The sequence below is a fragment of the Dipodomys merriami genome, unplaced genomic scaffold, assembly GCF_024711535.1.
Source record: "Dipodomys merriami isolate MVZ:Mamm:240054 unplaced genomic scaffold, mDipMer1.0.p SCAF_16, whole genome shotgun sequence".
Classification (NCBI taxonomy): Eukaryota; Metazoa; Chordata; class Mammalia; order Rodentia; family Heteromyidae; genus Dipodomys; species Dipodomys merriami.
This window is the reverse complement of record NW_027202937.1, coordinates 23,995,098-24,067,022: the sequence shown is the minus strand read 5'-3', so window position 1 is coordinate 24,067,022 and position 71,925 is coordinate 23,995,098. Positions and strand designations below refer to the sequence as shown.

The 71,925-nt window shown below is 42.8% G+C and overlaps 1 protein-coding gene across 2 annotated transcripts; it reads right to left on the bottom strand.

Moving 5' to 3' along the window:
* Window positions 1-24,615: 24,615 nt before the first annotated feature.
* Mcur1 (mitochondrial calcium uniporter regulator 1) lies at window positions 24,616-53,545 on the bottom strand. 2 transcript variants are annotated; one of them, XM_070024536.1, is made up of 9 exons: window positions 53,155-53,545; window positions 41,194-41,313; window positions 37,180-37,283; window positions 35,585-35,686; window positions 34,757-34,798; window positions 33,361-33,432; window positions 30,745-30,798; window positions 29,081-29,195; window positions 24,616-27,979 (listed from the first exon to the last, which is right to left on the bottom strand). In XM_070024536.1, the coding sequence occupies exons 1-9, from the start codon at window positions 53,531-53,533 to the stop codon at window positions 27,924-27,926; spliced, it is 1,044 nt and encodes a 347-aa protein (XP_069880637.1). In that variant the 5' UTR covers window positions 53,534-53,545; the 3' UTR covers window positions 24,616-27,923. The 2 variants fall into 2 exon arrangements, with proteins under 2 accessions (XP_069880637.1, XP_069880638.1); XM_070024537.1 differs by lacking the exons at window positions 24,616-27,979; window positions 29,081-29,195 and adding an exon at window positions 29,215-29,375.
* Between the last annotated feature and the right edge of the window lie 18,380 nt (window positions 53,546-71,925).

Sequence of the window (71,925 nt, the reverse complement as noted above, 5' to 3'; positions counted from 1 at the left end):
TTGATGCTTTGTATGTTTCTCCCCCATGGTATAACCCCTGTTTTCACTGTGTTTGATGTTGGTATAATTTGAAGAGGGAAGGGAAAAAACAAATTGTTTAAATAGAGATACAGGTTAACCCAAAAATGAGATGCTATGTCGAAAAAAATGAACTTTACAATTTAGGGGGAGGGGGAGTGTAGTTGTGAAGATGGAAAGGAAGGGATGGTAGGGGAAAAACAAAGGAGGAGGCAACAATGCTTGATAAGAAATGTACTCATTACCTTGCTCATGTAATTGTAACCCCTCTGTACAGTATTTTCACAATAAAAAACTTATTTTAAAAAAAGAATATAGCTCATTTGATTTTGACAGACACAGACTTTGTATAATCATAAATATCAAGACTTAGAACATTTCTATAATCACAAAACAATCTCTCCTCTTCCTTTCCCACCCATCTCTGATCCCAAGCAACTATTCACCTGCATTCTTCCATTCAAGATTATTTTCTCTATTTCAAGTATTTTATATAAAAGATGTCTTATAATATCTCTTTGGCATTTGGCTTCTTCACCTAAGGCAATATTTTTATCACTAGTTTATTCCTTTTTTATTGCTCAACAGTATTTCATTATATAGGGATACCATAGTCATCTGATTCCTTGCTGGTAGATATTTTGTGTGTTTTCAACTTTGGGTTTACTATTATCAATAGAGATGCTACAGGCATTTTTGTACATGCATATCTAGACATAGTTTCATTTCTCTTGGGTAGATAACTAGGAGTAGTTACTCATGGTTAGCGTAACTTTATCATTGTTGTACTATTTTGTACTTCTATCTGCTTCATTACCACTGCTTGATATTGGCAAATTAAAACTTTTTAGCCTTTCTAGTGGTTGTGACATGGTATCATCTTATAGTTTTAATTTGCATTTCTCTGGTGGATGGAAATGTCAAACATTTTTTTTGTAAGCTTGTTGGTCTTTTTATTTTTCCAGTCCTGGGGCTTGAGCTCAGGGCCTGGGCTTATCCCTGAGCCTTTCTGTGCTCAAGGCTAGCACTCTACCACTTGAGCCACAGTTCCACTCCTGGCTTTTTAAAGTAGTTTATTGGCGATAAGAGTCTCATGGGGACATTTCTGTCCAGGCTGGCTTTGAACTGTGATCTTCAGATCTTAGCCTCCTGGGTAGCTAGGATTACAGTGTGAGGCACTGGTGCCTGGTTTTGTTGGCCAATTTTATGTCTTCTCTAGTAAAATGTTAGTCTAATCTTTTGCCCATTTAAACAAAGTTGGGTTTTATCTTTGTTTTTTTTTTTTTTTCTGATCCTGGGGCCTTGGATCTATTCCTGAGCCTCTCTGTGCTCAAGGCTAGCACTCTACCACTTGAACCACAGCACCACTTCTGGCTTTTTCTGTTAATGGGTATTGAGGATTCAAACCCAGGGCTTCATGCATGCTAGACAAGCAATCTACCACTATTGGACATTCCCAGCCCAGTTTTTATCTTCTTAATATTGATTCATAAGAGTTGTTTATATATTAGAGATATGAGTCCTTCATTAGTCCTTAGTGTATATACTAAAAATTAAAGAGTTTTGGTAGAGTTAAAATATTAACTTATTTTGTTTTTTAAAATGTTATTGTTAAGGTGATGTATAAAGGGGCTATAGTTACATAAGTCAGCTATTGAGTGATTGAGTGCAGTTCTTTTTTTTTTGAACAAGGTCACCCTTTCCTCATTTTCTCCCACTAATTTTTTCTTATTTTATTGTTCATACTTTTGTGCCCCATCTAAGTAATCTTTGACAGCCTAAAATTGGGAAGATATTTTCCCTGTTGTTTCTTCTAGCAGTTTTATAGTTCTAGCTTTTAAGATGTATAGATTTTTAGCTGGGTACTGGTGGTTCACACCTGTCATCCTAGCTACTCAGGATTTCAGATTTGAGAACTGCACCTCATAGTTCAAAGCCAATCTTGGCAGGAAAGTTTGAAAGACTCATATTGCCAATTAACCACCACAAAATGGAGCTGGGGCTCAAATGACAGAGTACTAGTTTTGAGTGAAAAAGCTAAGGGACAGCATCCGGGTCCCAAGTTCAACCCCCAATATCAGTGCGCTGCGCGCGCGCGCGCACACACACACACACGCACACCATACACATGCATAGGTTTCGAATAATTGAGGCTGGGTGCTGGTGGTTCACTCCTGTAATCCTAGCTACTCAGGAGGCTGAGATCTGAGGATCACAGTTCAAAGCCAGCCTGGGCAGGAAAGTCTGTGAGACTCTTATCTCCAATTAACCACTAGAAAACCAGAAGTGGCCCTGTGGCTCAAATGGTTGAGTGCTTGCCTGGAGCTGAAGAGTTTAGGGACAGCACCTAGGCCCAGAATTCAAGTCCCATGACTGATAGGGGGGAAGGAGAGAGGGCGAATTATGTAGAGAACAGAATGATCTTGTCAATTTCTTTTAAAAAATGCTGAGATGTATAGGATTACATTTAATTTATATATGTAGTTCAATAGTTTTTCATTAACAAGTTATCCTTCAGGATCTGTTGGCTCTTATGCAGGACAGCTTGTGTGTTCTGAGATACTTACATTATGAGCTCATCTTCCTTGGAATCTATCCCTAGTGATTTGTGTGCCTGGATATAAACTGTATTTTCCAAAGAAGATTTGTGTTCATTTTTTCAGGCATACTTTCACATGGCTTATTTCAAACAAAAATTTTAACAACAACAAAAGGTTTCTTTTTCTGTTGTAGAATGGTGTCCATGTCGATGGTTTGCTTTTCCAATTTTCCCTTGGGTATAGGGATGGAGGAGGTTGAGGTTGACTGCTTTATCTCTCTCTCTCACACACACACACACGTACATGCACACACACACACACACACACACACACACACACACACACACACAGATAGAATAAAGAGTTTATAACAAGGTAATGTCTTCACAGAAGATTAACCAATTGGGGAACTGAGGATGTGGCTCAGTGGTAAAGCACTTGCCTAACTTGCAGGAGGACCTGGGTTCCATCTCCTATCACTGAAAACAAAACAAAACAAAAAGCAAGGAAAATTAAAAAAAAAAAAGATTTCCCATTTGGTATATAGCTAGATTAGCCAAGTCAGAGACAATGGTTTTTATGAAACAAGAAGGGCGTTGTTAGAATGACAGCGTACCGCACCTGGGTTTTGTTCCCCTGTTGTGAAATTGGAGCCAACTGGTAGCAGATGTATTTTAGATCATCTTTATTACAAATCTATAAATGTAATAATATGTGAATATATAAATGTAAGAATAGATGAATAGATTCATGCTATTCACTAATGGTGGTGAAGGGAGGTGTGTTTCAGTGTGGTCATGTTACACAATAACTGTGGACGTAGAGGGAGGGACCTGATTATGTTCTCAAGCTGGCTTTAGATTAGGTAAGGGGAAGGAAGAGACAGCAAAAGCAAGCAGAAAAATGGGGGCTCGGCTTGGAGGTGTTCAACCTGCATCCCTCTGCCCTCCTGTCTAGCACAGGCTTCCCATACAGATGGAATGGATGATTCTTGTGTCTCATGGTTACTGAGGAGGACAGTGCTTTCTCAGATTGTACACTGCCTGAGAATCATCCAGGTATTGTGTTAAAATCCAGATTCTGAATCAGGATTCTAGGAGGGCCCTGGGATTCTGCCACAAGGGATCTCAGTATTACTTCTCCATTAGTGACATTCTAAACTGTAAATCCTTAGAAATCTACATTAGCTCTCTTCCTCTGCCTCTTTGTCTTTTCCTCCTTTTCCTCTTCCTTTTTGGTGCTGTGAATCTAACCCAGGGCCTTGAGCATGCTAAGTACATGCTCACAGCCCTTCTTTTCCTCTTCCTCCTCCTCCTCCTCCTCCTCCTCCTCCTCCTCCTCCTCCTCCTCCTCCTCCTCCTCTTCTTCTTGCTAATCCTAGGGCTTGAATTTAGGACCATCACACTGTCCCCAAGATTTTCTGCTCAAAACTAGTGCTCTACTACTTGATCCACAGGTCTACTTTCAGATTTTTGATGGTTAATTGGACTTACAGACTTTCCTGCCCACGCTGGCTTCAAACCTAGATCCTCAGATTTCTGCCTTCTGAGAAGTTAGGATTACAGGTATAAGCCACTGGTGCCTGACTTACATTGAACTTTTACCATGTGCCAGTGTGTTTATATGCTTTTTTTTTGTACATTCTCATTTGATCTGAAGTATAGTCTCATCCCCACTTCACATACAGGGAAGCTGAAGCTTAGAGAGGTTCTATAATTTTTCTTTTCTTTTTTTCTGATTCTGGGGCTTTAACTCAGTGCCTTGCTTTCTCACTACATTAGTTCATGGCTGGTGCTCTAGTTCTTGAGCCATATCTACAGCCTGACTTTTCGCTGGTTAATTGGGGATAAGAATCTCACAAACTTTTCTACCTGAGCTGACTTTGAACTGTCATGCTTAGGAAAGCCTGTGGCTAATAGGATATGAAGTACCCTTCCTCTTTGCTCTCTCAGCTTCTAGGCTGCCACAAGGTAAGCGGCTTTCTTCTGCCAGGCCCTTTTGCTATGGTATTTCTGCCTTGCCTCAGGCCTAAAAGCAATAGAGCCAGCTGGTCATGGGCTGAAATCTTGGAAACCAAGAAACTAGGAAGACTTTCTTCCTTTAAACTGCCTATCTCAAGTATTTAGTCCCAGTTACAGAAGTAATTAACACAGAGAGTTGGTTCCACAGAAGTGAGGTCAATGTTATGACTATCAAACCATGTTGTTCAGGTGCCTTTGGAACTAGCATTGTGGGAGGGATTTGGCAATTTGGAAAGGCAGGCTAGGAGAAGCTTGCTTTGCCATATGTAGAGTTTAATGGGTGATTCTGGTGAGAGCTCAGGAGACCAAGGCTTAAAGGCATTCAGGTGGTAACAATTGTGTTCATGAGGTTTCAGGTGAAAATGAGGACTCTATTGGAGATTGAGCTGGGGGCAATTCATATTACATTCTGGCAGCTAACTTGTCTGTATTTTGTCTAGGCCCTGAGACTTCATGTCAAGCTGAATTTAATGATGATTGACTAGTTAACCTAATGGAGGAAACAGACAAGTTAATGTGATGGAGAAAAGTTTGAAACATTTCAGTTTTTAGGCTATGACATGGATATTATGAGTTGCTTTTAGCACGGCAGGGCCAGATCCCTTCTTCTAGCACAGGAGAGGGAAATGTGTGAAGTTGTGAGGATGGAGCTTAAGCTGCAATGGAGACCTCAGGAATTTAGAAATGTCATGATTGTGGAAGATCGTTCAAGGAAAGCTACAGGTAGTAAGCAGAGCAGGCCAGAAGAGAGGCCGTGTAGGTTGCAGCCAGCAAAGCTGTAGGTTCAGGGCTGTCCAAGGCCTTCACATCAAACCACATGCCCTAGAATGACAGATGGGGAATCATTGCATTTAATGTGTTCCTCTCTAAAATTTGGTCTTGCCTTTGCCCAATTTTAGGTTATAATTTGTCTTTCTGAAGCCATTATGTTTTGGAAGCATATAACTTGCTTTTCTTATTTTTTTGTAGGGGTCCACAGTTAGTAGTATGCCCTGAGGCTCAGAAAAGTCTTCAGACTTGATCTTTTGAATGGTGCTTGAACTGTTAAGACTTTGGAAACCCTTGGAGATGGTCTGAATGCCTTTTGTATCCTGGGATCGTTGTGAGCCTTTGGCAATCAGAGGTAAAATGTTACAGTTTTAGTGTAAAATATCCTAGGTAAGATGGATGGGGAAGAACCCTAAGTGGAAATGATGGAAGGGGAGACATTGATCAAGATACACTGCTCTGGGCTGGGCACTGGTGGCTCACACCTGTAATCCTAGCTACTTGGGAGGCTGAGATCTGAGGATTGTGGTTCAAAGCCAGCCAGGGTAGGAAAGCCCATGAGACTCTCATCTCCAATTAAGCATCAGAAAACCAGAAGTGGAGCTGTGGCTCAAAGTGCTAGCCTTGAGCACAAATGCTTAGGGACAGCCCACAGGCCCTGAGTTCAAGCTGTATGACCACCACCACCACCAACAACAACAAAAGATGAATTGTTCTCATAAATTGATATGTTGACTTGAAACCCATTTGTATGGCTACTTAAAAATAAGAAGAAGAAATGTCCTAGACTCATGTGTTACAAGCTTGGTTGCCAGCTGATGAACTTTAGAGAAGTATTTGCACCGTGAGGAGTCTAGTCTCATCAGTGGATTCATCCATGGATGGAATCATAATTATTGAGAGGTGGTGGCAACCAGAGGTGGGCCTAGTGAGAGGAAATAGGACCCTGGGTGTGGTTGAGTGTGCCCTCTAATTGTACATCTTCTGCTTGCTCTTTGCCTCCTGTCCACCATGCCTGAAGTCATTTTTCTTCACAATACTCTCTACTATGATGTTCTCTGCCTCACCCTGCAGGGCCTAGAGCTATACAGCTAAGTGAGATGTACTGAAACCTCTGAACTGGTGATCTGAAATAAAGCTTTCCTCCCTTAAGTTGTTTTCTCAGTTGTGGGGCTGTGTCAGCAATAAGGCTCACCATCACAGTCTCATTACTTTCTTGTTTAAAGATGTGCTTATAGGGCTGGGAAGTTGGCTCAGTGGTAGAGCGCTTGCCTTGCATGCATGAGGCCCGGGGTTCGATTCCTCAGCACCACATAAGCAAAAAGAAAAAAAGCCGGAAGTGGTGCTGTGGCTCAAGTGGTACAGCGCTAGCCTTGAGCTGAAGAGCTGAGGGACAGCGCCCAGGCCCAGAGTTCAGGGCCCATGACCGGACCCAAAAAAAAAAAAAAAAAGATGTGCTTATATCCTTTATTTTTAAGTTTGTATTCTAAGTTTATACCCAAAGGAATAGTTGAAACTTGGTAATTCATTGGCTCCACAAATGGATTCAGATAGAATGAGAGGGTTCAGAAAGGCTGTCCTGACCAAATGCGTTTTCAGGTCACTCCTGAAAAATGAAGACATTGCTAGAGCTAGACAGAAGAGCTGCGCGGTCCAAATGGGGAGGAAGGGAGGGGGAACAGTATGTGAAAAGCCTCTGAGGTAGCTTGCTCTGCTGAAGATGTTTCTTCCAATTGACTCTCTAGCACAAGATGGATACTTTTTGCTTAGTGTAAATTGTAGCTGTGGCCTCATCTCTGCAGGCATTGTGGGGGAACATGCCCTTTGTCCTCCTTCCCATGTTTACTGGGCTCAGCATGCCAGCAATTCAACTCTTCAATTCCATAAAGCTTTTCCCCAAGCTTTGAAACTCTTCCTTATGTCTTCTGATGTGACTCCTTGGGTAGTGAGGGTGACTGACCTTCTGGCCCAGAATTCCTCCCTGGCCTCACTGCCATCTCCCAGGCTTGGCTGGGCCTTGATTCAGGAACATCTGGAAAATAACTTTGCTGCGCAGTGTTTTAGCTTTGGAAAACTACATATCACATTGTCATCTCACAGACTGATTGTGAACAGTCTCAGTTTTAAAAAAAGGTTTGTGGTACTTTGACAGACATATTATATAATGCTGTTTAACTTTGTGCTTGAATGGAGTAGAGAACCAAAAGTGTAATTATAGGTGTTCCCTGCTTTTGGAAAAACTGATACATGGAAATTCTCATAGCACAGTTATATTTGGAGAAGACTTTTCACATTAAAAAAAAAAAATCTCCACTTGGGCTGGGAATGTGGCTTAGTGGTAGAGTGCTTGCTTAGCATGTATGAAACCCAGAAAAGGCTGCAAGTAGCACTGTGGCTCAAGTGGTAGAGTACTAGTCTTGAGCAAAAAGAAACTCAAGAACAGTGCCTAGGCCCTGAGTTCAAGCCCCAAGACTGCAAAAAAAGAAATGTCCATTTGCTTCCTTTAAGTAATTTGTCCAATACAGGATTAAGTTTTCAAAAAAATATCCTTTTCATATCTAACGTTTTAGCATCTAAAGGAAGCTGATGATTGGATGAAGAGTAAGTGCACAGGCATTGTTCCTCTATGTCCTCTGCTCATCATGTCTGAATGCCTGGATGAGTGAGGTCTCCTCACTCTGTCATCCTGAATCTACTTTGGCCAGTATTCCCTTACTGTGGCAAATACCTAAGATGATAAGCTTATAAAGAGAAAAGGTTTACTTTGAGGTGTGTGTGTGTGTGTGTGTGTGTGTGTGTGTGTGTGTGTGTGTGTGTGTGTGTGTGTGTGTGTGTGTGTGTGTGTGTGTGTGTACTGACCCTTGAACTTAGGGCCAGGGCACTGTCTCTTAGCTTTTTTTCACTCAAGGCTGGCCACAACTCTTCTAGATTTTTTTTTTTTGATGGTTAATTGGAGACAGAAGTTTCATAGACTTTCTTGCCTGGGAGGCTTTGAAACGCAGCCTCAGATCTCAGACTCCTAAACTGGGCTTATAAGCATGAGCCACTGGCACCCTGTCATCTGGTTCAGGTTTTGAGACATTTTAGTGTTGGCCTGGTTGCTTTGGGGCTTGCATGAGGTAGCAAAAATCATTCACCTTAGGATATGAAGGAGAGAAAGCAGAAGAGGCTGAGATCCCAGTGTCCCCTTCAAAAAGATGCTTCCAATGACTGGAAGGCCCCACTTTTCAAAGTTTCCACTGCTTTCTAGCAGTTCTATGGACTGGGGACCAAGCCTTTAACACACGGGCCTTTGGGAACATTTATCCAAACCATGGTATCAACCCGTAGATTCAGTCCAGCTCAGCCAAGATTCTGGAACCAGAGCTCCCTGTGGAAGACTTTGGCTTACTGGCTCTCTCTTGATCTTAAATTCACTCCAGCTACTACCCCATCTCTGCTCATTTTTTTCTGATGAAAAAAAAAAGAAGAACCTTTGAAGAAACTGTCCATTGTGATTGTTTCCAATTCCTTTCCTCTTTTACTTCTTGACTGTTTCAATCAGGCTTTCATCTCCCAACATGCCTTTGGTCAATGTCACCAGCCAAATTCAATGGGCTCTGCTCAGTCCTCATCTTACTCCACCTCCCAGTATCCCAATACTTGTACTTTCTGCTGCCAGACTTCTCATTCGGCCTCTGAACCGTATTCTTTCATGTTGTCTTTGTCAATCTTGGTTGATTCTCCTTATCTCTCCAGTCCCCAGCCATCAGAATATTCTGGAGCTCAAACCATAGATTTCTCATCTTACTGATAAGGATACTTGTCACCTCTTGAAATGGTAGTATGGCTTTATATATATCACAAAAATGGCCAAATTCATATCCAAGTAGCCCCCTCTCTTCTGAACTCCAGATTCATCTATCCCAAAGTGGACTTGAGGTATCTACTTGGACATCTCAAATGAATATGCCCATATTTGAATGCTTCTTCTACCACACAAAACTGGCCCTTTTCACTATGCGAATTATTGTCTCCCAAAGATGGCAAATAGCTATCTCCTTAGAACCTGTGAATATGTGATATGTGGCTTCATGTGATAAAAGATGTGATTGAGTTAAAAATCTTTGGAATGAGAAGATCAGCCTCAATGTAACTTCAAGTATATTTTTTAAACTTAATTAAGCAAATTTTATCATAAAAGTGATGCAGAGAGGGGTTATAGTTACATAAATCAGGTAAAGAATACATTTTGGTTCTAGACAACATCACCTCTTCCCAGCTTTCCCCTCTCATCCCCACCCACAAGTTGTATAGTTCATTTTCAGCATCATGTCTAGTGAGTACTACTAGTCAGTCATGGGGCTTGAACTCAGGGCCAAAGCATTGTCCCTGAGCTTTTTTGCTCAAGGCTAGCACTCTACTACTTTGAGCCATAACACCACTTCCGGTTTTTTTGGTGGCTAATTTGAGATATGAGTCTCATGGAATTTCTTGTGATTGAACGACAATCCTTACATCTCAGCCTCCTGAGTAGCTAGGATTATCGGTATGAGCCACTGGCACAGAGCCACTGCTGCATTCAAGTGTAATGTGTGTGTGTGTGTGTGTGTGTGTGTGTGTGTGTGTGTGTGTGTGTGCATATACACATGCACATGCACACACACGCACGTGCCAGTCCTAGGGCTTGAACCCAGGGACTGGGTGCTGTGAGTTTTTACTCTCAAGGCTAGTACTCTACTACTTTACCCTTAAGTCATAGCTCCTTTTCTGGCTTTTTGGTGGTTCTTTTGCAATAAGCTCTGAGAATCTCATCACAAATGAACCCCTGAATTACTGCCTGGGCTGGCTTCAAACCTTGATCCTCAGATCTTAGCCTCCTGTGTATCTAGGATTACAAGCAATAGCCACTGGCTCTTAGCTCAAGTATCCTTTCTTAAGATGGAGCCAGGAGGATGTGAGTCAGAGAGAGAAAAAGGAATTGTATTCTCATTCTTTGGCCACATGCCAAGGAGTGAAGGCAAATGGACAAAACAAGGGAGCAGGTTTCCCCTGGAAACCCCTAAGAAGGACACATTTCTGTCAATACTTTGACTTTAGATATCATACCTTTAGAACCAGAAAAAATTACATTTGAGCTTAGCACTATGTTTCTGGTGATGTGTTTCAGCAGCAATAGATAAGCTAATACACACAGTTTATAGGGATCAATAATGGTGACTGCATCCTTTTAGCTATTGCGAGGCATAATTGGAGTTGGCCTCATTTTTGTTTTCTTGCATTCCCATATCAAATTCACCTATGTATCATATTACCTCCAAAATATATCCAAATACATTCAATAACTTCTTTTTTTTTTTTTTTTTTTTTTTGCCAGTCCTGGAGCTTGAACTCAGGGCCTGGGCACTGTTCCTGAGCTTCTTTTGCCCAAGGATATCACTCTACCACTTGATCCATAGCAACACTTCTGGCTTTTTCTGCTTATGTGGTACTAAGGAATTGAACCCTGGGTATCATGCCTGCTAAGCAAGCACTCTACCACTGAGCCACCTTCCCAGCCCTTCAATAACTTCTTATGACTGCTGACTCTCCTCTCCTCGTCTGTGCATCATCTGTTCCACACAGCTGCCTCAATGATCACATTAACACACAAGTTAGAGCTTAGTCTTTCTCACTCCAAACCTTCCATGGTGCTGGTCCCGAGGAGCTCAAGCCTGTAATCCTAGCTACTAAAATCTAAAAATGTTCATGAGGGCTGGGAAGGTGGCTCAGTGGTAGAGTGTTTGCCTTGCATGCCTGAGGCCGTGGGTTCGATTCCTCAGTACCACATAAGCAAAAAGAAAAATACCGGAAGTGGCGTTGTGGCTCAAGTGGTAGAGCGCTAGCCTTGAGCTGAAGAGCTGAGGGATAGCGCCCAGGCCCAGAGTTCAGGCCCCACTACTGGACCAAAAAAAAAAAAATTGAAAATAAAATAAAATAAAAATGTTCATGAGATTCTTATCTCCAACTAACTAGCAACAGCCCAGTAGTGGAGGTGAGCTCAGGGAGTAGAGCACCAGCCTTAAACAGAAAAGCTAAGAGCTCAAGGTCCTGAGTTCAAACCCCAGTACAGGGACAGAACAAAACAAAAACCCTTCAATAACTCCCATCTCCTGTGGCCTGAAAGCCCTCGTTGGTCTTAACCTACAAGAGCCCACGTGCTCTGATTTCCACGCCCTTCTCTGAGATCATCTTCAGTCCTTGCTTACTCTGCCCCAGTTGTACCAGCATATACTTCCCAGGTCACCCAGAGATAGAAGACAGCTGCAGGCAGACAGCACCCATGTGTCGTGGCTGGGAGACCAGCTTCTGTCAGTAGCCTAGCCCATCCCCTTTCCATGCCAGTAGAATTCAGAGATCCCCATGTGGTTGTCAGAAGCATTCCCCAGGACTGGGTTACAGCTTATCTTCCTCTGCCCAGGTTTGTTTCCCTCCCAAAAGCACTCCCTAGTCAGCACTGTATGTGTAGACTGAATCTCAGAGGCTTGCTTCAGGGAGCCCAGCCTGAGAGCCTGATTTCTGCTATTCCTCAAACACTCCCAGCAAACCTTTGTTCAGGACTTTTTTTTTTTTTCTTTTGTAGGTCATGGGGCTGGGATGCGATCTGAGCTTTTTTGCTCAAGGCTACTGCTCTACCGCTTTGAGCCACAGCTTCCAGTTTTGGGGTAGTTAATTGGAGATAAGAATCTCCCAGGAACTTTTCTGCCCAGGATGGGCTTCGAACTGTGATCCTCAGATCTCAGCCTCCTGAGTAGCTAGGATTACAGGCGTGAGCCACCAGAGCCCAGCTGCTTAGAACACTTGTCATTCCTGTTCCCTTCTGCCTGAGAACTCTGTTTTCACATATTCAAAAGCTCAGTCCCTCTTTTCCTTCCAGTCTCTGTTAAAAAAAAACAACAATAAACCATTGTCTGTGGTCTTTCCTGATGATCTTACATAACACAGCGACCACCACCATCACACCAGCCCCACTGTCTCCATCACAGAGCTGAGGTTTCTCTATAGTATCCTTCCAATATCCCTATTTCTGTGTTTTCTCTACTCAAAAAGGCTTATCTATTTTGATTTTGTTGTATGGGAACTCAGTCAAAAGAAACAGAGAAACCACATTTGGAGAGGTTGAACCGGGAGTTTTTATTGGAAAGCCAACAACTGCAGGTGAATTCTTATCTCAAAGACCTGCAACCACTTGAATACACTTAACACTGTTAGAAAAACTTAGCTATGAGGGCAGAAGAGGAAAGAAAGAGCAAAAAACAATACCAACACACCAGATCATCTCCAATAGAGAGGTGAAGTGGGACGCTGAAGTGAAGAGGAACAGCAGCGGCAAGAGTTCTAAGTAGCCAGGCGGCTGGTGGCTCGTTCCTGTAATCCTAGCTACTTAGGAGGCTGAGATCTGAGTGACTGGAGGAGAGCCAGGAGACAGTAACATGGTATAAAGGCATCTGAGCTAGTCCTGGCCTAAATAGGGTCAGGGTCGGGGGGCCGGGTCACAGGGTCATGAGTGTCTCATGAGTTCAAGGTCCAGTAACCAGCCAGCTAAATCCCCACCCCTGCCTCTAGGAATTCAGGCACACTCCTTACCTGAAGGTAGAACTTCCAGGTCTCTATCATGAAGACAAGATGGTACCAGTTAAAGCCAATTCCCTATCATCCACCACGTGTCCAAGCTAGAGCCTGTGAGACCTAGTATCCTCATTACATTTAATTCTTCTCACTAGTCCATTAATACCTGAAGACTTTCCTTGACCCCTTTGATTCCACGGATTCTATTTTTTCTCAGCGTGAGGATGGAGTCCAGGGCCTGGCACTAATTCACCTGCCTACATCTCCAGCCCTGACTCCTTTGGTTCAGTCATTGTCTTCATGGCTTCCATCATGTCCTCAGTGGCTAAAGCTCTCTTTTGAGGTCTCTTCCTCAGTTTTCTAGATTGCAATCTAGCCCCTCAAGCCAAAGTCCTTCCCCACCTGCTGTTAGGCCATCAGTAATCTTACCTCTCAGGCTCCAGTTGACCTGGAGATGTCAGTTCTTGGAATACTTCCCAACTGAACTCCCCATTCTTATCAATGCCCCACTAAACCCCCTGAAAACCTCAACCTCTCCACTGGGGCCAAATGGCCTGGGTATAAATGCCAGCTCTGCCACTTAGCAGCAGGGGAGTCTTGGCTTCTCTGTATAATAGCCTCCTCCCTGGCAAAGCTGAATCCATGATGTCAACCTGGTAAAGCAGCTGTGCAACCAGATGTGGCCTGTCGGAAACATAGCCGGCACACAGCCAACACAGTCAGTGTCTTCCATTGTGTGAAGTGAAGAAACAACATTCTCTGGAGGACATTTTGAGACCACTCAGCTCCATATGCAAAGGAAAGCATTTGCTTTGAAACTGTTCAATACAACATGAAATTCTGTGATAATTCCAAACATATTTGGACAGCACCGTCATGAATGCAGCAAAATTATATTGTCAGTCAAGTATACTAGACCCAGGCATTATTTCATGTATAGGAAAGCAGAACTTTTCCTTCAAACAATAGTCTTTGTTTTAACTCTCCTTTTCTGTTCAGTGCTGGGGATAGAACCCAGGGTCTTACATATAGCTGGCAAGTGCTCTACCACTAAGCTATATCTTCAGGCCCCCAAGGTAGCCTTCAATGAACAGGTCACAACAACGAAGGTTTAATGGAAACACTTATACTAAACCTTGCCAAATCCACAGAAAGCTTTCTAGTTCTCATTAGTTTGCTATTCAGAAGGCAGGGGGTGATTGCAATAGAGGTTAGGGTGTGGTATATTTAATTGAGTGCTGAAAGCAACTTCAATACAAATAACCAATGTTGTCAGATTGCACAATTCTCAAGTTATTTTTGTGATGGGTAATGTTTTTCTTTTTTATTCCTCTTTCCTCCTGGTATTGCTTAATGGTTTCCAAAGAACACAACTCTGTCTAGTATAATCCTGTGAGCCCTCACAGAATATGGAGTGTTAATGAGAGAGGCTGTATTGATAGTCTTCATTTCAATGGATTCTCAGCATTAATAAAGATGAAAAGGGAGTGTGTGTGTGTGTGTGTGTGTGTGTGTGTGTGTGTGTGTGTGTGTGTGTGTGTGTATGTATACTGGGACTTGGGGCTTGAACTCAGGACCCTTAGCTTTTTTGCCCAAGGATGGCACTCTATGACTTGAGCCACAACTTCACTTCAGGTTTTCTGCTGACTAATTGGAGAGAAGAGTCTCATGGACTTTCCTACCCATGCTGGCTTTGAACTGTGACCCTCAGATCTCAGTCTCTTGAGTAGCTGGAATTAAGATTACAGATGTGAGCCACGAGTGGCTGTCTTGAAAGGAGAATATTGTTGGAGGTGTTCCTTTGTAATTTCTGAGTCTTCAGCTCAGCAAAGAAATTATAATATCACAAAACAAGGTCACCGTAACTCTGGAGTCTGAGCCATCATCCCTTGGAGAATCAAAACATGTGCAAACACATTGTGAAAGTGTTTAGCATTCTCTTGCGGGTTGAGAGAGGAAGTTTTCTTGTCCGACCTGTGAGCTGTCTCACGTTGGCTCTGCAGGTGACTGCAGGTGTATGGGGGTGGGGAACATGATGTATGTGTCCAGCTATAGGTAATCAGAAGACTGCTGCATTCACAATCAGCATTTTCTCTGCACTACTGCCGGGGGGGTGGGAGAGGGGGGAATGACAGTTATAACCATGTATTGATCACCCTTTTATCTACACTGTTAGGATCAGGATTGAGTCTGATAGAGAGGGTATCTCTTCTTAACCTACTTTTGGCATTTCCAGTGCACGTGTGTGTGTGTGTGTGTGTGTGTGTGTGTGTGTGTGTGTGTGTGTGTGTGTGTGTGTGTGTGTGTGAAAAAGTCATGTCCTAGTGTGCAGCTGAAAAGCAAGGCAGGCTCCTTCTGTGAACTCAGTTCTTCTGTGTACTCATAAGACTTCAGAGATTCCCAGTTTTCCCCCTAGGCAGTTGAGTGCAGGGATCAAGAGGGATATTTGAGCCAAGAGAAGAGAAGCCTTAACATTTCACCCTCACTTTCCATTATTTAGAAAGTACCATAGTTGGTCACTCATACCTGTCATTCTAGCTACTCAGGAGGCTGAGATCTGAGGATCGTGATTCGAAGCCAGCCTGGGGAAGAAAGTCCATGAGACTCTTATCTCTAACGAATCACCAAAAAGCCAGATGTGGAATTTTGGTTCAAATGGTAGAGTGCTAGCCTTGAACAAAAAAATGCTCAGTGAGGTCTGGAAGGTGGCTCAGTGGTAGAGCGCTTGCCTTGCATGCCTGAGGCCCTGGGTTCAATTCCTCAGCACCACATAAGCAAAAAGGAAAAAGCCAGAAGTGGCACTGTGGCTCAAGTGATAGAGCGCTAGCCTTGAGCTGAAGAGCTGAGGGACAGCACCCAGGCCCAGAGTTCAGGCCCCACAACCGGACCCCCCCCCCAAAAAAAATGCTCAGTGATAGCACCTAGGCCCTGTGGTCTGGCACACACATAGAAAAGTATTACATACTTATAGTAAAAGATAATAATAATAATAATGATAGTGAAGGGTCCATCTTGCTCATATCACTGACCTCCTTATATCCCTTCCCCAGATACACCTACTGTCCCTTTATTTTCAGGAATCCCACTGTGCATGGATAGATGAGCTTTGATTTTTGTACTGCAGGTTCAGCTCAAGTGGTTTATAAGATGTCTTTTCCAAATAACTCCATGGTAACATAACTCCGGAACACACACACACACACACACACACACACACACACACACACACGTGCACATGTGCACACAGTGATTCTTTAAAGCATAAAATGGAGGGGAAATGATGCAACTGAGAGTGAATAGGAGGCATATTCCAGCTAACCACAGTGGTTAGTGGCTTCTCAGATGGTTCCAGACAGCTTTTTCTACAGAAATAGCTCAGTGAGAACATCCCAGCCTACTCAGACTGCAGAACAGATCCCAGGAACCTGCCTTTGTGCAACCTTCCCCTTGGAGCTCAAGTCTAAACACATCAGAGCTGGCAGGGCTGCAAGGCTACGTTAGCACACAGAAATATACCAGCCCCCCTTCTTCCCTCCCCCCTCTCCTTCCCCTGTGAATTCACCGCTTCCTCTAGTTCACACCTGCTCCTCCCCAACCCTGTACCACACAAAGGGCAAAGCCCTTCACGTTTTTCTGCCGCGAGGTTGGATGAAAACCCAATTCACAGTCACACACTAAAGCAAGGACGGAAAACATCCCACCAACAAAGACAGAGCTGTATGTGTGTGTTCATCAGAAATAAGCACAATTCTTCAACTTGGAGACCATTCTTAAACTGAGTGATGTCCAATACCATTCATGTTTGCAAAGTGTATTTGTCATTAAGAACAGAGGTGGCTAGCGGGGTGCTGGTGGCTCACGCCTGTAATCCTAGCTACTCAGGAGGCTGAGATCTGAGGATCACAGTTCAAAGCCAGTCGGGGCAGGAAAGGCTGTGAGACTCTTGTCTCCAATTAACCACCAAAAGACCAGAAGTGGTGCTGTGGCTCAAGTGGTAGAGCGCTCACTTTGAGCTGAAGAGCTTAGGGACAGCGCTCAGGCCCAGAGTTCAAGCCCCATGACAGAAAGAAAGAAAGAAAGAAAGAAAGAAAGAAAGAAAGAAAGAAAGAAAGAAAGAAAAGAAAGAAAGAAAGAAAGAAAGAAAGAAAGAAGAAAGAAAGAAAGAAAGAAAGAAAGAAAGAAAGAAAGAAAGAAAGAAGGAAGGAAAGAAGGAAGGAAAGAAAGAAAGAAGGAAGGAAAGAAAGAGAATAAAAGTGGCTGAGCAGAAGTGACAACAGGGTAACGAGAGGCTGTTGTTTTAAGATTTCCAATAGCCCAAGCACGAGGGAAGGAGTAATGATAAGTATTTTCACTGAATTACTGATATAGAATAAAAAGCAGTGGTAGTGGGCTGCTTCTGGCTTACGCCTGTAATCTTAGCTACTCAGGAGGCTGAGATCTCAGGATCATAGTTTGAAGTCAGCTGGAAGTGGAGGTAAGGTGTGGCTCAAGTGACAGAGCACCAACTTTGAGCAAAAAACTTAAATAAGAACACAAAGTCCTGACTTCAAGCTCAAAAAACAAAACAACACTGGCAATATACTGGCCCAGCTATAGGAGTTTGAGTAAGCTAAATTCTAACATAGGAATCCAAGGAAGTCAGTAGGAAAGGAATATTTCTGCTGCACTAAGTAGACAGATGTGAAAGTGTAGATCTTATTCCTGGTTGATGAAATCATTGCTTGTATGGATGTTTCTGGATGAAATCATTGCTTGTATGGATGTTTATGGAAGACTTGCCTTATTTTAGGGTTATGGTCTAAATTTTTTTTTTGTTTTTGTCAGTCCTGGGGCTTGACCTCAGGGCCTGGGCACTGTTCGTGAGCCTCTTTTGTGCTCAAGGCTACCACTCTACCACTTGAGCCACAGTGCCACTTCTGGCTTTTTCTGCTTATGTGGCACTGAGGAATCGAACCTAGGGCTTCATGCATGCAAGGCAAGCACTCTAACCACTAAGCCACATTCCCAGCTGCCAATAATAATAATAAAAAGCTTTATTGTTTGAAGGAGGATGGGGGTGTGCGGAAATGGATGGAGGAAGGATGAACAAATCCAGGCATGGTACTCAGTAGACAGGATATGGAAAATGAACTATGCAACTTGTGAGCCAGGACAGGAGGGAGAGGCTGGAGGGAAACGAAGAAAGGGGTAACATTGTCTAAGAAGGTAGGTGCTCATTACCTGACTTTTGAAAACCCAAATCCTATTGGCTGAAAACATGGGCAGTTCTTCCATTCCTCCTATTTAAGTTCCTGTCCCTTTCAGGTACACTGGCATGTTCCCAGCCCTTGGTTGAGATGGAATCTCATGTGTTTTATTTTTTGTTTTCCTAGACTGGCCTCAAACCAGGTCCCAGTTTCTGTCTTCCAAATAGGCTTAGAGGTGAGCGCCATTAACACTAGGGCTGCCTTGTTTTGTAAAATAGGTGGGTTTTTGGTTTGTTTGTTTTTTGTTTTTTGCCAGTCCTGGGGCTGGAATTCTGGGCTAGAGCACCGTCTCTAAGCTCCTTTTTGTTCAAGGTTAGTGCTCTATCATTTGAGCCACAGCTCCATTTCCAGTTTTCTGGTGGTTAGAGATAAAAATCTCTCAGGCTTTCCTATGTGCTAGCTTTGAACCAAGATCCTCAGATCTCAGCCTCCTGGGTAGCTAGGATTATAGGCATGAGCTACTACCAGTGCCCAGCTAAGATAGGATTTTGATAACATTTTGTCAAGGCTGACCTCAGACTTTAGTCCTATCTCTTCCTGCTTAGTGGCTGAGATTTCAAGTGTGAACCATCATACCTTGTTTGAATGCTATGATATGAACCCAGATCTCTGTTGTCAAAAAAACACCTTCAGTCTGTAACCATAAGCAGTGAGGTTTGTTCCATTCCTGACAGCAGAAGGATTTTTTTTTTTTTTTTTGGTGCTGTTCCTGGGGCTTGAACTCAGGGTTAGGGTGTTGTCTCTGAGCTCATTTTGCTCCGGGCTAGCATTCCACCACTTGAACTACAGCTCCACTCACTTCTGGCTTTCTTGGTGATTAACAGGAGATAGCAGTCTCCAGGACTTTCTAGACCTGGTTGGCTTTGAACCTAGATCTTCAAATCTCAGTCTCTTGAGTAGCTAGGATAATAGGTGTGTCACCAGCCCCCGGCTAGGATTTGTGTTTTTAGTGGACGTCTGAGGAAGAAGAGGAACCACAGAATGAAGAGAGAGAGGAACTGATGAACAGAAGACAAATAATTCCACTAACTTCTGTTTTGGGTTGGCCCTGTGCTCTAGTATTCTTCCATATCCTAAAATTAAATGATATGCTTTTTCCTCTCCTTTCTCCCAAACAGATTGACATAATATGTTGTTTTGCAAGCCTCACACCAGAGGAGTGTAAAGCCAGTGTTCCTTCGAGGCGGAGGCTGATTGGTCCAAGTACGTCTATAAACTGCATCCGCCCACACCATACCACGCCAAAGATGGTTTATAACCACAAAAGGAACAGTCTGGAAGATTTCAGTTATCAACGCAGCTAGAAGGTAGCAAGAGCCGACCTTAACCCAACAGACACATACCACAGGACATCAACTTGGTAACAACTCTGGGGATCCCCAGGTCTTGGGCCCCCACCCTCTGCCCGCCACCAGAGGAGGAACTATTTAAGAGGGTGGGGGGAGGCTCGGGCCTCTTCTCAATTGTTAGGTCAGCTTTCACTCACTTTCGCCACTTTCCTGCCTCCTCCAGTGCCCCCTCAGAGTTAAGTGGCTAATTTTAACCTGCAATCTGAAGCCCAGGGCAGGGAAATCCCAGGTCCCTGTGCGGCTGCGGCTAAAGAAACATGACACAAGATCTCAGAGAAACAAGGCCAACCAACCAGACGCATTGCTTCTCTCAGATCATGGCTCAGAATTTAAAAATAAAGGCAGATTATCGTTGGTAAAACTGCTCATTAGAACCGAATTGGTGTGGGAAAGACTGAGCATTTACTGAAGGCTTTGCCTGGCATGGGGGATTGTTTTGGAAAGTGTCCCAGTTGGAGGACAGCCCCTCCTCATGCTGTTCGGATATGGCTATCAATCAACAGGTTAAGGCTGGGCATAATAGTGCATATCTGTAATCATAGCACTGGGGAGGTTGACAAGATCTTGAGTTTGAAGCTGCATAGTCAGACCCTGTCTCAAAAACAACTACAAACCAAACCAAACAAAGCCAACCTCAACAGGTCAAGTACAAGACCAACATAGGGGTCTTGCAAAGCACACTAAACATGTGCTAAATTATTCCCAGGTTTGGGAACTTCCGTATACACTCTAAAATAATCTTAAAATCCATGGGTTCCACATTTGTAGATTTAGCCAACTGAGAATGGATAATATAGTTAAAAAAAAAAAAAAAGAGGTGGGTACCAGTGGCTCATTCCTGTAATCCTAGCTACTCAAGAAGCTGAGATTTAAGGATCATTGTTCAAAGTCAGTCCAGGCAGGAAAGTCTGTGAAACTCTTATCTCCAATTAACCTGCAAAAATCCAGAAGTGGAACTGTGGCTCAAATGGTAGAGCACCAGCCAACCTTGAGAGAAATAACTTAAGGGACAGCACTTAGGCTCAGTGTTCAAGTCCCAGTACTGGCATTATGTAAGAGTGTATACTGAACATGTACAGATTTTCCTGTCATTATTTTAAGCAACACAGTATAACGACGATTCACATAGCATTACAGTAATATAACTAACCCAGAGATGAATTAGAACACACAGGAACATGTGGTTAAGGTCTAGGCAAATACTAAGCCAATACATGAGGGATTTGGGCATGCCATTTTTTTTTTTTTAATCCCAGCAGGTCCTGACCATAGATCTTGGGGATATCAATGAAGATTGAACTATTGTATTTTGTTTCTTTTTTTAAAGTCTGGGTCTTTGGCATTGTCACCAACTTGGGCCACACCTCTAGCCCTTTTTGCTTTCTTTTTTTTTTTTTTCAGGTACAATCTTGAACTTTCACCCAGGCTGGCTTCTATAGCTGGGATTACATATGTGTTACATATGCTGTTTGTGATAGGGGCTTGGCAACTTTTGTTTCTCCATAGCTGGTCTTGAACCACTATCCTCCCAAAATGTTGCCTCTCGGAGCAATCCTGCCCTCGGGGCTTCTATTGTTGCCCGGGAGGGGACAGTCGGAGGAGTTGTCAGGTTGTAGGTAGGTGGTCTCGCAGGGTTTAAGCCCAGGCAGTCTGGCTCTGGAGATCACACTTCCCACAAGGACACCGACGGTTATTGGAGGAACACAGGGAAGAAAGATCTGGAAGCTTTCCTGGAGGAAGTGTATTTTGACCAAGACTCTTGGCACTGGCAGGGCTGTGTTGGGGGAAGGAGGCCTGTTTCTAGTGGTTTCCGTGTGACCCGGTGTGAACGTGGTGGGGGGGGAAGGGGGGCGGGGAGGGTTCTGACCCAGGCCCAGGGGCCGGTGGATCACCTGTGGCTGCGCCGCTCTCCCCCCCATTCGAGGCCTGGGGCTCCCCGCAGCCCTCCTTTGGAGGCCCCTGGGGCCGCAGCCGGGGTCCCCAGCTGCGGGGATCCCACGCGTCTTGCCCGGCCTGCCGAGGTGGGGGGGGGAGCCCCCTCTCCAGGGATCCTCTCTGACCTGCTTCTCCCTGAGGCGCTAACCTTGGCCTTCCGGATGAGGCAGTAGCGCTGGTCGCGCCCCCTTCTGGCCGCTCGCGGACTTGCTCCTGAGAAAGGGCCTGGGTAATCGGGACGCCCAGTCTTGTCAATCAGCGCCTCCACCTGCTGACGGACAGCGACCCAGCCCGCCAGGCCCCGCCTCTTCCTGCTCAGCGCCGCCCCTTACCGCTTATCCCCGCCCCTGCCCGCTTCGCCCCGCCCTCCCTGCTTGGTCCCGCCTCTTTCCGCCCTTGCGCCGCCCCGTTCCCTCCCCGGCGGCGCCTGCTGCCGCGGGACCAGTCCGGAGCTGCAGGTCACTTTCTCCTGGTGCTCCCTGTGGTCAGCAGGCGGGGCGTCTCTTCCCTGGCGTTGGGATGCTTGGCTCTGCGTCTGCTGTCACCACCTCTCTGGGCTTTTGGGGCAAGTGACTTCAATTTCAAGGGGTTATTTTGCAGGCCGTGTGAGGGAGATGAACATTGCCTGTGACCCAGTGATCAATCCATGCGCTGTCACTATCCCCATCATCATCATCATCATCATCATCATCATCATCATCATCGTTTTTCAGAAGTGAATGTTGGGACATGCTGAGACCTCCTGAATGCGATGTTAAGGGGGTGGGGTAGTTAGGTGCTGAGGTCAATTCCTCAGGATGAAGCCAGTGCTCGCAAAGAGGATCCTGCAAGCCTGAGCCCTGCAACTCATACACTGCACAGACCCAGAGGAACAGCGGGGGAACACACACACACACACACACACACACACACACACACACACACACACACACACACATGTGAAGAGCCTGACCGTGGTACTGTGAAGGACATGACACCTGCCATCTGGCAGCTGTCACTTTTCCCCTGGGACAATGAGGAAGTGGAGCTTAAGGAGGCTGTGGGAAGTTGTTTAAAGGACCCTCAGTGACAGACATGAAGAGGAACAAGGATGTGCTAAGCTGAACGAACCCAGGAGTACAGCTTCCAGACTGTAATACTCAGCAGACCTGAAGCTTCAGCACTACCACTGATAAGGAGTGGTGTTGAGTAGCCTTAGACAGGATGGGTTTCAACTTCGGTGGAAATGTTAGGGCCTTATTAACACACACATATTCCAAATGCATATACCTTAAAGTGTTGGCCTGAAAAACAGTGATCTGCTTATCTGTGACACTTGAAAGTCTAGCATCTATCTCATGGATCTCTGCTCTGAGAAGAATGCTGATGCTTAGGCTCTCATGCTTGACAGCGCCTTACTGCCCGTGACCTTTGTCTCTTGGCAGAGTGAAGGTGAAGTGACTGGCAGTGTGTAATGAGTGGTGGAGATCTGCTGCAGAATGCCAGTTTAGAACCACAGAACACAATCTGTTTCGAGAAAATGCCTTCCTTTCAAATAATTTTATTTTTGGAAAAATGAAAGGCCCAAGGCAAACCGTTTTAGTTCATTCATAGACACAGATGGGCCTGTGAGAAAGCAATGTGGGAAAAATGTGGTCCACTACCTATTTTTTATTTTTATTTTTTGTCGGTCGTGGGGCTTGAACTCTGAGCCTGAGCGCTGTCCCTCAGCTCTTCAGCTCAAGGCTAGCGCTCTACCACTTGAGCCACAGCGCCACTCCCCCTATTTTATTTTTTGCCAGTCCTGGAGCTTGAAACTCAGACCTGGATACTGTCCCTGAGCCTCTCTGTGCTCAAGGCTAGCACTCTGCCACGAGTCACAGTATCACTTCCAGCTTCTTCTGTTTATGTGGTTTTAAGGAATCGAACCCAGGGCTTCATGCATGCTAGGCAAGTACTCTATTAAGCCACATTCCCAGTCCCAACTACCTATTGTTTTCTGAGCCTGGAAACTGAGGCTTTGGCCTACCTCATCTAAAAGGCATCACCTTCAAGAAATACCATTGCTCCCCCTCAAGTCTAGTTTCTCTAACTTGGGTAAAATTGGAGAGAAATGTACCTTACATTAACTTCCTTTATATTTCATTTTCTCACCTCCCTCTTTGCATGCCCCTAGGACAGACATTTCTCACACTGGAGACCAACTGTTTTCTAGAGGTGAGAATTTTACCAACAGGCCTTCAGGAAGGAACAAGGAGATACAACCTCACCCTAAGGTCTTTTTTGCTCACTATGGCCATAGCTGCACTTTCTTCAAAGGGAGCTTATGTATTTATTTTTTGGCCCGGAGGCTTGAACTCAAGAGTCTGGGTACTGTCTTTTGAGCTCTTTTCACACGAGGCTAGCACTCTACCACTTTTTGAACCACAATGCCTCTCCTGGTTTTCTGGTGGTTAACTGGAGATGAGTCTCAAGGACTTACCTGCCTGGGTTGGCTTTGAACCTCAATTCTCAGATCTCAGCCACCTGAGCAGTTAGGATTAGTGGTGAGCCACTGGCACCTGGTCCTGCCCAGGCTGGCTTTGAACCTCGATCCTCAGATCTCAGCCTTCTGAGAAGCTAGGATTACAGGCATGAGCCACCGGTGCCCAGCTGGAAATTTTCTTTAAGGATAGAGAAAGGAAGTTATTATACAGTCTGGGACATGCAGTATGAAGAGGCAAAGTAAGCATTTCAAGCCATCTTTAAGATATAGGCATGAGCTTCAGGTTTAAAGAATCATAATGTATTAATTATTCAGAAGTACAGATCACCAGTATGTTTTGGTGAAGCCCAGTTTAGTCTTGTTTTGGGAGGGACTCTGTCAGTGCTAGTCAGGGTAACCAAGTCATTGTTGCTTGATGGGTGGTGTGTCCTCAAGAGATTTTGCTTCCCCCTCTGCCCCCCAGCTTTGGGAAGTTTCTTCCACTCCTCCCAGTGAGCATGTTATGCAGATGTACTCTCCTCAAAAACTGAAATTTTCTGCTCAGGCTGGCATGATTGGATTCCCATCACTTGCCTCACAGTCCATATAACTGTTTCCAAAAACCTGTGTATTTCCTTCACCATGTTCTCCCCACAACCCCACATCAAATGAGTTCAAAATACTTCACATAGCACGCTGAAGAAATCCTTTGAATAATACAAGTTTATTTTATAAATCAAATATACACTTCCAATTTTCTACATAAATCCAAATGTTTAGAAATTAGATTTATTTACAATTTTAACTAGTGTGATTTTTACAACTGGGTGGCATTTACAGTTGAAGTAAGAGTTGTTCTTGGCAGAAGTTGTTCTTAGCTTTTCATACTTGACTGTCACACAATACTAAATATTTTTATCTTAGATAATATTTACTCAGAGTAATAAAATATAATGGGACACTTGCTTAATAAAGGGTTAAGAAATGATTTGGGTTATAATCAAAGGAATGTAACTACAAATCTGTAGAAAGGCACTTTGCATGTAAAATTCCAATAAAAAAGCTATTCTCTAAAATTTTACAGATCTAAAGAATTAATCCTAGTTAACATGTTTTCTGCTTTAGTGCTTAAAAGCCTCCATAAATCCGATCACCTTGGGTGTTGAGGTTAGCTTACTTGCCAGGCTTCTAAGCAGTCTATACAATATGCTTGGAAGGCTGCGGCATTGTGGCCCACAGCTCGTGAGGGAGGCCAGTGATGATACATGGATCACAGGAAGCGGGTGGGAAGAAGGGACTAGAAAATCAGAGTGCAGCTACAGAGAGAAGGCGATGGAGGAGGAGAGAGATGTCTGCTGTGACTCAGACTCTTGTTTTCTAAGTGTTCAGGGACAGGTTCCAGCAAAACTTCTGGTTTGGGTTAAGCCTTTTTGAACTGATGACTTCCCAACTGAGATAGTTACATAGTTGCAGAGTGTGTGTGTGTGCGCGCGCGCACGTGCACACGCTGTGAAACACATATTTTTAGTTTTGCTCCCTATTCAGCCAGAAAACCAGCTGAGAGAATAAAACCAATACAGAAATCAATGCTGCTTCCCGAAGGAACTGTATATGCAAGTGTTTCTTCTCAGTGGAGCAGGAAGAAATGAAATTGGAGTGTAGGCTCCTGAAGACTGGTAAGGGCAGGAGGGGAGAGCACAGAAAAGGAACCTCTAGAAAGGAGATGGTGAATGGAAAGGAAATCCCAGGCACTGTCAGTTTCATGTTGTTTTAGGAACTGGTGTTTCACTCATCTAGGCTGGGGGGGGGGGGTTAATGGTTAAATCTAACAATGGTCATCTGCCCCAATCCTCCAGAATTAGGTTGCTACCACGAAGTTCTGCCAGGCATCTTCCTACTTTATAGTTTCAATGCCTCATTTCCTAAGGTGATCTGAATTCTAACTAGCACAGGGAGTTTCCACAGCCACCAGTGTCTAGTTATCACAAGCTCATATGGTTCATATGTGTCTCTGTCAGTTATGAGAAGCATACATTTGTACTTTTAGCTCAATGCTTTTCACACAGAACACATTTGACTAAATGAAGAGATTATAGCCTGGAACCTCTAATCTCTAGTTATGCTTGCCCTACTCAAGCACAAGTTCATTGTTTCTAAGGGGGAAAAAAGGCTTTTTTGTACTGTAAAATTAAAAAAAAAATTAAATGACTAGATGCTGGTGCCTCTGTCGCCAAGAACGCTGCTGGGAATGCTTTCAGCAGCTGCAACCAAGTCCCTCACCTGTGTTATTTAACAATGTCTGGTCAGGAAGTAAGGCACTTCACCTAAAAGGCTAGGTTTTGGAACAGAAATGAGTTTGGCACTTTTTTCTCTTAACTTTATTTTGGAGGTGTGACCTGTATAAGTGCCAGGGCTCTAAGCCCTTTCTAAGCACCAAGATGTCACCCTGGGGGCCTTTCCTGAAGGTTGTCAATACCCAAGAAATGCAAAATGTGTGTGGTCTTGACTGGAAACTCTTTCACTGGGGGTGGGAGTGGGGTACTGACAAAATACTCCATTACGTGGTTTGACACAATTTCTGGTCTACTTGAAAAAGGATGAAAATTCATCTCAAATTGTTGTCATGCACACAGAAAGTAATAGATTTTCCTTTGACACTGAGCTCAATTTTCAGTTTGTAATAATGTCTCCTAAAAAGGCAAGGACTTCCAAGTCACATCCAAAGGACAAAAGGATTCTTATTTAGTCTAGCAGTCTGATGAGAGCCCTCCTATGGCCCTCCAAGGTGGGCACAGGCGGTACTGAGTGAGAACTTGGGGACAGGCAGCCAAAGGTCCTGACAGTGTCCCTGAGTCCAGCATGCTGACTTCAGTTGGATGAACATGTGTTTCTCCAGAACAACCTGTTACAGCCAGGACTTGCTTGTTTAGATACACAGGGAAGGAAGGTAGCTGTGTGAGGATAAATAAATTGTGAGGAGTAATAAATCTAGAAATCTAGATTAGACTGGGCATGAGCATGCTCATTTGGAAAGTTACAATCTGAGCAGGCCAAAGTCATGTGTATTCATTAACAGCATAGTGTCATTATAAAAAGTATGCACGCTCCATAGATCAGAAGGAAGGCTGAGTGCTCCTCTTGTAGAGCTAAGCAGAGTTCCAAGCTGAGAAAGTTTTCTTGGTAGTAATGACACAAGTGGAATTCTGGAATTGAGGGAAAGGAAAAAGGAGAATGAGAGTGAAGGGAAATCTAGTATTCTAGGAGGTAAGAAGAGCTGAATGTGGTAAGTGCATGCTTATAATCCCTGCACTTGGTGGGGAGCGGACTGGGACAGGAGGATGAGTTTGAGGGTAGCCTGGGCTACACAGCAAGACCTTTTGTACTCAAAAGACAGACAAGAACTGAAGAGGTAAAGGAGTCCCTGTTAAAATCACAACACTTCATTAGGCAACAAGATTTTCAAGTGGGAAAGCATGCTCAAAATAATCGTAACAATACTATGACAATGGAAATGAACAAAAAAAGTCTTCTTTAAGTGCATTAATACAGCATTATTAACATATCAACCAACTACAATGGAAGCCACGTGGGCACGGGAATGGCTGTGAAGGCTGCTCAGGAAGCAGAAGCTGATGCCACGGGCTGAATTTCAATGATCCTTCAGCACATAAAGCCACTGTGCCCTTGACATGGAAATCCCAAATCATCTATGTAACAAAACATTGTAAATTGTAGAGAACTATACAAGTATTTACTCTGGTGTGCATCACAGGTTAGAACAAGTTCCCTGGTTCAGCTGGGTGGCATTGTCAATGGGCAGTCCATAAGGTCAGCTGAACAGAGAAGATGTGAGGGATTGTTGTGGAATCTTGACCTTGGTTATATTGCCCACAATTTGCATAAATAATATGCAGTATGTCAGAATCAGGATTTGAAATTAGAAACAAGGAAAAAAGCAGGTAACAATCTGGTATTCTTAAGGCAAACAATAGAAATCTCTTTAAATAGACACTTTATTATATCCACAGGCGATAAAATCCCAGAGCTACTGTTAGGCATGTAAATACAGACCCTGTAAGAAAAAAATAATTGAGAGTACTATTAGTTGTATGAATGGTTACTTGAAGGAAATGGACTTCCCTCCTGCAGTTTACACTGTATATGGGTATTACGAGTAATCCACAGATGATTTAAAGAATCTATTAAGAACATAAAGGGACTCATCACCTATCCACTAAGAATATAAAAAATAAAAACTAGAAACTCAGAGTCTTTTTCATGAAACACCTGCCCAAACTGCATACCATGAGATCATTCAAAAATCATTGCATCATTCAACTGAATATCCAAGAATAACTTTTCAGTGAAAGTATAGAATCATAAATATTCTGTGGTTACAAAGTATATGTATGTGTACTATACCAGGACATATACTTTAAGCCAGATATCGTGGTACACACTTATAATCCAGGAGTATTCAGAGTTGAAGGCCATACAAAAAAACCCTTGTAAACAATTAAATCCCTTAAACTGATCTGAAATAAGGGTTATTTTTTTGATAAATTTTCATGTCTTATTTTGGCTCAAAAAAAAAAATCTCAAAACAATACTTAAAAGGAGTGTCACCGATGGGAGAAGAAAGAACACAAGGCATACGCCTTCAATCTTGTCTATAACATATCCCCTGCACTGAATTCCTCTAAAATTACATGTACCCATCATCCAATGACAGCATCTTATCAAATTTATGAGCCGGGTGCTGGTGGCTCATACCTGTAATCCTAGCTACTCAGGAGGCTGAGATCCAAGGATCGTTGCTCAAAGCCAGCCCAAGCAGGAAAGTCTGTGAGACTCTTATCTCCAATAAACTACATAGAAAAAAGCCAAAAGTGGCTCTGTGGCTCAAGTGGAAGAGTACTAGCCTTGAGCACAGAGGTGCTCAGGGACAGAGTCCAGGCACTCACTGTATTTTAAGCCCCAGGCCCAGCTCCCTCCCCCTGAAAAAAAATGTATTACCAAGAAAGGGTACATGCAAATTAAAGTATGATGCTCTGGGAAGTGTAAGATGTTTTCCAATTTAAGAGGTTTTTCAAACAAGAAAGAAATATCAACAAATTACACCACCAGTCATGGGCTTAATTCTATAAAGTTGAAGTATTTTCTTATATCTTACCTGCTAAATATTTGATAGTATCAAGCTTGTGCGCCTCAAGCATGGTTTTTAGGCCAGCAACCTCAGTTTCTATCTTCCTATCAGTCTGGGTCAAGGCGCGGTCTTGCTGGGCATGCTTTTAAAACAAAGAAGTGCAGAGCATTAGCTCCTTCTGCTGTCAATCAAGTTCCTTTCTGGCAGGTGCAGTCACAGAGAAGTCTGGGCTCAGACTAGGGGCTGGAGCTTAGTCTTGGTTTTATTATCCTCACGCCTGGCTGCTTCTGCCCAGACCTTAGTCTCATGTCTCCATATCTTTCTGTTTGGGAAAAAGGAAGAAAAAAGTACCATTGGCCCTGTCTTCCTAGGGGCTATTTAAAGAATCAAGTGTGAGAATGTATGTAAAAGCTACAGATTGCTTTAAAAGTGCCGCAGCATTATGAATCTGGGCTGCCCCCTCCCGTTGCCATCCCCACCAAAGGCGATGCAGTCAGTACAGTGCAAGTTCTTTGTGTTCATTATGATACTATGTCTATTCATGTCTTTATAAGCTTTCCTTTTCATAGTTCAAACATCAAGTATTTTTTATTAATATAAGGCTGAGCTACCAAGGGCCAATTTGCATCCTTCTCCAAATATAATCCAGTTAAACAAGCTACCTAATTAGCCCCCAAAGGGCAGTTTGGCTACTGTTATAAAGAAGTTATACTAATGCATAAAAATTTCCAGGATGCTTCTCTGAAAGTCCTAAAACAAGCAAGTCGTTTCCTGTGGTTACCAAGGCAGGCAAACAATCAGGACGTGGTATGTGAGCGGAAAGCAGTGTAGAAAAGCATTCTAAGACCTCATCCTCATGGAGGCCGCGTAGAGTCAGGTGCCAGAGAACACAGTAATGATTGTTGCTTTGTGTGTGTTTTCTGGCACCAAAACCTGAGTGCCTGCCTTGCGCATGCTAAACACACGTTTGACCATGGAGCTTCAACCTCAGCACGAGGTAACATTAGTATGGGATAGGAACCAATGCACCCCAGTAATTAATCTCCATTTCTTGTTCATTGATAGTCACTGAGATTTAAACTAGTATGAAGATAACATTTTAAGACCAAAACATTCTATGACATTCAACTTCTGGATACATACTCAAAAGAACAGACAGCAGACACCCATGTTCATTGTGGCATTATTCACGATAGCCAAAGATGGATGCAATCATGCCCACTGACAGATGAAGAAACAGAATGTGGGATATACACATAATGCAATACTATTTCACTCTTGAAAAAGATGAAGTTTGTCAATTGGAACAACATGAATAAGCCTTGAAGACATCATGCTGAGTGAAGTAAGTCTGCCACAAAAGGACAACTACATAATTCTACTTAATAAAGTTACCTATAACAGTCAAATTCATAGAGGAAAAAAGTAGAATGGAGGTGGCTAGGGGCTGAAGGAGGGGACGAGAAATTGGTGTTTAAGTGTTAGTTTCAATTTTGCAAAGTAAGTGCCACTAATGCTTACATATAAAAATAATTAAGAAGGCAATTTTTATGTTATGTATACTCTGGCACAATGAAAATCATCCCATGACTCTGAGCCTGTAAGATATCCATACAAACAATAGTTCACCACACATGGGATGAAGCAAGGACGAATGAAATGACAAAGAAAAGTCAAGTGGTGCTTCTTACCAATTCCACTATTTCTGTTCTCAGTTCCAGTAGCTTCCTCTCGTTCATTGAGTACTGAAACAAACATGCAACTTGAGTGAGATTCTGATCTACCATCCCAGTCCTCCTCTGGAGCCTTACATATCCTGATCTCCGAGCCTTCTACGACATGCATCAATAGAGCATTGCCTGGTGAGAGCAGCCCACCCACCTCTTCTTTAACTGTTACTCATATTCATGGCTTTGGTGTGTACAATCCCTTGTCACCTGCCACTTCTCTGCTGACTTTCTCATCTTGTGGTGTGGTCCTCCCACGGGAATAGCATTTCCTGGGACTACGTAGATGGATGCTGAGGTATATACATTTTGTTTTTGGTTCTGTGAGGATTGAAAATGGTGGAGAACCAACCTGACCCTGTCATAACTACTTGCAAAACTGGTCACTATTGAGGCTCAGAGGAAAGAAGGGAAACAAATATGCTGCTGCGGGAAAATGAGATCTTACAATTACTATTCTGTGACAAAGACTGTATATTTATAAAACGTAATAAAAATGTAAGAAACACAGGAAACCTTCACATGCTGGCTCCAATAATAACTAAAATACCCCCAAACCTACTTGGGGATAATCATAAGCCAGTGTTACTACAGGAACTAGTAAGTCATATGAATTCTTTGTTTAGACTCTTTAACTATCATTTCCTGCATGAGGAGCAGAAAATGTTTCCCTCTTTTTCTATTTTTTCCTAGAATAGATCCTTACTAAAACCTGAAGATAAATAAAGTGGTTTTTTTTGGCCTTTGGCTATTAATACTAGTGAAAAGATTTAGTATAATTTTGTTGACACTAAAATCAAAATCAGACTTCTCTTTCTCTGTAGTAGTGGGCATCCAGATTTAACTGAGCAAATGACAACTAGTACTTGATACTCAAAAAGTTCTGAATTACCATATATTTGTAGTAGGAGGGGATTTCCTTGTGATATTTTTATACATGCATACAGTGTACTTTGGATAAATTCACCACCTCTAACTGAAAAAAAAATTTAAGACCCAAATTTATCAATGTTATAGGGGAAAAGTTGATGTTCTGAGGTACTAAATTTTTTTTTTTTGGTCAGTTGTGGGGCTTGAACTCTGGGCCTAGGCGCTGTCCCTCAGCTCTTCAGCTCAAGGCGAGCACTCTACCACTTGAGTCACAGTGCCATTTCCGGTTTTCTGGTGGTTTATTGGAGATAGGAGTCTCACGGTCTCTCCTGCCCAGGCTGGCTTTGAACCGCGATCCTCAGATCTCAGCCTCCTGAATAGCTAGGATTACAGGCGTGAGCCACCAGCGCCCGGCTACTAAATTTTTTTCTAGCTATAACATGTTCTCTTTTAGTTACCAGGAAAATAGAGTGCAAAAAGAGCAGTGTTTAGAAGTGAAAACAAACCTCCCCAACCTTCAAGCCTCACACTAAGGACTGCTCACAGACATAGAACAATGTTCTATTATATAAGGCAGGGCTCAGACCAGCAGAGCATCATGTGTGAGATCACCACTAGAGGGCAGTGTAGAACTGCATGTTCACACACCTTTAAGTACTCTACACAGGAATACCAACTTTCCACAAGGACTACATCTTGACACTTTCTATGGTTTTTAAAGTAACACCTCTGTGGATTTAGCTCCCAAAGCAATTTCTATGTGATATTACTATTCTCTCTCCCCGCCCCTCCCCCCCGGAATGATGGTGAGACCACATTAGATCCTTGTGCTTGCTGGAACTAATTTAAAATAAATTTATATTATTTATTGTCCAGGAAAATGAGAAGTTGTCCTCCTCATTACCTGTTACCGCCCCCTCCCACCCCCAAAGCTGTACAATGTGTCCTACAGAGCAATCTACATGCGGGATTACATGAGCACGTTCCCAGGTAGGCTGGCAAATCACAGAACATCCTGGCTTTACTCTACATGTACTTCCTCTACTTCCCAGTCTCCTAGATGTATTTCTTCCCAGTTTTGTTAGTTACAGGCACATAATTATCTTCACAAATCATATAAACACAAGTTTTCCTGTGGAGAAAGCGAAGGATTTCTCTTCTATATACTAGACATGTGCTGATTGTCACTAAGTGTTTAAAATGCTACCTGGTTAATCTTCATGACTGAAAAGTACCATCAGACTACAAAGAGGGGTAACATGGACAGTAATAATTATTTTGCATAATGATGCTAAATGTAACTTTTCAAGTCCACAGCAGGTCCCAATACAATTACATACTTGGCTGAGCTTCAGCTTTATCTTCATGATCATTTGGCACACTTTGACTAAGGCAAATTATGAGAAATGACACAACAATGAACAGGTACAAGCATTTCCCACTGGTGTATCCAGCTGGTACTGAGGAAAACTGCTCCAAATGGCCTATTTCTTATTATACCAAGAACAAGAAAGAGTCTTCTTGAATTAAACAAAAATTTAATTTTAATGTTACATTTGAAGGATCAAATTCAAACCCTAATCCAAAACAGAATTAAGACTTTTAAATTGTGTCTAATATCAATTAAATGGTAACTAATAGTATTTATAACTAACCATTCCATCCTGAGAAGAAATCAATTCATAATCTACTGCTAATAAAGGCACTTACCAATTCTTTCACTCTGCTTTTTTCTAGGTTGAAATCTAACTTGGTATCTGTGCGCACTTTGATCACTTCATCCTGGTCAGAGGGCAAATGACAAAGACAAAGAGAAATCCTGAGTAAGAAATCCAAGGGGTTAGGAATGTGGCTGGCTTGTTGGTGGAGTGCTTGCCTAACAAGCGTGAAGCCCTGGGTTTGATTCCTCAGTGCCACATAAACAGAAAAAGCTGGAAGTGGTGTTGTGGCTCAAGTGGTAGAGTGCTAGCCTTGAGCAAAAAGAAGCTCAGGGATAGTGCCCAGGCCCTGAGTTCAAGCCTCAGGACTGGCAAAAAAAAAAAAAAGAAAAGAAAAGAAAAGAAAAGAAATCCAAGAAGCCTAGGACCCCTTGCTGCCTCTCTCTAAGGGAGCCAGTCCAGGGAAGGAAATAGGGCTGGGGCCTGATGTCAGGGGGCTGGGGATAAAGTACAACTGAAGCCAACTCTGTCTCTGGGCCTCCCCTTTGGTGCTCAGTCTGGACTAGACAGAGAATTATTGCTATCAACCTCAAGATTCTCCCATATAATCTTCCTTGAGGAATTTATGAATAAAGCAGTTCCTAAGACCACCTGGAAAGCAAAGATGGGCTCAAATATTAACTTCTGGTTTAAATAAAATTATTTACTTCAAGCTCATCAATGTATTTATAACATCAATGTCCTTTCTACTTAAAAAAAAAAAAAGTCAAGCCAGGTGCGGGTGTCTCACACCTGTAAACCTAGTTACAGGGAGGCTAAAATCTGAGGATCAAGGTTTGAAGACAGCCTCAGTGGGAAAGCCTGTGAGACTCTTATCTCCAATTAACTACCAAAAAAGCTGGAAGTGAAGCTCCGGCTCAAGTGGTAGAGAGCTATCCTTGAGCAAAAGAAGCTCAGGGACAATACTCAGGCCCTGAGATTAAGTCCCAGTACTGGCACCAAAGAACAAAAGAAAACAAAACTGCTGGCCTGGTAAATATGGAAAAACTATATACAATCCTCTACAGTAAGTCTCTATTTGGCTACTTTCGAACAATATTAATTTAAAAATAATTTAGCCAGGCCTACTGGTGCACACCCGTAATCCCAACATTTGGGAGACTGAGGCAAAAGGATCATGAGTTTGAGGCCAGCTTGCTCTACACAGTAAGACCCTAGGGAGGAAGGGGGGGGGGGAAGGACATCACTCCTCCCAGAACACTATTTTCTTAATGCATTTGCATAGACATTGGTCATTTACTTATTGGCTGTGTTCCAATGTGTGCTTTTGAGGCATATTACACAATCATTCCACATAGAATTGGGTTTTTAAGGACATGCATTTTTGACACTATTTTATTAGTTTTTGTAATTACAAACAAACTTGCAAACAAGAAGGAGAATCTTACCATTACTTGTTGTTTTAGCTGATGTAGCTCAAGTTTTATTTTCTGAAAATACATTAAAAAGAAATTAAACATATATTTAGAAAGAGGAAAAAATAGAAAACTTGGCAATAAGCAAATATTACAATATTAACTTATGCACAAGATTTTACCTTCTTCCCTTACCACTAACCTGACTATATTCAGAACACAACGCTAATGATAGCTGTACAATGCACAGGAAGACCATAAGATTAGTTTTAATTCCATCTTGAAGATTACCTAAAGTGATTAACACTGCCCCTTCAGTGAACCTGCTTTCTTTCACCCTTGAGTTTTTCTTTCAACTAACACTGTCCTTAACTGGCTGATTTCAAAGGTGACTTTGAGAGTTCAACATCCAATAAACAGTTCCCTTTGGGACTCTAAATAAGGCTGAAGACAAGAATGAGATGCAAGGAGAGTACTTAAAAAGACAGAAAGGGATATTTTGTAGCACCACCTTTCTATAACAAGCTGAAACTGGGAACAACTGCAACACACATCCCAGGGGAAGGCTGCAGCACAGGAGTGTTACACCAGACAATGAAAAAGGAGGATCTCTTGCTACAAGGCACACCATTCACTTCCATTAGTAAAACTCCAGAAGAGGCCAAACTAGTCAATGGTGGCTTCCTTTGGGAGGTGGGACTAGAAAACACCCAAGTAGACCTCTGGGGGCTAGCACTCATGTGTCCTGACCTGATCAGCAGTGTACACAAAAATTCTCCATGGGGACATTTACTTGTGTGCTTCTATGTACATGGAGCTCAATGTCTTTAAAGCAATCTTTTGAGTGCTCTGTAGTTTTACCTCATTTTCTGCTCTGAGGGCTGAAAACTCACTCTTTTCCAAAATAATCATATCCTTTTTCACATTGGCAATCTTGGACATTATTTGCTGAAGAGTAATTTCCTAGGAAAAGAACAAAAACATATTCTAGTTCAGCTCAAACCCATCTGCTGTCGTTCCATCTGCCATCATCTTACTAAAAAGCTAGAAGAAGGTAGACAAGGGGCCTCAGAAGGGTCACCTCCATTCCAATATGAGAAGACAAGTAAAATACCCACAGCAGGACACACACAGCAATAGCAATACCAAGTGAACTACAGTTGAGAAGTTAGTCTGGAAGTGGCGCTGTAGCTCAAGTGGTAGAGCGCTCGCCTTGAGTTGAAGAGCTGAGGGGCAACGCCCAGGCCCAGAGTTCAAGCCCCATGACCGACAAGAAAAAAAACAAAAAACTATATAGAGCACTCAGAAGTTAGTCTGTGGATTCAAGAACACGACACTGTAACACCACACTTCTTGCTACATCTGTCTTAATTAAAGTACTCTTAACTGAATAATTGCTTTTCAAGCATAGTAAACTATCAAGCACAATGAGTTTTTTCTTTTTCTTTTCTTTTTTGTCAGTCATGGAGCCTGAACTCTGCCTGGGTGCTGTCCCTCAACTCTTCAGCTCAAGGCTAGCGCTCTACCACTTGAGCCACCTTCCCAGCCCCCACAATGAGTTTTTAAAAAATATATTTTTGTTATTATTAAGACATTATACAGAGAAGATACCATTTCACAATGCAGGTAATGCATACATTTCTCTTTTGGACAATGTCACCCTTTTCTTTGCTTTCCTACAGTTAAGCACAGTGAGTTTTACCTACAATAGTTGACAAAAAAGCTCTGAATATTCTAATATTATTATTTTTTTGGGGGGGTCCGGTCGTGGGGCTTGAACTCTGAGCCTGGGCGCTGTCCCTCAGCTCTTCAGCTCAAGGCTAATGTTCTACCACTTGAGACACAACGCTACTTCCGGCTTTTTTCTTTTTGCTTATGTGGTGCTGAGGAATCGAACCCAGGGCCTCATGCATGCAAGGCAAGCGCTCTACCACTGAGCCACCTTCCTAGCCCCTGAATTATTATATTATTATAACTATTTTTCCTCTCAACTATATTAATTTACTATATACTATAATTATTTTTCCTCTCAACTACATTAATTTACTTATATGTTTCTTTTTTCTTTTTTGGTGGTATCTAGAGTTTGAACCCAGGGCCTTATACTTGAGAAGCAAGCATTCTACCCCTTGAGCCATACCTCAAGCTCTTTTTGCTCTTCAGGTAAGGTTTTTCATTTTTTCCTGGAGTCAGTCTTGGACCATGAACTTCCTGTTTCCTGCTTACCTGGGATTACAGAAGTGAGTAACACCTACGTTGTTCTTTGAGATGGGAGTTCTTGCTAGCTACTTTTTTTTTTTTTGACCTGAGCTTGTCTCCAACTATGATACTCCCATCTCTATAATTACAGGTATGAACCACCATGCCAGGCTCCCTATATTCAACAGAATATTATTCAGCTAATTACACTGACAGTTATTACAACTAATACACTGCTTTCAGATTTCAAAGCTGACCTGCTGCATTTTGGTGACCATATCTTTGTAGATGATATCCATGTTGGCATCCATGATCTTGACCAATGCAGACACAATGATTTCTGCTTGTTGAGTAGTAAACCCTGAGCAAGCACACAAATAAAACCAATTAGATTTACAAGAACTGCAGTTGTCAGGAAAAAGTGTACATTCCTATGAAGGTCTGGAGGTCTGGATTCAAAAGCGAAAGGAAGACAAGGTGTGGCAGGAAGATAAGGAGACTGTGTTACAGACTGGGGTTTGTCTGTCTTTCAGTGACATCTGAGTGTTTCTCACATAAAAAGGGGTGGCCTAGCTGACTGACCATCTCTAAACCTCCTTCCCAGCTGTCAGAAACTATTTGTGACAGCTAACCAGAGAATGGCTGTTACCAGAGGAACGGCCTGCAATTCAATGTTAAAGGAGAAGAAGATTTAAGATTACAGATACCATCATTAGTTTAGCAACTTAAAGACAGTCATTTTCATTTTCTTTTTTGATTTTTAAATCTTTTGGCAGTGTAGGGATTGAACTCAGGACTTGTATATACCAGGCAAGTGCTGTAACATTGAACTAGATCTTAGCCCTTCTTTTCTTTTTTTCTTTTTTTGTCTTTATTGTCTCAATTTTCTATACCAGAAAACTTAATTAAAATGTTTTATTTTCCATTCTTGAGGCTTAAACTCAGTGCCTAGGTGCTATCCTGAGATTTTCTGCTCGAGACTAGCACTCTACCACTTGAGCCACAGCTCCTCTTCTAGCTTTTTGGTGATTAACTGAAGAGTCTCATGGACTTTCCTGCATGGGCTGGCTTCAAACTCTGATGACCAGATCTCAGCTTCCTGAGTAGCTAGGATTATAGGCATAAGCTACTGATACCTGGCTTGTTTCTTTAATTTTAAAATGTATGCTAGGTAGCAGATAAAAATGTACTAAATAGGCTCAATTATTTCATTTTTCACATAAATTGGATCATTGACTCTGAAGATTAGAATGAAAATCTGTCTTCAGTTTAGTGTCAAATGAAAAGTCAGTTTTACATTTTTGTCTCTTCTCTCCAGTTACATTCTAGGGGACCCAAAATTGAGAAGAGAAGAAATTAGCCTTTGCTTCTTAATAGATGACAGTGACAAGAGGCTCAGACTCAACAACAGATGAACTGAATACTCAGCAGTTCACCCAGCACTGTCACTGCTTAAACATCAACACCAGTCATTTTTTTCTATTAAATAAGGACTTTCATTTTTAGTGTATCTGAACAAAGTTGTAATCAGTACAACTGAGATTAAACATGGTACTATGATTACAAAAAAAGCAAACTCACAGATGAAAAGAATAGGCCCTTTTCCACCATCTTATTCCAGTCTTTAACTTCTCAGAAGGCTTGCTCTGAGCTACTAGAGAAAACACCCAGAAATGGGTCCACCAAAATATCATCATGTACCAGGCGCCGATGACTAACACTGCTTGCCTTGAGCTGAAGAGCTGAGGGACAGTGCCTAGGCCCCAAGTTCAAGCCCCACAACTGACCAAAGAAAAATATCATCATGGTTTGGCTATAGAGTGTTGGTTCTGAGATTTGTTTTCTTTGTAGCCTTAATTTTTAAAAAAATTAACATGCCTTCAAACTTTTTTTTGGTGCTAGTCCTGGGCTTGAACTCAGTCTCTGAACTGTGATGCTCAGATCTCAGCCTCCTGAATAGCTAGGGTTACAGGCATGAGCCACTAGCACATAGCTAACTATTTTTAAGAATAGCAAATTTTTAAACTTTTTAAGTTCATAAATTACGAGAAAAAGAAAAAAAAAAGAGAAAGGGATAAAGAACTAATAGTGAAGATAGAACAAACTCCAAAGCCACAGAGTTTCTGACCACCTGTGGGAGAAGAGGTAAAGAAAAGCGAAAATCCAGCCTGAAAATCTGCATCAGGCCACAAAGGAATCTTTTGCAGGAATGAGAGAAAAAGATATATTAGAATTGGTGAGATCTAAAGGGAAGACCTAACAGGAAGTTTGGTCAATCAGGAGACCAAGCTCTGGATAAACAAAGGATGGACTATTCCTTGAACAATCTTCCCAGGCTTCATGCTATCCAGTCATCAGATACCCACCCTTCATCCAGCGTGGGTGAAGCAGGCCCCTGAGCACTGTGAACAATGTTGAGGGTCGTGTGCTCATGTCTTGAGATACAAATACCCTGGGTAAAGGTTTGAAATTAAGGAAAAGTAGGAAAATCTCTGCCTATCAGTAGTTTCACATGTCCCTTATCATTTTAATGTTCCCTTACATTTGCACTGAAAGAAGTTTGATGAGCTGGGTACTGGTGGCTTATGCCTGTAATCCTTGCTTCTCAGAAAGCTGAGATCTGAGGATTGAGGATCAAAGCCAGCCTGGGCAGAAAAGTTCCTGTGAGATTTTTTATCTCCAATAAACTACTTAAAACAACAACAAAAACCAACAAAACTGGCACTATGGCTCAAGTGGGAGAGTGCTAGCCTAGAAAAAAAGGGGGTGATAAAGGCCTAACGTTCCAAGTTTGGCAAGAAAAGCTATCTAAATTACTATATAGCACTTGATAGTATACTATGTACATTGATTCATTTAATTAATTAAAAGGATTTGGGATTCTCACAGTAGGACCACAATATAGAAGAACAAATAGGAGCCAAGAGTGGAGAAAGGGCTTCTGCAGCTAAGCACCCAGAAGAAGGGAAGAAGTGGCTGGAACTGAAGCCTGGCAGTGACTCATCGGAGTGCCCTGTTTTAATGGTGAAAAGCAAGTCTGCTGAGAGTAAAGATAGCTGTTCAAATTCAAACATGTACAACTGGGTAAACAACTAGTCAGTTGAATGAAAACAGATATATTTATGCTTCAAAGGCATAACCTAGGTTCATTTGAAATTCTGATCTTAAGAATGTGCTGAGAATGAGAATTCAAAGAATAAATGTGTCCGACTTTCAGTATGACAAGCCCCCTCCATTCCAGATGCACTTGCAGTATTGCAGTAGCAGTAGACGATCCTGTTAGCACAGAGAGGGGTAACGACCTCTGTGATATAATGGCTACTGAGCAACATCATCTCATAAAAGCTTGAAAAGCACACAGGATGCCCAGTGATGGAGCTGTCATTTTTGTGTTTCAGATGCTGTTATCATAGGAATCATTCTTGAGTTTTGCTGACTTGTGTCCAAATTTTTATCTGACACTCTACTTCTTTTTTTTAATTTTTATTGTGAAAATACTGTACAGAGGGGTTACAATTACATGGGCAAGATAATGAGTACATTTCTTATCAAGTATTGTAGCCTCCTCCTTTGTTTTCCCTTCCCATCCTCCACCCAACCCCCCCACCCAATCTGACACTCTACTTCTAAAGCACTATTATAAAAATTCAGTTTACTTTGACAAAGAGAAAAATATGTGAAAGTCTTCATTGTATTGATGAAGCAAAAATGTCCTTAAGCAAAAATGAAGACTTTAAAAAAGACACTGATCAAGCGAGATGCTGGTAGCTCAGGCCGTAGTCCTAGCTAATTTAGGAGGTTGAGACCTGAGAATTAAGGTACTAAGCCAGCATAAGCTGTGAGACTCTATCTCCAGTTAACCATGGAACAGGTAGAAGTAGAGCTCAAGAGGTAGAGCATTAGCTTTGAGCAAAAAAAGTTTAGGGAAGGGCCCAGGCCCTGAGTTCAAGCCCCAGTGCACACGTGTGCACACGGGCGCGTGCACACAGACACACACACACACACACACACACACACATACACACACACACACACACACATACACACACACACATACACACACACTGAGTTCAAGCCCCAGTGCACACGTGCGCACACGGGCGCGCGCGCACACACACACACACACACACACACACATACACACACGAAAGACACTGATCAAAACTCTGCCTGTAGATCTGAAAGTCAAAGAGAAACAAGAGGAAGTAAATGAGTAGAACAAGTAGGAAGTAAAGGAAATACTCCAGGGCCCCCAGGGGAGAGAGGATTACCATTTTCTTCCAGAAGGCACACTAAAGCATGAGTATCAAAGTAGAGCTTCCTATTCCCAGCAGAGGTGAAATCTCTCCTCTTGTGTTCCAGCTGCAGGCACCCAGCAGATAGGCTTAGCTCTGGAAAGGAAAGAAAACAGACTTAGTGCTAAAGAAAAGCAACTTAGCCAGGCGGGTGCTGGTGACTCATGCTTGTAATCCTAGCTACTCAGGAGGCTGAGATCTGAGGATCACAGCTCAAAGCCAGCCCCAGCAGGAAAGTCTATGAGACTCTTCTTGCCAATAAACCACTCAAAAAACGGGAAGTGGTGCTGTGGCTCAAGTGGTAGAGCATTAGCCTTGAGCTGAAGTGCTGAGGGACAGTGCCCAGGCCTGGAGTTCAAGCCCCACGACTGACAAAATTAAAAAAAAAAAAAAAAAGCACCCTGGGATATTCTTTAATATCCTGAAAGCCTAGCTAGTATGTATGTATGTATGTATGTATGTATGTATGTATGTATGTATGTATGTATGTATTCATCCATCCATCCATCTATCCATCCTTGGTGGTATGGGAGTTTGAACTCAGGACCTCGTGCTTGCTAGTCAAGGTCTCTACTACATGAACCATGCTCCTGGCCCTTTTTTGAGTTTCTGCCCAAGGCTTGCATCAACCACAACCCTCCTACCTATAGCCTCCTTAGTAGCTGGGACTGTTCTAACTTTTTGCTCTGGTTGGCCCTGAATCACAATCTTTCTGATTTCTGCTTCCTGGATAGTTGGACTGTTGGCGTGAGCCACTGTGCCCGGCCTTTGAATAACCTTAAAAAGAAAAAGGAAAAAAAGAAAGAAAAAAACCCTTTTGTCCATTTCCTAGAATTCATTTCAAACTTTAAGTAACCTACTAATTGAAATATAATTCACTCTCTCTACAAGTCACTAATTTCAAGTGTAACATTCAGTTGTTTTCAGTATACTTCCACAGTTGTGCAATCAACACCATAATCAACTTTGGAATACTTTCTTCACCCAAAATGAAACTATTTCAGTCATCATTCTCCGTATTACTGCATTATATAACTCATCCATTTCTGTCTCTATTGTCTGCTTACACACAATATACAACTGGAATCACACAATATACAACTTTTATTCACTTCATATATTGTTAATGATCAGCCATGTTGTAGAAAATGCCAGTTTTTTTTGTTGCTACTTTATGGTTAAGACAAATTTTGTTCTTTTACATGGGCTGTTTTCAGGTCTTGGCTACTGTGAGAGTTGCATGGATGTTTCAGTTCTCGAGTATATATCTAAGTGAGGAACTGCTAGATTACATGGGGACGGACCATGCTCAACTGTTACAGGAATTGCCAGGCATTCCCCAAAATTCCAGTAGCAGAAGCAATATCCTTTAGTTTCCACATCCTCACTAAAACTTGCTATTTTGTTTTTTTAATTTTAATCATCCTATGTACGGTGTTTCATTGTGGTTTTGATTTGCAATTCTCAGACTGCTAAAGATGTTGGACATCTTGTCATGTTCTTATTTAATACTTTTAGATCTTTTCTGGAAAAATGTCTACTCAAGTCTTCTGCCTATTTTAATTAGGTTTTCTAATCATTTTTAGTACTGAACTGAAAGAGTCTATACATACTCCAGCCACAAGTTTCTTTCTTTCTTTCTTTCTTTTTTGGTCCGGTCCTGGGGCCTGAACTCTGGACTTGGGCGCTGTCCCTCAGCTCTTCAGCTCAAGGCAAGCACTTTACCACTTGAGCCACAGCGCCACTTCCGGAATTGAATCCAGGGCCTCATGCATGCAAGGGAAGTGCTCTATCACTGAGCCACCTTCCCAGCCCAAGTTTCTTAACAGATGATTTGTAAATACCTTTTCCCATTCAGTGGGCTATTTTTTTTTTAACTTATAATGTCTTTTGAAGCATGCTAGTTTTTTTTGTTTTGTTTTGTTTTGTCAGTCATGGGTCTTGAACTCTGAGCCTGGGTGCTTGTCTCTGCACTCTTCAGCTCAAGGCTAGTGCTCTACCACTTGAGTCACAGTGCCACTTCCGGTTTTCTCGTGGTTAATTGGAGATAAGAGTCTCACAGACGTTCCTGCTTGGGTTGGCTTTGAACTGAGATCCTCAGATCTCAGCCTCCTGAGTAGCTAGGATCACAAGTGTGAGCCACCAGCACCTAGCTACATGCTAGTTTTGATGAGACATGTTATCTGTTTTTCCTTTTGTTGTTTGGGCTTTTGATATTATGTAAGAATCTACTGTCAAATCCAAAATGCACTCAGGTCTTTGATCCATTTTGAGTGAATTTTTGCATAAGGTATGATGTAGCTTCATTACTCTGCCAGTGTATGTCCAGTTGTCCCTGAACCATTCTCTACTGCACAGACTGGTCATTCTGGCCAGAAATCTGGGGATTGTATGATGTATCTCTCTGGGCTCTCTACTGGATTCCACAGATCTCAATGTCTGCCCTATGCCAGTGGTACACTTTCTTCATTACTTGCAGCTTTAAATTTTAACATCAGAAAGTGAATTTTACACTTTGTCCTTTTTCATGATTGTTCTTTTATATGATAGTTTCCTTGTGCTGTCAATTTCTGCAAAGAAGTCTGTTGAAACTTTGAAATGGACTGTGTTAAAGTTGCACATCTATTTTGGAATGGTGATGGTCTTGCCATCTAAACAATACTAATTAATCAGGGAAATAGACCTGGTCTTTCTATTGATTTAGGTACAAAGCAACAATGTATTGCATTTTTATGAATGTATCTTTTATGCTCTTTTGTTAAATTTATTGCTAAATATTCTATTTTTTATTTTACTACAAATAGGATTATTTTCTTTCATTTTTGGATTGTGTATGGTTAATATATAAATATGTAACTGATTTTGTATACTGATTTTGTGACTTGCTGAACTTCTTAGTTGTAAAATAATCCCTTAGCATTTTCTTTTTTTTTTTTTTTGGTCCGGTCGTGGGGCCTGAACTCTGGGCCTGGGCGCTGTCCCTCAGCTCTTCAGCTCAAGGCTAGCACTCTACCACTTGAGCCACAGCGCCACTTCCGGCTTTTTTCTTTTTGCTTATGTGGTGCTGGGAATCGAACCCAGGGCCTCAGGCATGCAAGGCAAGCGCTCTACCACTGAGCCAACTTCCCAGCCCTCCCTTAGCATTTTCTATACTCAAAGTCTTGGTATCTGAGAACAGTGATAGTTCTCTACCACTGAGCCACCTTCCCAGCCCCCAATCTTTTCTTATTCTTGAAAGGAAGGAAAGTTCTTTTCATTATATATTAGCTGTAAGGATTTTGTTTGGTTGTTTTGTTTCTGGGCCTGGGCGCTGTCCTTGAGCTCTTCAGCTCAAGGCTTGCACTCTATCACTTGAACCACAGCACCACTCCCGGCTTTTTCTGCTTATGTGGTGCTGAGGAATTGAATCCAGGGCCTCATGCATGCAAGGCAAGCACTCTACCACTGGGCCACTTTCCCAGCCCCTGTAAGGATTTTTGTAGGTGGTTCTTCATCAGGTTAAATTCCCTGGTATTCCTATTTTGGATAGGGTCTTCCTCCTTCTGTTCTTGAATTTGTCTTCCACTAGGATTCCAGGTATGAGCCACTATACATGGTTATTTTTAATTAATCTTGAAAGGAGTTGAATTGTGACAAACATTCCTTGTTGGTTGAGATAACTATGCAAGCCTATGCTGTTTAGCCTATTAAGATGGTATATTACAGTGACTTCCAGATGTTAAATGAACTCAACATTCCTGGCATACCCACTTGATCATTGTACATAATACTTTTTTGTTGTTGTTGTTGGTAGTGGGGCTTGAACTCTGGGCCTGGGCGCTGTCCCTCAATTCTTCAGCTCAAGGTGAGTGCTCTACCACTTGAGCCACAGCTCCACTTCCAGTTTTCTGGTGGTTTATTGGAGATAGGAGTTTTATGGACTTTCCTGCCTGGACTGGCTTTGAATCACAATCCTCAAATCTCAGCTTCCTGAGTTTAGCTAGGATTACAGGTGTGAGCCACCGGTGCCCAGCTGTAACACTTTGTTTTATGTTAGTTTTATGTTAACTGATTAAGTTTGCTAGTTGGGTGTGTGTGTGTGTGCGCACATGCCAATCCTAGGGCTTGAACTCAAGACCAGGGAGCTGTACCTGAGCTTTTTTGATCAAGACTAGCTTTACTATTTAAGCCACAGCTTCATTTCTAATTTTAGTTATGATCTCTTGGGTTTTTGTACCTACATTCACAAAAGATACTTCTCTACAGTTTAACTGTATAATCTTTGTAAAAGCCTATCTTTTGGAGAAACATACTCTAACAATCTTTACCATAAATTTAACAACAGATTCAGACAATTCTATAAACTTCTTGTTCCAAGGTATTCATTTAAGGGAGGTAATATAGTTTATTGCATTGGTTTCCTGGATTTCAGGAATTGCTAAAATAATTTTTTTAAAGTGGAACAATATTTGGGTTGCTAATCATTTCATCAAGACAGGACATTAAGAACTACGAATGTGCTTAGTGATAGAGCGCTTGCCTAGCATGCATGAAGCCCTGGATTTGAATCCTCAGTACCACATAAACAAAAAAGGCTGGAAATGGCTCTGTGGCTCAAGTGGTAGAGCGCTAGCCTTGAGCAAAAGAAACTCAGGGACAGTACCCAGGCCCTGAATTCAAGTCCCAGGACTGGCAACAAAAGAAAGAAAGGAAGGAAGGAAGGAAGAAAGAAAGAAGGAAAAAAGAAAGAAAGAGAACATTAATAGCTTTTTACTAAAAAAAAAAGTGAAAAGGTACTTTAACACTAAGAAGAAAAAAAAAACACTAAAGACAGACAGTCTAAAAGAATTTTCATGCCTGTTTGTCATATATATGTGCCTGTCCTAGAGCTTAAACTCAGGGCCTGAGTGCTATCGTTGAACTTTTATCCTCAAGGCTAGCCCTCTACCACTTAAGCCATGGTTGTTGTTTTTGGTTTTTGGTAGTTAATTGCAGATAAAAGTTTCCTGGACCTCCCTGTCCAGGCTGGCTTTGAATTACAATCCTCAGCTCTTATCCTCTTGAGTTGCTAGGATTACAGGTGTGAGACACTGACAGGCAGCAAGAACTTTCATTTAAATTTAATAAACTTAGGTATATGAGAATCTTGCTAGATATATATCTTTACTTTTCTGTTTTTTTCATAGCCTGGTGCCACTCTCAGATCAATCTTCTCTCTCTTACCTATCTTCTACAAAACCTTGTAGATCTTGATAGATTACCAGATCACTGATAATCAGGAAGCAAATAAATCCAGCTTTGCTAGAGTGTAATTTGTAATTTTTCTGGAAAAAAATCAATATATCAAAGGATATTAAAATCCTACCTATTGTTTATAATAGCCTTTAAAAAAATCTAGGATAAACCTAACCAAGTGAAAAACTTTTTATGGCAAAAATTATAAAGCTCTAAAAAAAGAAATTGAAGATACCAGGAAGTGGAAAGACCTCCCATGTTCATGGATAGGGAGACTAATTTAGTGAAAATGGCCTTACTATCAAAGGCAAACTATAAAGTCAATGCAATACCCATCAAAATTTCAATATCATTCTTTACTAAGGTAGAGAAAACAATCCAAAAATTGATATGAACCACAAAATAGCCAAAACAAATCTGGACCAAAAAAAGCAACAGTACTGATATCACAATTTCAGACTTCCAACTTTACTACAGAGCTATAACAACAAAAACAGTTGGTATTGGCATAAAAACAGGTCTGAACAGGTGCCAGTGGCTCACATCTGTCATCCTACTTAGGAGGCTGAGAGGATCACTGTTTGAAGCCAGTCAGGGAAAATAAAGTCCCTGAGACTCTTATCCAATTAACCATCAAAAAAGCTAGAAGTGGATATGTGGCTCAAAGTGGTTGAATACAAAAGCTCAGGAACAGTTCCCAGGCCCTAAGTTCAAACCCCAGGACTGGCGCATCTGCACGTGTGCACACATACATGCATGCATGCACACGCACACGGCCTAAAGACCAATGGAATAGATTTAAAAATCTAGAAATGAACCCATATACATACAGTCATCTGATATTTGACAAGGGACCCAAAAATATCTGTTGGAAAAAAAATCTCTTCAACTAGTGGTTTGGGGAAAACTGGATGACTGTAGAAGACAAATTGGACAAATTACCTTGCTCTAATATCAACTCAAAATGGATCTAAGACCTCAACATCAGACTTGAAACTACTGTAAGAAGGAGTAGGAAAAACATTAGAGTTTATTGGCATAGACAGGAACTTTTGTTTTTTTTTTTACGTTTTTTGTTTTGTTTTGTTTTGTTTTGGGTCCGGTCGTGGGGCCTGAACTCTGGGGCCTGGGCACTGTCCCTCAGCTCTTCATCTCAAGGCTAGCGCTCTATCACTTGACCACAGCGCCACTTCCAGCTTTTTTCTTTTTGCTTATGTGGTGCTGAGGAATCGAACCCAGGGCCTCATGCATGCAAGGCAAGCACTCTACCATGAGCCACCTTCCCAGCCCTAGACAGGAACTTTTTGTGTAGAGTTCCAGAGGCTCAGCAAATTGGAGACAGACCCAACAGTCTGGAGAGAGACTGTATCAAACCAAAAAGTTTCTGCATGGCAAAGGACATAGTTACTAAGCTAAAAAGACAGCTTACAGTTTGGGAGATATTTACCAGCTAATATGTAGAAGCTAGATCTAAAATATAAACATACATGATAACATATATAGGGTTTTATGAATATATACATGAACTAAAGAATGGTATACGTCAGGGAGGAATCCCAATGGTTTAACGCCTCTGAACAACTAATGAACTGTTTAACAAAATGAACAGCAGGAATCAGGGTTGGGTATGGATGGTTCATACCTGAAATCCCAACTTCTCAGGAAGCTGTGGATCCTAGTTTGAAGCCAGGTAGGACAGAAAAGTCTGTAAGACTCTTATCTCCAATTAACCACCAAAAAGCCAGAAATGGAGCTGTGGCTCAAGTGGTAGGGCACTAGCCTTGAGCAAAAAAGCTCAGGGACAGCACCCAGGTCTTGAGTTCACGCCCCAAAACTGGCACACACACAGCCTAAATTAAGTATCAGAAAGTGGAAACATGTTTGGAGGAAGAGGGTATGGGTGGAGGACACAAATGGAAAGAGAAAGAGTGAGCAAATGTAGTGAGTATATTCAATGTATGTAAAAATCGAATTTGAGAGTGAGGGGGAAAACGGGGGCAAATGATGGAAGGGGTAACACTGATCAAAATGTATTGAATTCACAACTGACTTGTGAAAATGTAACCTCTTTGTATAACTACTTAACAAAATTAAAACCAACCCAAAACAACAACAAAATTTACCTATTAAAAACCCATCTCCAGGAAATGGAAGTATGTTTTTGGTTGTTGTTGTTTGTTTTGTATTTTTTTTTGTTTTTTATTTTCTTTAGTCTTTTGTTGGGGGGCAAAAGGTGGAGGCAGAAATGGAGGAAGGAAGGGTGAACAAATGAAGTCATGGTACTCAGTAGATACTATGTAAGGAATGAACTAAGCAACTTGTGGGTGGGGAGGGGGAACTGGGGAAAAGCTATGAAAGGGATGACACTGTCCAAAAAGAAATGTACTGACTTATAACATGGTAACCCCTCTGTACAATACCTTAATAATAACATTAAAATTTTTTTACATATGCTTATCTTGTTGCCGGGTGCCAATCCTATAATCCTAGCTACTCAGGAGGCTGAGATCTGAGGCTCATGGTTTGAAGCCATCCTGGGCCAGAAAAGCACCACCAAAATCTGGAAATGGATCTTAGTAGTGTGCTAGCCTTAAGCATGAGAGGTGAGGGACAGCACCCAGGCCCTGAGTTTAAGCTTCATGGTTGGCACAAAAAAAACTATGCAAAACACCAACATAGAAGACTGGAGAGAGAAGAGAGATCTATTAATTCAAAAACCAAAAGTGTCTTCAGTAAGGCCTCCTGATGACTAGAAAGACAATTCTGCTAATCAACTACCACTCAATCCTTCCCCCTCCAATTCTTTTTTCAAAACCTGTTAGCACACATGTGACCCAGTAAGACACTTCAGATTTGATGCTTCTCAGTGGCCTAAGGTAGTAGTCAGAGCCAAACCATTACCAATTTGGGAAGAGGAGAGCAATTGTGGTCATGGTCAGCAACAAGGTAAGGGCAAGAGGTACAATGCTATTTCCCTCCATTCCATTTGCTGACAAAATATAAAACTGCAATGACCAGTATTTGATAGTTAAAAATAGGCCCTTATCTTCAAACAACCACTGGCCTGTATAATAGCCTAAAGTCCTTTCCTAGGTACACCAAGCCCTTCCTGATGTAGCCCACTTGCATCCTTGAGTTTTTTAGTTACCCTTGGATGGGTTAAGCATGGGTTTACTCTCCTTCCCTAACTTACATTTTAGCATTGCTAGTCAATTTATGTGGGTAGTTGACTAGAGACACATTATGTTCTAGTCTGGCATGATGTCATTGGTTATGGTTCGACTTCCTCCACCCAGGGAAGGGAGCAGCTTTTATTGCTCTCTGCTGTGTTCTCAGCTCAGTACAGGTAGCTTTAACACAATACTCACTCATTACTTTATTTCTGTGTTTGTATCATCTATGAGTCCAAGATGCCCAGAAGCAGCTAGTCATACATCATTTAAAAAATAATTTTTTTGTGACAGGCTTGAATTCAGAACTTCCAGTCTCTAGGCCTTTTTGTTGTTGTTGTTGTTGTTCCTGACTGGCAAGCCACACCTCCAGTTGGCTATTACTCATTTTTTATCTTTTTTTTTTTTTTTTTCCCCAGAGCTGAGGACCCACTGAACTCAGGGCCTTGAGCTCGCCAGGCAGGCGCTCTTCTGCTGAGCTAAACCCCCAGCCCCTCATTTTTTTAAATCTAATCTTTATCATCTAGCAGACAGAATGTTATGCAGTAATGCAGAAATACTTTAAGAATTGTAAATAAACTGTAATGATTTCTAAGTCTTGGATTATGGGACTATCTAGAAAGACATTTTGAGGTTGACTCCTTTTCCTCTTCACCTCAAGTCTTCTCTTTTCACATAAATAGGCTGCTTACTGATCCTTCCTCCCTCCCTTCCTTCTTTCTTTTTGCCAGTCCTGGGGCTTGAACTCAGGACCTGGGCACTGTCCCTGAGCTTCTTTTGCTCAAGGCCAGTACTCTACCACTTGAGCCACAGTGCCACTTCATGCTTTTTCTGTCTGTATGGTACTGAGAAATCAAACCCAGAGTTTCATTCATGCTAGGCAAGCACTCTACCACTAGGCCCACCTCTTTCTTTATTATTTATCTCTATCCCTTAAAGTTACAAGAAAGTCTACAAGTAAGAAAGCCTGCCCAGCACAGAACAGATGGAGCTCTAGAAACCTGAGTGCAAATAACTGAAAGTACTTTCCAAGTGGCTGTCTAAGGCCATTTCATCCATAATAGAACTCTGTGGAACTGCCCTATGGATCATTCTTGCCTCATGATGTCAAGGGTCATTCCATTCAAATGATTTAAAACAACCTACTTGCTGGTGCCGGTGACTCGCCTGTAATCCTAGCTACTCAGGAGGCTGAGATCCGAGGATAGCAGTTCAAAGCTAGCCTGGGCAGAAAAGTCCAATAAACCACTAGAAAACTGGAAATGGTGCTGTGGCTCAAGCAGTACAGCACTTGCCTTGAGCTGAAGAGCAGAGGGACAGTGCCCAGGCCCAGAGTTCAAGCCCCACAACCAACCAAAAACAACAACAACAAAAACCTACTCACGTCTAGTCACATTCATAAAACAAAACAAAAATTATCATATAATTACTTTCTAAACAAGACCTAAAAGCTGGTTTTGACACTATGGTTTATTTTTTTTTTCTTTTCCCAAACCAACAAGAACCAAAAATAAATAGCAAGCTTATTTTAAAGAAACACAGCTTCTGGAAAAGTAGGGAAAAGGGCTGGTCACTTCCCACCTGGCACTCTACTCGTGCTATGTGAAGGGAATGTCATTTTGCCTTCTATCAAAGAACAATACTGGAGGACACAGTAGTACTCTGAATTCCCACAGACAATCTGGAAGCAAGTAAATGGAGTTATGTGAGAAAGTAATCTAATTCTCCAGGAGCAAATCCAACATATCAAAGGGTATTAAAAACCTAAAATTACAGAAGAGGCCCAATGTCAGCCTTTACTGATGAAGAAACCAAGTATATCAAGTATATACTCAGTGCTAGGCTGAAAACAAAGGAATAAAAGGTTAATTGGCTGATGGCTCAAGGGCACCCCGGCTTCCTTCCAGTGTCTTCTTTTTTGTTGTTGTTAATTGTACAGCTTGAACTCAGGGCCTGGACACTGTCCCTGAGCTTTTCAGCTCAAGGATAACACTCTACCACTTTGAGCCACAGCTTCATTTCCAGTTTTGTAGTGGTTAGAGACTTTCTGGACTTTCCTGTGTAGGCTGGCTTTGAACTATGATCGTTAGAACTCAGCCTCCTGAGTAGCTAGGAATACAGGCATGAGCCACCTTTCCAATGTCTATACTAATCTTAGAACTAAAGAATGAAATCTTCCATGCTAAGACAAGACATGCTTGTTGACAAATGTGAAACTCTTCTTTGATCTCACAATTTCAAATTATGAGGAAATAAAATGAAAGTTATTAGCTTGTCAAAAGTCCAGTGACAGGCAAAATATGGAGTAAATTAATCTCTGGACTAAACGGTATTATTAAATTTTAGATGCAACCAAAATGGAGCAGTTCTGTTGAGAAAAACAGGAAAAGGAAAATTCGGTTACTGATCACTCTGAATGGGCATGCATCAATTACTCAAAGTGATACTTGTGTCAAGCTTGCTGATTAGCCCAAACAAGATTCACACACACACACACACACACACACACACTTTTTTATGTGTGTGGTAGTACTGGAGCTTGAACTCTCAGTTTTGAGCTCTATCTAGTCTTTTGTGTCTCACAGCTGGTACTCTATCACTGAAACCACACCTCCAGTTTCCAAATAATGTTTTCATCAGCATATTGCTTGGAGCAAGGTATTCCCAGCTACTGTGGAGGCTGAGATCAGATGATGGCCTTTCAAAAGCTAGCCCCACCAAAAAAGTCTATATCACTCTTTTTAATTAACCAGCAAAAAAAATAAAAAGTGGACTTATGGCTACAGTGATAAAGTGCTAGCCTTGGGCAAAAAGTAAAGGGAGAATGTCCTGACCCTGAGTTCAAGTTCCAGTACAGGCAACCGTCCCTCACACACACACACACACACACACACACACACACAAAATAGTTGGAACAAATTTGAGCCTGTTTGCTTTTCTAATCTGATGTAGGGCGAAAATCTCTCTCACTTCAAGTGTTTAACCAAAGAAATGGATTCTGCCCATCCTATCCCATTAAAATTCACAACTGCAGACCCACTGTATTTACCCCCTGTATGTGTGCCTGTAACATTAATCAGCCAGTGTACGTGTAAAAGTACATCTGCAGAAAGTACAAATGCATACGTCAAGTCGCACGAACACGAACACGAACACACTGGACGATCCAGAGGTTACAGAACTTCCTTGACTGATCTAGAAAGTGCCAGGCAGGAAGACGCCCTCGTGCCCCACGAATGAATCAGGAAAAGTATGCATTCACACGGTTAGAACACAACGCTTAGGGGCGCAGCCCCCCCCCCCCCGGTCCAGGCGGACACCCTTTCTCCCCAGCGGCGCGCCCGTGAGACAGGTAGGTGCTGTCAACCCCCGGAGACTCGCCGCGCTCCGCGGGGACCAACGTCCCAGCCCCAGAGACGGCCAGCGAGCGCAGGTGACCTCGGATGACCGCCCTCGGGGCGCAGGCCGGAGACTCTCGGAAGACACGCCCCCCGGGGCCCCAGGCCCCGCCCCCGCCCCGCCCCGCGCCCTCGCAGCCGCCCCCGGCCCTCACCTCTCCGGGAGCCAGCGCGGACGGCCGCCGGGCCCGGCGGGCCCAGGCCCGGGTGAAGGGCGCCGGCCGCGCCCGGCGGAGTCGGCGGGCATCTCCACGCGCCGCCGCCGCGCCCAGCCGGGGCCACGGCGGCACCGGGCCGCGGGCGCGGCACGAGGAGGAGCAGCAGCAGCGGGGAGGCGCGTGACGCACCGCCGCGGGCCGCCCGGGCGCGGGGCCGCAGCGCCCCCAGCCCGCCGGGGAGTGCGGAGAGGCCACGGCGCACCGCCGCTCCGCGGGCGCCCGGACTTCCGCAGCAGCCGGCAGGCAGGAAGAACTGAAGCCGACGGCGGCCTAGCAGGAGCTTCGGCCTCTCGCCCGTGACCGAGCCGTAGTCCATTCCCGAGCCGGTCACAGGCCCGGGCGCGCGCTCACGGCGCCCGCGCGCGGCCCAGGCCGGGAATGGATGGCGGGAGCGCGCGTGGGCGGGAGCGTGGACCCGCCCCTTCCTGCTGGGCGCTCCCCCCTCCCCCTCCCGCAGGCCGGGCGGGGCGTGGCGCTCAGTCTCACGTTAGCCACGCCCCCAAGAGGCCCCCACCCACGACTTGGCCACGCCCCCGATCGCGGAGCAGAGCTGTCGCTGCGCGCAACCCTTGGCACTGGGGAACTGGATTGAGCTCTGTCCTGCCACGATTTTCATATTCATTACGCTGCTGTCCTTAGAAATACTAACGATCCCGGTGCCCTTCCGAGTCCTGGTGAAAAGCCCCTGGTCACTAGACTGCCCGGGTTTTACTGATTAACTACACCAACCCCAAGGCCCGCAAAAATGTGGCTCTGTTACGCCTTGTTTTGGAAGCAGCGTTTTAATAGCTCAACTTTCAGAGCTTTTGTTACCAGATTAGACTACCCTAGACATGAGGAGGCCAAATCGGAGAATTTAAAACCCTGGGCACGAATATCAAATGAGACCAACCGGTATGACAAAGATATTTTATGTCGGCGGCTCACACCTGTAATCCTAGCTAGCAGGAGGCTGAGATCTGAGGATCACCGTTCAAAGCCAGCCAGGGCAGGTCCGTGAGACTCTTATCTACAATTAACCACAAGAAAGCCGGAAGTGGCTCTGCGGCTCAAGTGGTAGAGTGCTCATGAAAAACACCCAGGACCAGAGTTCAAGCCCCACCACCCATAAAAAAAAGAAAAGGTATTTTATACCTCTGTAGTCCTTGATCACTTTTATTGTCATTTCCAAGCCATTCATTCATCCATCATCTCTTACTAGCAACCTTAGCAGTGGAGTTTTGTACTTAAATGGCAGAGATGAAGAAAAATGAGGTAGAATCAAGCACAAGCTTTTCCAGACATGAACCTAACAGAAGAAAATAATAGCAAAAAGAATTGCTAAAAAATAGTAACTTTTTTTCTTCTTCTCTCTCTCCTTCCTTCCTTTCTTTCTTCCTTCCTTCCTTCCTTTCTTTCTTCCTTTCTTCCTTCCTTCCTTTCTTTCTTTCTTTCTTTCTTTCTTTCTTTCTTTCTTTCTTTCTTTCTTTCTTTTTTTGGTGATGGGGATGGAAGCATGTGCTAAGTGCATGCTCTACTTGCTGAAGAAAAAGTTTTATGACTAAAATTGCAAAAAAAAAAGCCAGATATCAGATTTATAGTACTGCATTTTAGCCATATTGCCACACAAAGTTGAACAGATTTTTTAAAAACCTTAGAGTAGGTCTTAGTGCTACTGAACTCTTCAAATATGTCGGTGTAGTCAAAACTGAGATTAGTTGGATGGATTTCTAAAACACTGTAAAAAAAGGAAAATTGAAGTAAGGAGACTGGCTCTGTTTCCCCTAGATAATTAGCCCTTGATTTCCCCTGATTGTTTCCCTAGATGGTTACTTAACACATTTAGGTTTAAGTGATCTCCTTTGGTTTTCTTTGCTTATGTATAATACTTTTGTTAGGTTTAATTCCTCACACCTTATGTGGGTTTTGCCTATATAAGCTTTGTGCTAGCTGTTTTGGGGCTGCTGGTCTTTGAGACTCTCCAATAAAGATTCACAATTTGACCCCTTAAGTGGTGGCTTCTCTGTTTCTCACAACTGAATTCCCTTCCAACAAAAATCTCATGTATCTTTATACACTGGACACAATTAAAATGAAAAAAAATTGGGGTATATTTGGTTAGATAAAGTGCATAATTAAGATAATCTCATGTGTTTCTTTTATTTCTTAAAGTAGACATAGTAGGGGCTGGGGATGTGGCTTAGTGGTAGAGTGCTTACCTAGCATGTGTGAGGTCCTGGGTTTGATTCCTTAGTACCACATATACAGAAAAAGCTGGAAATGGCGCTGTGGCTTAAGTGGTAGAGTGCTAGCCTGGAGCAAAAGAAGTTCAGGGACAGTCCTCAAGCCTTGAGTTCAAGCCCGAGGACTGGCAAAAAAAAAAAAAAAATACACGTAGTAGAAAATTTAAAGTTAGTTCTGTGCCATATTTCTTAGGGACATTGTGGGTATAGAATATTGAATTTTTAATAAACCAGTGAACTTCATGAGGATTGTCTCAAGGACTATCCCTGAAGATACTGTAACAGGTACTTAGAAGCTGCTTTTGCTGAAAAGTGTTGACTTTTTACTGGTGTTCATAGAATAACTTAAGAGCAGGAGAAAAGCTTAGCTTCCCTGTTTCCATTTTTTTTTTTAATCTGTCTTTGCTCTAAGCCATTCTCTCTGAAGTCACTTTGCAGTCACTTGGAATCCAGAAAGGACAGGACTGATGATACCCAACATGTTTATAAGGAGAGATGGAAGAAACTATCCCACAGATAGAGATCGAAGAGGTGTTTCTCCGGAGAGACCACCTGTCAAACACTTTGTTACCCTGACAAAAATTGCTTTCCTCATGTAATGGCGCAGCAATGGCAGCTTCAATGGGCGGGAGGGGAAGGCGGGGGGGGGGGGCACCCTCTCTAATGATCAATCGGGTTATCCTTTCACCAGGACTGGTGAAATGCACACTTCTTTCTTGTGCCTCTTGTTTTCTGTCTATTTAAATCTAAAGCTCCTGTCTGGACCCTGAAGATGAATTAAAGTGCCCTTTCCTGACTTTGCCATGCTAATAAAACTTTTTTTCTGCCCTTCACCATTACCCTCTCTTTATTTGTCTTCTAGGGATAGGTGGCTAGACCTGACATGTAGAAGGCAACACTAAGTCCTAAAGCTTGGGTTTCAATACCAATATCCATGAATGTTCAAACCTCATATATAAAATGGCATAATATTTTCATGTAACTTACATAATCCTCTCAAAAACTTTAAATCATTCACAGAAGATTTATTTTACCTAGGATGCATAAGAGCTATGTAAATGTTTATATTCTAATCTTTGGAGGTTAATGGCAAGAAAAAAAAGGTCTGAACATATTCAATACAGGTATAATTTTCTTTCCCCAAAATATTTTCCATATGAGGTTGGTTGAATCTTTTAAAAAATTTTATTGTGAAAATACCATGCAGAGGGGTTACAATTACATGGGCAAGGTAATGAGTACGAGGTATACTCTTTTATCCTGAATAACTTGTTATTACTGAAGTGGGTTCAGAGTTGCAAATATTTTGGCAGATATGTTTTCAAATTTTCATAAGCTTGTGTGGTTGGTTGAATCTTTAAGCATGGAATCCTAGGTGACAGAGGCTGACTGTATTTGGGGAAAATACAGAACTAATCTACAAAACATGTGGGTTAACTGCTGGAAATTGTCATCTCCTCCCTCTGGGATCTCTGCTCATTTTGCTGTTACTTCTTGAGTATATGAAAGCTTAAATAAAAGATTATTACACTTTGCCAGAGAACCACACAGACATCCAGGTACAGAGAACAAAGAAAGGTTTATTGCTGGGAAAGGGGTCCGGCAAGACCCCTGCTCACAGGGGAGAAGTGAGAAGAAGCACCGGCTACTGTCTGAGGTGACCGTTATAACCTAGGAGGTTTAGGAGGAGCTAGAAGAGGCTAGGAGGCTGAGACCCGGGTATGGACACGTGGGCCAGCGGCTTCATCATGGTGGACTAGGATTTATGGCTGCTATCCAAATAGTAGATAAGGGGTCCTGCAACTGCCCAGACCTGAAGGTCACTCCAAGGGGGCTCTTATTGCCTTATATCGTGGTAGCTGCCCAAGGTAAGGGGGGAGGCTGATTATTTATTGCCTTTACTACATTGGCCTAGTATTGCCTAGGAAGGGAGCTGTGGAGAGGGAGCTAAGCTGTGGGCAAGGGAAGGAAAGGATTAAGCTATAGGAAGGGAGGTCATTTTGCTAACAGTATGGACTTATGGAAAACACTTATCCTTTTTATTCTTTATCCAAAAATGCGCAAGCACAAGGCTATTTTGATTAACAGAAGTTTTTGAAGTTTTAGAGGATACAGACTAAGCAAAGGAATTCAGATGATCACTCCTGGTTCTCCCTGCAATCCAAACTTTCTCCAGTAGAGGGAGTGCCTCACTTTTATGAGGCTCTCCTGTGGTTTCTGTGTTTCCCAGCTCTCCCTTCTCATTCCCTGTGTCCACCGCTGACAGTGCCAGAATTGCTTGAGATTTCATTTTGCTTAAATATTTCCCTATTGCCCTTGCTTTGCTTTTCAAGGGCAAATAAGGTCATTTTGGTGACTTCCAGAAGATAGATCTGCTCAAGTTTCTGGGAACATCTTTACATTTGCCTTTTGTTAATGTTGTTTGTGGACGGGCGGAATAAACCTTGTTATTAGCCAAGCTAACAGAGAGCTTTAGGTGTGAAATACCTGCCTGTCAAAAATGAAGATCATCCTTGTTTTCACTGTATTTGATGTTGGTATAATTTGTGGAGGGGAAGGGAAAAAACAAATTGTTTAAATAGGGATACAGGTGGACCCATTACAACAATGGGATGTACAAGACCTTAGGTCCAAAGAGGAACTTTACAACTTTGGCACAGAGGTGGGAAGGTGGCGGGGGAACAAAGGGGGGGATGGGGAAATGGGAAGGGATGGGAAGGGGAAACAAAGGAGGAGGTTACAATGCTTGATAAGAAATGTACTCATTACCTTGCTCATGTAATTGTAACCCCTCTGTATGGTATTTTCACACACAAATTTTTTTTTTTCAAAAAAAAAACGAAGAGGGCTGGGAAGGTGGCTCAGTGGTAGAGCGCTTGCCTTGCATGCCTGAGGCCCTGGGTTCGATTCCTCAGCACCACACAAGCAAAAAGAAAACAAAGCTGGAAGTGGCGCTGTGGCTCAAGTGGTAGAGCGCTAGCCTTGAGCTGAAGAGCTGAGGGACAGTGCCCAGGCCCAGAGTTCAGGCCCCACAACCGGACCCCCCCCCCAAAAAAAAAAGAAAAGAAAAAAAAGAAAAAGAAAAAGAAAAAAAATGAAGATCATGTGGCTGGCTTCATCTGTGGAACAATAGTGGTTAAGCCTGGAAGTGGGCACCTGCTTGGAGAACATGGCACACCACCTTGTGTTCTCCATCTCCCCCACACTGAATTGTTCCTCCTAGATGAGACTTCATATGAGCTCATGAAATTGTGAAATGGTGCTCCTGTGCTTGGCCTCTAGTCTGTGTTCAATAAGTAGCACCGACTTTGCTTATTAATATTATAATCAATGTCAAATTCAAGGAGTCTTAGGTAACAAGAGATGTGTACCTTCATTAAGGTAATGTGTTTCTTAGACATGCTTTTGATTGCAAATAACAACAAACTTGATCAATGAGAGCTCAAAAAACCAGCAGTTTAATCTGATATAACAAAACTGGAAGTTGACAATTCTGGGCTGTTTCTGTGCTCAAAAATGTCCTAAATCTCCTGCCCCCTGCCATTTCTGCCTTTTTGTCTTGCTCAGTGTGTGGTTTTCATCCTCCAACTTGGACTCATGGTCATAAGATGATTAGTGTACCCCTAATCCTCACAACTATATTCCAGGTTGGAACAAAACAGAAAGACAAAGGGCCAAAGACTTTTTATACCAAGGAGGGTAGCCTCCTAGGGCCTTCTAAACAACTGTCACTGGCTCCAGGTATGTTTTATAGTCTCAGCTAAAAGGAACACTAGAAAGTCAAGCATTTAGCTTCTCTGCTTCAGTAGAAGCAAGACAAAAGTAGGGAAATGGATATTGATCTAAGCTATATCATCTGTCCCAAGATTTTGTTGTAGTTTGAGTGGTCACAATTCATTGCTGGGGAAAACAAGCAAATTCCATGCAACTTGTTGTTGTTATTTGTAGTGCTGGGGATTGGATCCTTGCTCTACAATTGAGCTCCCATCCCCAAGTGTGGTTCTAATGAGAGAAAATCCTTGAATCTAGTGACTCATTTTCCCCAGGCTTCTCTCATGTGCTTTATGCTTGGAATCCTTTTGTTCTAATAAAGCATGGTTGTAAGTGTGTCTATATACAGAGATCTGGAAGTACTCTTGGTGAATTACTGACACTGAGGGTGCTTTGAAGAACTTCCCACACTGAAAGAAGTGAAATTGATCTCATATATATATATATATATATATATATATATATATATATATATATCCAATCAATTAAATTACTCTTTCTCATAGTACAAAAATTCCACGAGGTCAGGGGCTATGTCCTTCTCCTTACTCTCTTTAGCACTTGAAATAGTGACTATTTATGAAAATGGCGATCAACTACATTTTTTTTTAACATACTGGCTGACTATACAGGCTGGGAGGAGCAGGTTCTGAGCAAGTGAATTAAAGGGAACCAGATGCTGTGGATTTGGGCCCAAACTTGATTCTGTTTGAAATCATGTAGAATTCCCAGGTTGTGGGAAGCTATTTCAGACTAAAAAAACATCACACCTGTGTTGCCATCTCTGGCATAGACCTAGCTGCTATTCCTGTGTCAGGAAATGTAATTCATCTGTTTTTCCCCTTTATCTCAGCTGAACAGCATCTTTCCAATATTCATGTCTTCCCAGAATCTCAGATGGCTTCATTTGGAAATAGGGGAGTTGCAGATATAATTAAAGTGAGACCAGAAAGGAATTGAGCTAACCTTAATCTAGTGACTAAGTATCTTTATAAGAAGACAAACAGAGATGAAGACAGATCAAGTAAGGAGACCATGGGAAGAGGTAGCCAGAGCCTGGGGTGATGTGTCTATAAGTTGCAGAACAGGAAATGCGGAGGTAACTAACAGCAGATGCCTGGAGAGGGGTGTGGAATGGATTTGCCTGCACAGCCACCAGAAAGAATCCAATTCTCTTGATACCTTGATTTCAGCCTTCCAGGCTCCCAAACTGCAAAGGAATTCATTTCTGTGGTTTTAAGCCACTCAGTTTGTGGCTCTTTGTCAAAGGCAACGCTAGAAAACCAGTTCACTCCTTAACTCTGATGCTTCGATATAATGAAGATGCTGATTCCCCTCACTCCCAGATTCTTGGGAATAGGCACTGATTTCTGAATAACGCTTTGAATAACAACTCTGATGTTTTTGTCAGTGTGATTTTCTGTACTATTTGTATATGCAAACATAGGCCTTTAGTCTCATACTAATTCTTAACTCTAAATGAACATATCTGGTGGGGTTACTTTGGACTTAAAAAAAGAAATTACTCCAACTAAGTATCTTGAATGACTGCTTTTGTATGCCCATTTAGAACTTAAGTTGTCCTCATTTGAATTTTTCCTTTGGAAGAAATAGCAATATACAGATCTAGTAAGTACCTATTCACTGAAGTGCAGCACAGTGATTTTCTTTTCTGTGAAATCGACGAAGCCATGTGGAGAGTGTCATAGCAATGAGTGGATTGCAATGAGCTTACAATTCTCAGGAACACTGGGCACAGTCATTTGTGCCTAATCTTAGCTACTCTGAAGGCTAACACCTGAGGATAGAGGTTCAAAGCCAGCTTGGGCAGAAACATTGTCTTAATAATTTTTAAATAGCAATAAAATTGTTATCATTGATTAGACAGCAAATTAAACAGCAAAATGCTGGAGGTGGAGCTAAGGCTAAGGTTAGGCTTAGGTTTGTTTAGACACCATTATCTGTTGAGTGTTTAAGACAAGATGTTGATTCTCCTTACCACCATAGTAATGAGATCTATTCCTCCTCCTCTTCCTCCTCCATCTCCTCCTCCATCTCTTTCTCCTCCTTCTTCTCTTTCTCCTTCTTTGTCTTCCTCCTCCTCTTCCTCCTTCTCTTCCTCCTCTTCTGACTTTTCAATGATTAATTGGAAATAAGAGGCTCATGGACTTCCCTGCCTGTGCTGGGTTTGAACTGCTATCCTCAGCTCTCAGTCTCCTGAGTAAATAGGATTGCATACAATCATGAGCCACCAGTGCCAGGCTTTTCCTGAATACTTTATAACTGCCCTGCTTTCTTCCACATGGGCTATCCCTGTCCCACAGATCGTGCACTAGTGTCTAAATGTCCCAAATCCGCTCCATACTTAACTATTTTCTGCATCTTTACAGTTTGGAACACTTTTCTTTTAGCTGGTACAGAGACAAGAGGACTCCAGTTACATGGAAAGCAGTAACTTTTAGCAGTGATTATGCAAACAGGCCACAAGATAGATAGAGGTGGAAATGGCACTGCTATTCAGAAGTTAATTGGGATCACAGGAAATGGCTCATCACAGCCATTGATTGTAGTTTCATAGACTCCGTCCAGATAGCAGAAACAAAATCTCTTCTTCCATGGTGCTGTCCAAAGTGCTAAGAGAGCTGAATATGGTCTGCAAATTCTGCAGGAAGTAGAAAGGGATGAGGAGGGACACTGGAGGAAGGAACAGGGGTATTTGTGTGTGGGGGTAGAGGGGGGGGTTGAGGATTTGGGAAGAGTTGCAGTTAAAGTTATTAGAAGTAGGTAATTAGGTGAAACACTTCCTTGGACCAAATCCATCTATAGTTCTCAGAGTTTAGCAGGGAACTTTAGGTGGTGCCCAACCTGGTGGGTGACATCTTTAGGTTCAGCCAGCTCCAGCATGGTTGCTCTCATTTTTTTTGTGTTGTGTTGAGGGGCCGGTTGGGGTGCTGGTACCAGAGCTTGAACGTAATATGGGGCACTCACTTGGTTTGTTTGCTGGGCTATGCTTGCTAGTCTAGTCTACCATTTGAGCCATGCCTTCAGCTTGTCTGTTTACTGGTTATTTTGGAGATGGAGTCTTGTGGGCTTTTCTGCCCAGACTAGCCTTGAACTATGATTCTTAGTTCTCAGCCTCCCAAGTAGCTAGGATTATAGGTACGAGTCACTAGCATTAGGCTCTGATCTTCATTTTTCCATTACCTCTGTGACAGGAACTTTAACCACTCTGTCTGTGTACTGGTAGTTTTCTCTCTCTGAATAGGTAGAAAATTTCTTACAATATGCAAGGAAGAGGGGGGGAGGGAGGAGAGAGGAGAGAGATTATTCATAATTATTCTATCATTTCTCCTCAACCCTTCACATATTGTTTTACCAGTGCCTAACAATCAGGAAGAAGTTTCCAGACACCATTTGAGGCAGTTAAGGTGGGACTTCACAGCAGTCTTGGGATAGGGCTTAAATACAAACTGAAGGACGGGATACATCAAGACAGTAAATGTCCTCTCTTCCTATTTCCCGCTTTGTCTCCTCCTCCATCACAAGGGTCAGCCAGCAGGGTGACTATCACCTGCTGAGCTGTCATCTACTCCCTAATTTATGTGCTCCAGTGTTTTAGAATGGAACCATATGGAGAACTGGTACTTACAGAGGTATTTGAAATAAAATGAGGCTATTAAATTCCCTAGTCCAATTTACCTAGCAGCAGTTGGGAAGGTGGGGGTGGGAAGGGAGGGAGGGAAGGAGAGAGAGAGAGAGAGAGAGAGAGAGAGAGAGAGAGAGAGAGAGAGAGAGAGAGAGAGAGAGAGAGAGAGAGAGAGAGAGAGAGAGAGAGAGAAGAATGGGTGGGAAAACACATTGGGTGTCCATCTACAAGCCAAGGAAAGAGTTTTGGAGGCCAACTCTGCCACATACCTTGATCTCAGACTTCTGGTCTTCCCAACTGTGAGAACAGAAATACTTTCTGTTGTTTAAATCCCCGTCTGTGGTATATTTTTTAAGTGGCAGCTCTAGCAAACTACTCTAGTAAAAGAGGTAGCCTTCTTTGACCAGATGCGTGTATGCACCTATGTGTGCATGCGCTGCATTTGGTGTGGACAGGGATGAGGTGGGAGGCCGAGGACTTTAGCAGAAGCCTGGTGCAGTAGAGAGAAGGGACCAGGGAGCTGGTAGCTTTTTCAGACTAGAACTCACTCAGCTTTTTCAGAATAGAGTAGCAGCTACTCCTCTGTGCCTTTCCTGTGCCCAAGGGGAGTTTTTGTTTGTTTGTTTTGTCAGTCGTGGGGCCTGAACACTGTCCCTGAGCCCTTCAGCGCAAGGCTAATGCTCAACCACTTGAACCATAGAGCCACTTCTGACTTTTTCTGCTTATGTGGTGCTGAGGAATGGAACCCAGGGCCTCATGCATGCAAGGCAAGCACTCTACCACTGAGCCTTCTTCCCAGTCCCAAGGGGAGTTTTTACTTGTCCCTTCTGTTAGTATGTTCATCTCCATTTGGGGCTTGACAATCTCCATCTTAGGCCCTCAGCTCCATCCCATTCCCAAAAATACACACATCTCTAGCCTCCAGCTGTATCAGTGGAACGCTGCCTAACTGTAACTGTTGCAATTAGAAAACCCCACCACAGCTATGCGGTACCTTTAGCATTCAGCTGCACACTCAGAATGCCTCCTGCCCCCTAATGAAATTTCCCCACCTCTAGTCCCCTGACTGTATAAAAATGCCCTGAATAAAGGACAGGCACCATTTCTTCCTCTCCCAGGAGAGACTTGTAAGCCCTGCTGACAATGAACTCCTTATGCTGCATGTGACTATGTGTCCGTGTGGTTTTCTGGGCTGAGGCTTTTTTTTTTTCACCTCCCATCCTACCCAAGGGGTAAACCATTGTGAATTTCCAGAAATTGGGGGCTGGGAAAGGATGCTGCAGCAGGTCCCATCTGTGGCAGGTACATGGGGGGGTGTGCTGAGTGCTGGGCCCAGCTGTTGGACACCAGGCAGAGCGGTGGGAGGGATGATGGAGTTAGGGCAAGATTGGGGATTGCTGCTCTCTGGTCTCCATGGAGTCTTCAGGATCTTAGGAGAGCTCCTTTTATTGTGATAACCAGGCCGCTAAGGTTTCCACACCAGTGTGTGTGGGGGGGAGGTGGTTCCTCCCCAGGAACCAAGGCAAGTGCCACAGGCCACATGAAGCCAGAAAAAGTCACAGTGATTGTGATCTACAGAGGGGGAGGAGAAAAGAAACCTCAAGACCAGGTGATTGGAGGCTTGGGTGATGGGAAGGATGAGGGCGTGGTTGGGGCAGGGGATGCTCAGCTTCTGGCATTGCTTTGGGGCGGGGCTTCCATCTGGAAATGGACCAGGGGGTCAATGAAACCCAACAAGACCAATTTTTCTTGGCTAGATGAAACTATCATGTACTCAGCTGGATTTAAATTACCTGAAGGGACTGCTACATTTAATTACTAGCTTTCAATTTTCTCTTGTGCTTGCCAGGGCCCCAACAGGGTGTCTGGGCAGAATTCCAGGAAACTAAATCATCATCAATTACTGGGAAGAGGAAATGCACCCCACATTTGTTCTGATGGCGTGGCGAATCCTGAATCAGGGGAATCCTGAAAATGCAGGCTCAAGGCCTCACCATCAGTCAATGTGATGGTTGTATCATGTAATCCTTTAGCATAGAAACAAGTAACAACAGGTACTTAGAAACAAACTCATAAAACTCTCCTTCCTTGGCTCCTTATATGAGCTGAAAGCAGGAGAAAAACTTGACCTCTCTGTCTCCATTTTGTATTGGTCTTGTACTTAGCCATTCACCTGTAGCCACCTTGCAATCCAGCAAGGATAGGACTGATCTTTAGCTTATTTTTACAAGGATGAATGGAGGAAATGGCCCTCAAAGCAAAAGTACAAAGGCCTCTGCAGGGCAGATCACCTGCCTCAGAACAAGGACTTGCTTATCGGGACCAGATCCTTCCCTTGCTGGGTTGACAGAGATAATCAGAATCCGCCTCTCCTCAGGGATACGTATGCCACACAAAATCAGCCTCTTTCTCTGCTTTTTACCATTTCTTGTCTCTTTATTTGGTGCATTGAGCCAGTGGCTGGACTTGACATGTAGAATCCTTGGGGTTCGGTGTGGGGCCTAAAACTCCATTTTTTTTTTTGCCAGTCCTGGGGCTTGAACTCAGGGTCTGGGCACTATCCCTGAGCTTCTTTTGCTCAAGGCTAGCACTCTACCACTTGAGCCACATCACCAGTGCCACTTCTGGCTTTTTCTGCTTATGTGGTACTAAGGAATCCAACCCAGGGCTTTGCTCATGTAAGGCAAGTACTCTACCACTAAGCCATATTCCCAGTCCTAAAACTTTCATTTGCTGTGGTGTTGACACTAGAAAATCCAAACCTGGGGTCAGAAAGTGTGACTAGATATAAGGTCATGTTATAATTGTCATAATGATAAAATGTTAATGTTCCCAAGAAGAAATTGCATATGTTTATACTGAGATACACTGAGAAAAGCTGTCAGAACTAGTAAGATAAATCCGTTCTTTCAGCAAGCACACTCTTCTCAATTATCCATCATCAGAAAGCAAGAAATCAATAACAACAAGGAAGACTTCAACAAAAGTACAAATACTAATGACACTACAACATATTACCCAACAACTGGAGAATCTGGGTAGTTTTCCCACCAGTACAGGTGGTAAAAAAAACATACAGATATTCTTTTTTTTTTTTTTTTTTTTGGTCCGGTTGTGGGGCCTGAACTCTGGGCCTGAGCACTGTCCCTCAGCTCTTCAGCTCAAGGCCAGTGCTCTACCACTTGAGCCACAGCGCCACTTCCGGCTTTTTTCTTTTTGCTTATGTGGTGCTGAGGAATCGAACCCAGGGCCTCAGGCATGCAAGGCAAGCGCTCTACCACTGAGCCAACTTCCCAGCCCCATACAGATATTCTTTATCCATAAGCCCTGCAATTTATTTCAACAAATTTCAAAGATTATATCTTCTGACTATGGTGCAATTAATGTAGACCTCAAGAAGAAAAAGCTAAAATTTCCTTATTTAGATACTAAAAAGCACTGTTGCAAATATCTAGAAGACATAAAGGAGAAATGCATAAATATTACAAATAGAATGATATTACTACCCATCAAAACTTAAAGGACAAAGCAAAAGAAATAATATATAAGAAACTTGTATTTTAGCCTTAAAAGGGAAAGCTGAAAGTTGAGAAAGGGCATAAAAGAAAACCATACAGAGCATCAGTAAAGTTAAACGTGATTCATTAGAAAGACAATTTTTTTTGACAACGTTATATAAGAGGACATTGGCAATGAAGCATGGTAATAAAATTGCAAAGTATCTAAAGCAAAATATTATTACCTAGCCAAGAATAAAATTATACTGTCAGGTTAGATCCCTCATACCTCTGCTTGGTACAGGGTCTCCTTAGGTTGGGGCTTTCCCAGCTGCTGCTTTGAGTGTCCTTGATGATCTTGGGGATGCACAGAAAGCTGCCCTTGCCTCAGGGTTTCGAAGTCAGGGACCACAATATTCTTCAGTTGCTGAAGGAAGAGTTGTCATCCCGGAGTGATTCATGGATTACCCTCTCCAGCCTGGACAGTCTTTATTCCTGATACCCTACGTGAAGCCAAACCTGGCCCTCCTCCTTCCTGCTCAACCACTTGAAATTCCTTCTCTTAACTACTTTTTTTTCCTCACAGAACTCCCTGCCATTTGACCTACAGTATATTTGCTTACCCACTGGTTTATTATCTCCTTCTTCTTCCCCATCCCAGTAGAATGAAAGCTCCAAGAGGGCAGAGAATCTCCGGGAAAACAGAGTCCCTCAGCAAGTATTTCTGGGGGATGGGAGTGTTATTCCCAGCATAAAACAACCCCAAGTGCACAGACACATGTACAGTGATAAAATAACAATGTGATTTTATTTTGTGTGTGTTTTTTTTTTTTGGTTGTTGTTGTTGGTCGTGGGGTTTGAACTCTGGGCCTGGGTACTGTCCCTCAGCTCTTCAGCTCAAGGCTAGTGCTCTACCACTTGAGCCACAGCTCCACTTCTGGCTTTTTCTGTTTATGTGGTGCTGAGGAATCGAACCCAAGGCCTCATGCATGTGAGGCAAGCACCCTACCACTGAGCCACCTTCCCAGCCCTATTTTGTGCTTTAAAAACTCTCCATGATGTATATATATACCACATTTTCTTGATCCATTTATCTACTGAGGGGCATCTGGGTTGGTTCTATAGCTTAGCTATGGTAAATAATTCTGCAATAAGCATAGTTGTGCTGATAGCTTTAGTATGGCCTTGTTTGTGACCACTCAGGTAAATGCCCCAAAGTGGGATTGCTGGGTCAGAGGGGAGCTCTATGTGGAGTCTTTTGAGGAACCTCCATACTACTTTCCAAAGTGGTTGAACAAGTTTATATTCCCACCAACAATGCAGTAGGGTTCCCTTCTGTCCACATCCCTTCCAGCATCTGTTGTTATTCGAGTTCTTGATTATAGCCATTCTAACTGGGGTGAGGTGGTATCTCAGTGTTGTTTTGATTTGCAGTTCTTTTATGGCTAGAGAGGTTGAACATTTCTTCATGTGTTTATTGCCCATCCTTCTTTCTATGCCTCCATCAGAAAGAATGACATTGCCCCATTTGTTAGGAAATGGAAAGACTTGGAAAAAATTATATTAAGTGGAGTAAGCCAGGCCCAAAGAAACATAGGTCCCATGGTTTCCTTTATTTGCAATAACTAGTATATGTCTGAGACAAGCAGAAAAAAAATCAACTAAGTTGATGTTAGGCGATAAGGACTCAAGTGCTTTTTCTTTCTTGCTATTATTTCTAACATATTTATAAGGTGATTTTTTGGTTGCTTTGTATGTCCCTCCTCCACGGTATAACCCCTGTTTTCACTGTATTTGATGTTGGTATAATTTGGGGAGAAGGGAAAAATCAAATTGTTTAAATAGGGATATAGGTGGACCCATTGCAACAATGAGATGTACAAAATGTTATGTAGAAAAATAAACTTTACAACTTCAGTGGGGGTGAAGGGGTGAGGAGGAGGGGGTCAGGGTGGGGGGAGATGGGAGGGTGGGGATGGTAAGGGGAAACAAAGGAGGAGGCAACAATGCTTGCTAAGAAATGTACTCATGTAATTGTAAACCCTCTGTATGGTGTTTTCACAATAATAAAACTTATTAATAATAAAAAAAACCCTCCATGATGTTAAGCATTTGGTAGAGTTTGCATAGTAACAGTTCCTTTCTTGGCCCCTTGCTCAAATATTTGTGGCAGTTATAAAAAATAGTCAACAATGATGTTAAGGTCTCTGCTGAGCACCTAATGGAGTTTCTGGCAACTTCTCCAAATTCCTCCTGTGCTTCTTGCTGGGTGTGTATGTGAGTGCGTGCACATGCGGGTTTGAATGTATGAGCACAAGTGTGTGCATGCATGAGCATTGTGTGCCTGTGTGTACATGCATGTGCGAGTGCATGTGTGACTGGGTGTGAGTATGTAGGGAGTGTATGCATGTGTGTGAGGAGTATGCATGTATGGGCCTATGAGTACATATGTGTGAGTCTGTGTGTGTGTGAGCATGTAGGGTGAATGCCTGACCGAAGGTGGGTGTGCAGAAGCGTGTGTGTAGAGTCTTCACTGTGGTACATGGTGGCATCTCCTTTCTGGTGCTCCCTGGCTCTCTGTGCTCACATCATTGTGTGGACAGTGCTCCCCGGATCCTCCTTGTGTTTTCTGCTACCCATGGCCATGCTCTGGGTGTTTCTCCTCAACTTAGCTCTGTAAGCCTCTAACCTAGGCCTCTCTTCCTCTTTATTTTTGTTCTATCCCTTCCTTTTTGCCTTTTTTTTTTAAAAGAAAAATGCTCTAATCTTTCACTCCAGTCTCCTCGTCTTTGGATATGTTTGATATAATCAGATCTTTCTCAAAAGCACGTGGTTTCACACAATCATATACAAATACTCTCCTTGCTGTAACAATTGTGCTTCTATTATCAATGATCAATTATATAAGGGTGCTATGGAAAATTTCCTCTATTGTAACTTCAAAATTTAGTCTCTTAAAACAAGAAGCATGTACTTTGTACAGGAAGACAAATCTCTCTTCTAGAAACTTCTTGGCATTTCTAAACACTTTATTGGACCCTTCAGTTCTCTCTCCACCCTTACAGAGCAGAGTGTGCCTGGCTTTTGGAAGCGATCCTCACTAGCTTTAGAATTTTGCTAGTTCTTTTCTCATCTTAATTGCTCTTTGGAGTTTCTCCAACACGTTAGCATTTATCTCCAATTAAGAGGTGCCAAAAATATGGCCACATTTCTTCCCCTAGCTAAGAGCTAAGCTAATTTACTTCATAATTGAGCCAGTTCTCAGCTAACTGGATAAAGGCAGTTGAGCTGCAAAGGAGACAAAAATCAAACTTCAAACTCCATTTTATAAGGAATACCGTACAGTTGAAAACTGGGACTTGCCGTGGTCCTCAAACTTCAGAACCAGCTGGAAATCTTCATGGAGCGGTCTATGCCTTGGCTTGCTGTTTCTTCTAGCAACATATCTCAAGCAATAAGAGGTTCCATGACCAGAGAGAGCAAAGCAAATTGTTATTCGTTCCTCAAGGCGCCCACATCTCCATGATGTGATAGATTTTTTAGATGCCTATGTATGACAAGCGAGGTTTGGAAATGGTTACAACAGCTGATGGGGCAATGGGTACTCCATGAGTTACCCCTTTCTTTGGGAATGACACCACCACATGCTCAAATGAGTGTTCCAAATGATTCTCTTCCCTTGGCCACACCATGGAGAGTCAGCCACTCACAAAAGGGAACTCTGACCTCCTGATCGTGGCTCACCCTGCTGGAGCTATATAGCCCCCACAGAGGGGGCCTGCTGTTCTTCCTCAGTTGATCCATTTCAGCACCCACATTGTTCCATTCTGTCCCCTGCCTAGTCCATTTTCCACCTGCAGTGTGTCACTCGGATCCACTCTGCAGCAGGCAGTGTCCTGGGACACAAATGCTGGTTTTTTCCCATGCATCCCACACCTCAATGGCTTCCACAGCTCTTCATAGACAGTTCCAGATCCTTCAGGGTGCAGGTGCTTTCCACTCACTCAGCCTCTTCTCTGACCACTTCCCCTCTCACTCCACATTCTAGTCTACTGCTTCTTCAAGTGCCATCCATTCCTGCCTCCCAACCTTTCACCTATTTTACTTCTGGACTCTTCCTTCCTGGGTTAGCCTCAATGTCTGCTCTTCATCCTTGAAGCCCTCTCTGACTGCTCCTGCATACCCTGCCACATCTGTGCATCCACATCACTCTATGCATCCTGAACCACTGCTCTGGCACTCATGATGCTCAGTGATCCTCTGGTTGTGTTCCTTCCTGACCTGTTGGTGCCAGCACTGTGTCAAACACAGTGTTGGTTTTGTTTTTTGCCGATGAATGACGTAGATTTCTGGTGTGGTGAAGGATGAAGGGTGCAGGATGGTGCAACTTCAGGCAGGAGTGAGGGATCCTGTTTACAGAATCCCGGCTGTCTGTGTCAGTTTGTGGGGGCTTCCAAGAGAAAGCATCAGTAGTTGCCTGGTGTAAGCATCAGAAGTGGGGCTAGAGATTAAGGAGTTGGAATGGTTGGTTTTTTCCAAGGCTTTCTCCCTGGCTTGCAGGGCTGTCTCTGCTGGGACCTCACATGTTTTCATCTGGGTGCACATCCCTGGTGTCTCTTCTTCTATGAGGACACCAGTCACTGTGGATTAAACCCCTCCCCACTTAAGTTCTCATTTTAACTTTGTTGCCTATTTAAAGGCTTCCCATCTCTAAATACAATCACATTCTGAGGTGCTTGGGCTACTTCAGAGTTTCATATATGATTTTTCTTTTCAGTCATGGAGCTTGAACTAAGGGCTGGGGTGCTATCCTTGGGCTTTTTTTTAGGGGGGGTCTGGTTGTAGGGCCTGAACTCTGGGCCTGGGCGCTGTCCCTCAGCTCTTCAGCTCAAGGCTAGCGCTCTACCACTTGAGCCACAGTGCCACTTCCGGCTTTTTTCTTTTTGCTTATGTGGTGCTGAGGAATCGAACCCAGGGCCTCATGCATGCAAGGCAAGCGCTCTACCATGGAGCCACCTTCCCAGCCCTCCTTGGGCTCTTTTGATCAAGGCTACCACTCTACTACTTTGAGCCACAACACCACTTCTGGTTTTCTGGTGATTAATTGGAGATAAGAGTCTCATGGACTTTTCTGCCTGGGGCAGCTTTGAACCATGATGCTCAGATCTCAGCTTCCTGAGTAGCTAGGATTATAGGCATGAGCCACCAGTGCCCAGCTCATTTATTATTTTTTTAATTTTTAATTTTTTTAAAATTCAGTCTACTACTTGCTTATCTCCATGTTGGACAGCCATGCTGGCTTCAGACTTCTTTGTAAGAATTCCTGTTTTCTGCACTTCCTGCTTCTTTTATTGTCTTTCTGAGTTATTTTCTTAGAGCATTCTCAAATAGTTGATTTCACACCACTGTGTCTCAGCATCTGTCTCCAAAGAACCCTTCTCTGACCTGCGTTTTTCAGGACACTGGCTATTTATGGCACCTGCCTATATTAGGTTCTCATCTTTCTTAGGTATGTTTGAACACCTCAAAGTCTGATTGAAGAAGTTAGGTCCATAATAGTACCCTTTGTAAA

What these genes read in the sequence shown, in the direction of transcription:
- Mcur1 (XM_070024536.1), bottom strand. Translation starts at nt 53,533, where the DNA reads ATGGACTACGGCTCGGTCACGGGCGAGAGGCCGAAGCTCCTGCTAGGC. An exon ending in CCGCGCTGGCTCCCGGAGAG is followed by an intron (nt 41,314 to 53,154) that starts GTGAGGGCCGGG and finishes TTTCCTTTCCAG; the next exon opens with AGCTAAGCCTATCTGCTGGG. An exon ending in GAACAGAAATAGTGGAATTG is followed by an intron (nt 29,196 to 30,744) that starts GTAAGAAGCACC and finishes TTGTTTTAAAAG; the next exon opens with CATGCCCAGCAAGACCGCGC.